We start from the raw sequence: 71196 nt of genomic DNA, 5'->3' as shown, positions 1-71196 counted from the left end.
GGGAGCTGGGATTGTTTAGCCTGCAGAAGAGAAGAATGAGGGGGGATTTGATAGCTGCTTTCAACTACCTGAAAGGGGGTTCCAAAGAGGATGGCTCTAGACTGTTCTCAATGGTAGCAGATGACAGAACGAGGAGTAATGGTCTCAAGTTGCAGTGGGGGAGGTTTAGACTGGATATTAGGAAAAACTTTTTCACTAAGAGGGTGGTGAAACACTGGAATGCGTTACCTAGGGAGGTGGTAGAATCTCCTTCCTTAGAGGTTTTTAAGGTCAGGCTTGACAAAGCCCTGGCTGGGATGATTTAACTGGGAATTGGTCCTGCTTTGAGCAGGGGGTTGGACTAGATGACCTTCTGGGGTCCCTTCCAACCCTGATATTCTATGATTCTAAAAGGAACATGAAAGACAGATAGAACTCATGCGGCTGGAGAAGGAGGTACAGGAGGCTGCCCACAGGAGGGAGATGGAGGCAAGGGACAAGGAGATGGAGGCAAAGGACAAAGAAAGTGAGGCAGCAAAAGAGGCAGAACAACACCAAGTGGCTGCTCACAGGAGAGCTATGGAAGCAAGGGCCAAAGAACTTGAGGAGAAGGAAAAAGAGAGGAAGCATGTGGAGAAGATGGAGAAGATAAAGGCTCAACAGAATATACCAACAAACCCTAGCAATCCTTCTCAAGGTACCACTTCCTATCCCAGAAAGTTCCCCACCTACAAGGCAGGCGAGGATACTGAGGCCTTCTTAGAAAACTTCAAAAGGGCTTGCCTTGGGTACAGCATCTCTACCTGCCAATACATGGTAGAGCTGTGGCTGCAGCTCAGTGGACCCTTAGCTGAGGTGGCAGCTGAAATGCCTAAAGAACACATGAACAAGTATGAACCGTTTAAATCCAAGGTGAGAGTCAGAATGGGGATAACACCCGAGCATTCTCGTCGGAGGTTCAGAGCCCTAAGGTGGAAACCAGACATGTCGTTTACCCGACATGCCTACCACATTGGGAAACATTGAGATGCCTGGATATCAGGAGCAGGTGTTGAATCTCCAGTAAATTTGCCCTTCCTAATGCAAATGGAACAATTCTTAGAGGGTGTTCCTGAGGAAATAGAAAGATACATCCTAGATGGGAAGCCCAAAACTGTAATCAAGGCAGGAGAGATTGGAGCCAGATGGTTAGAGGTGGCAGAGAAGAAGAAAACTGGTCGCAGTTGGAGCGAGGTCCAGAAGCGACAACCAAAGACCACACTCTATTCCTGGAGGCTGCCCAAGGCCCCACCTACCTCCCAAAGAACCCTCCAGACAACTTATCATCCCACCACCCCGTTCTCCAGCAACCTCCCAGATACCTCTCCAATACCTCCCAGATACTCTTGGAGCGGAGGGAAACTGTGAGTGTGGGTGGGAAGAAGGTCACCAAGTGGAGGGACACTGCAGCACAAGTGTCAGCTATCCATGCTTCCTTAGTGGACCCCAATTTTATCAACCCAGAGATCCAAGTGACAATTCAACCCTTCAAGTCCAACTCTTTCGATTTGCCTACAGCCAAGTTGCCTGTCCAGTATAAGGGCTGGTCAGGAATGTGGACTTTTGCAGTCTATGATGATTATCCCATCCCCATGCTGTTGGGGGAAGACTTGGCCAATCATTTGAAGCAGGCCAAGAGGGTGGGAACGGTCACCCGCAGCCAGGCTAAACAAGCTGGGAGGCCTAGCTCTGTTCCGGAAACTTATATCAGGACCCGGTCAGAGGTGATGGACCCGGACCCCAGGCCAATGTCTGCAACAGCAGTAGTGGATCCAGTCCCAGAGACCCAGACGGAACCAGTCCCAGAACCGGAACCAGCCGAACAACCAACACCAGACCCCGTGCCAGCACTGAATCCAGTACTTGCAACCTCAACACTAGAGGGCCCCACCGAACCTGAACCGGCAGTAGCCCATAACCCTACACAAGAGGCTCAGCCGGAGCCTGAACCCCAACAGAGCATCCCAGCGGAGAGTGGTTCACTGTCAACGGAAACAGCCCCATCCCCTACATCACTTCCAGAGGGACCAAACATAGGTCCACAATCCAATGAGGAACTGATGTCTCCAGCATCAAGGGAACAGTTCCAGATCGAACAGAAAGCAGATGAAAGCTTCCAGAGAGCTTGGACGGCGGCACGGAGCAACCCACCGCCTCTCAGCTCTTCTAATCCATCCAGGTTTGTTGTAAAAAGAGGACTTTTATACAAGGAAACTCTTTCTGGTGGACACCAGGAAGACTGGCATTCTCAGAGACAGTTGGTAGTTCCAACTAAATACCAGGCCAAGCTCTTGAGCTTAGTCCACGATCATCCTAGTGGCCATGCTGCGGTGAACAGGACCAAAGACCGTTTCAGGGGTCATTTCACTGGGAGGGAATGGCCAAGGATGTTTCTACCTATGTCCGGTCCTATGAAGTATGCCAAAGAGTGGGAAAACCCCAAGACCAGGTCAAAGCCCCTCTCCACCCACTCCCCATCATTGAAGTTCCATTTCAGCGAGTAGCTGTGGATATTCTGGGTCCTTTTCCAAAAGAGACCCCCAGAGGAAAGCAGTCCATACTGACTTTCACTGATTTTGCCACCCGATGGCCAGAAGCAGTAGCTCTAAGCAACCCAAGGCCTAAAAGTGTGTGCCAGGCACTAGCAGACATTTTTGCCAGGGTAGGTTGGCCCTCCAACATACTCACAGATGCAGGGACTAATTTCCTGGCAGGAACTATGGAAAACCTCTGGGAAGCTCATGGGGTAAATCACTTGGTTGCCACTCCTTACCACCATCAAAACAAATGGCATGGTGGAGAAGTTGAATGGAACTTTGGGGGCCACGATTCCTAAATTCATAAATGAGCACTCCAATGATTGGGACTTAGTGTTGCAGCAGTTGCTCTTTGCCTACAGAGCTGTACCACATCCCAGTTTAGGGTTTTCCCCATTTGAACTTGTATATGGCCGTGAGGTTAAGGGGCCTTACAATTGGTGAAGCAACAATGGGAGGCATTTACACCTCTCCAGGAACTAACCTTCTGGACTTTGTAACCAACCTGCAAACACCCTCCGAACCTCTTTAGCCCTTGCTAAAGAAAACTTACAGGATGCTCAAAAAGAGCAAAAAGCCTGGTATGATAAACATGCCAGAGAGCGTTCCTTCAAAGTAGGGGAGCAGGTCATGGTCTTAAATGCGCTCCAGGCCCATAAAATGGAAGCATGGTGGGAAGGGCCATTCACGGTCCAGGAGCGCCTGGCAGCTCTTAATTATCTCATAGCATTCCCCACCTCCAACCGAAAGCATAAGGTGGACCATATTAATTCTCTAAAGCCCTTTTATTCCAGAGAATTAAAGGTTTCTCAGTTTGACAAACTGAACGGGCATACCTCTCCATTGACACAGGCAATGCTCACCCAGTTAAAGTCCAACCTTACCGGATGTCTCCTCAAGCTAAAACTGCTATAGAAGGGGAGATCCAGGATATGTTACAGATGGGTGTAATCCGCCCCTCTGGAAGTGCATGGGCATCTCCAGTTGTTCTAGTTCCCAAACCAGGTGGGGAGATACGTTTTTGCGTGGACTACTTGCGTTTTTACTACTTCTCCCCCACCCCTCCTGGGTTACCTTGGCAGTTATCCCCCCATTTGTGTGACAAATTCGTAAAGAATGCATGAATTTGAAACAACAATATTTCCAAATAGCCCTTAACCTGTTCTTTCACCACCAAGAGCTGCTCACCTCCTCCCCAGAATGTGCTGCCCAGTGCAGCCGGATGGGAGCTGACCTTGTCTGTGAAGACTGAGGTAAAAAGAAGCACTGAGTACTTTTTTCACATCATCTGTCACTAGGTTGCTTCCTCCATTCACTAAGGGTCCCACACTTTCCCTGACCTTCTTCTTTTTGCTAACATACCTGTAGAAACCCTTCTTGTTATCCTTCACATCCCTTGCTAGCTGCAACTCCAAATGTGCGTTGGCCTGCCTGATTACACCCCTGTGTGTTCGAGCAATATTTTTGTACTCCTCCTCGTCACCTGTCCAAATTTCCATTTCTTGTAAACTTCCTTTTTTTGCTTAAGCTTACTGAAGTTTTCTCTGTGAAGCCTCCCGTAATTGCTATTCTTTTTGCACATCGGGATGGTTTGTTCCTGCACCTTCAATAAGGCTTCTTTAAAATAGAGCCAGCTCTCCAGGACTCATTTCCCTCTCATCCTGCCCATTAGTTCCCGGAGAGAGTCAGAGTCTGCTTTTCTGAAGTCCTAAGTTCCAAGTTTTGCTACTCTCCTTGCTTCCTTTTGTCAGGATCCCAAACTCAACCTTCTCATGGTCATTGCAGATGTGGGGACCTGCATGAAAGCCTCCTAAGCTTACTTTTACCAGCTTAGGTTAAAACTTCCCCAAGGTACAAACTTCCACCGCCACCACCACACTTTATCTGGGTTCCTGAGAAAACATAGTTGGGACACGTCTTTCCCCCAAAATCCTCCCAACCCTTGCACCCCACTTCCTGGGGAAGGTTTGGTAAAAATCCTCACCAATTTGCATAGGTGACCACAGATCCAAACCCTTGGATCTTAGAACAATGAAAAATCATTCAGTTTCCTTACAAGAACACTTTTAATAGAAGTAAAAAAAGAATCATCTCTGTAAAATCAGCATGGTGAATACCTTGCAGGGTAATTAGATTCAAAACATAGAGAATCCCTCTAGGCAAAACTTTAAGTTACAAAAAAGACACACAGACAGAAATATTCATTGTATTCAGCACAGCTATTTTCTCAGCCATTTAAAGAAATCATAATCTAACACATACCTAGCTAGATTACTTACTAAGTTCTAGACTCCATTCCTGTTCTGTCTCCCGCAAAAGCATCACCCAGACAGACCCAGACCCTTTGTTTTTCTCCCTCCTCCCAGCTTTTGAAAGTATCTTGTCTCCTCATTGCTCATTTTGGTCAGGTGCCAGCGAGGTTACCTTTAGCTTCTTAACCCTTTACAGCTGAGAGGATTTTTCCTGTGGCCAGGAGGGATTTTAAAGAGGTTTACCTTCCCTTTATATTTATGACACGCCCCCCCAAATCTCAGCTAGGGTGAAACGCTGGCTGGGGTTTCTTCCTGGAGCTCTAGGAAAAAACAGAGTTAATAAGACACATGCACCTCTAAATATACTACCAAGTACATAAAGACTAACAATATTTTGCACATCTCAAGGCTGATTTTAACCAGTTGAATCTGGGAAACTTTCACGGGAGAGTGCATCAGCCACTTTGTTAGAAGCTCCTGAGATGTGTTGGATGTCGAAATCAAAATCTTGGAAAGCTAAACTCCACTGAATAAATTTTTTGTTATTTCCTGTGGTGGCATGAAGCCACTGTAGTGCAGCATGGTCGGTTTTCAGGTGGAAACGCCTTCCCCAAACACATGGGAGTAGCTTTTCCAGGGCGTAGACAATGGCGTAACATTCTTTTTCAGTGACTGACCAGTTGCTTTCCCTCTCAGACAGTTTTTTCCTGAGAAACACGACAGGGTGGAATTCTTGATCCGGTCCTTTCTGCATTAAAACTGCTCCCACACCACGCTCGGACGCATCTGTAGTTACTAGGAACAGTTTGTCAAAGTCTGGGGCCCTTAGTACAGGGTCAGATATGAAAGTCGCTTTAAGCTGGTTAAAGGCCTTCTGACACTCTTTGGTCCACTGAACAGCATTTGGCTGTTTCTTTTTGGTTAGATCTGTCAGTGGAGCGGCGATTTGGCTGTATTGTAGTACAAATCATCTGTAATAACTGGCCAAGCCTAAGAAGGATTAAACCTGTTTCTTTGACTTTGGGACAGGCCACTTTTGGATAGCATCCACTTTGACCTATAGGGGGCTGATAGTTCTTTGACCCACCTGGTGTCCAAGGTAAGTGACTCTCTTTCGGCCTATTTGACACTTTTTAGCCTCAACAGTTAGTCCTGCCTCCCTTATGCTCTCAAGGACTTTTTGTAGATGTTCCAGGTGGTCTGCCCAGGAATCGGAAAAGATGGTCACCTTGTCAAGGTAGGCGACTGCATATTCTCCAGATCCCGCTAGGGGACCATCTACAAGTCTTTGGAAGGTGGCGGGTGCATTTCGCAGACCGAAAGGGAGTACATTAAATTCATACACCCCGACATGTGTGATGAAGGCTGACCTTTCCTTGGCAGATTCATCTAGCGATACCTGCCAGTACCCCTTGGTTAAGTCCAAGGTAGAGATGAACTGGGCCCGTCCCAGTTTCTCTAATAGTTCACCTGTGCATGGCATGGGATAGTTGTCTGGGCGAGTTACAGCATTTAGCTTACGGTAGTCCACGCAAAAACATATCTCCCCATCTGGTTTGGGAACTAGAACCAATGGAGATGCCCATGCACTTCCAGAGGGGCAGATTACATCCATCTGTAACATATCCTGGATCTCCCAATCTATAGCAGTTTTAGCTTGAGAAGACACCCGGTAAGGTTGGACTTTAAGTGGGTGAGCATTACCTGTGTCAATGGAGTGGTATGCCTGTTCAGTCAGTCCTGGGGTGGCTGAGAATGTCGGTGTGTAGCTACTGCACAGCTCCTTGATCTGCTGTCACTGCATATGCCCAAGGGTCATGGAGAGGTTCACCTCTTCCACACCACCAGCACTTTTCCCTTCATAGTAGACACCTTCAGGCCACACAGCGTCGTCTCCTCCCTGGGCTGTAGACTGAGAAACCTTTAATTCTCTGGAATAAAAGGGCTTTAGAGAATTAATATGGTCCACCTTATGCTTTCGGTTGGAGGTGGGGAATGCTATGAGATAATTAACAGCTCCCAGGTGCTCCTGGACCATGAATGGCCCTTCCCAACATGCTTCCATTTTATGGGCCTGGAGGACCTTTAAGACCATGACCTGCTCCCCTACTTTGAAGGAACACTCTCTGGCATGTTTATCATACCAGGCTTTTTCCTCTTTTTGAGCATCCTGTAAGTTTTCTTTAGCAAGGGCTAAAGAGGTTCGGAGGGTGTTATGTAGGTTGGTTACAAAGCACAGAAGGTTAGTTCCTGGAGAGGTGTAAATCCCTCCTTTTGCTGCTACACCAACTGTAATTGCCCCTTAACCTCACGGCCACATACAAGTTCAAATGGGGAAAACCCTAAACTGGGATGTGGTACAGCTCTGAAGGCAAAGAGCAATGTATCATGGCCCCCAAAGTTCCATTCAACTTCTCCACCATGCCGTTTGTTTGATGGTGGTAAGGAGTGGCAACCAAGTGATTTACCCCATGAGCTTCCCAGAGGTTTTCCATAGTTCCTGCCAGGAAATTAGTCCCTGCATCTGTGAGTATGTTGGAGGGCCAACCTACCCTGGCAAAAATGTCTGCTAGTGCCTGGCACACACTTTTAGGCCTTGGGTTGCTTAGAGCTACTGCTTCTGGCCATCGGGTGGCAAAATCAGTGAAAGTCAGTATGGACTGCTTTCCTCTGGGGGTCTCTTTTGGAAAAGGACCCAGAATATCCACAGCTACTCGCTGAAATGGAACTTCAATGATGGGGAGTGGGTGGAGAGGGGCTTTGATCTGGTCTTGGGGTTTTCCCACTCTTTGGCATACTTCATAGGACCGGACATAGGTAGAAACATCCTTGGCCATTCCCTCCCAGTGGAAGGACCCCCCAAACGGTCTTTGGTCCTGTTCACCCCAGCATGGCCACTAGGATGATCGTGGACTAAGCTCAAGAGCTTGGCCTGGTATTTAGTTGGAACTACCAACTGTCTCTGAGAATGCCAGTCTTCCTGGTGTCCACCAGAAAGAGTTTCCTTGTATAAAAATCCTTTTTCTACAACAAACCTGGATGGATTAGAAGAGCTGAGAGGCGGTGGGTTGCTCCGTGCCGCCGTCCAAGCTCTCTGGAAGCTTTCATCTCTTTCCTGATCGATCTGGAACTGTTCCTTTGATGCTGGAGACATCAGTTCCTCATTGGATTGTGGACCTATGTTTGGTCCCTCTGGAAGCGATGTAGGGGATGGGGCTGTTTCCGTTGACTGTGAACCGATCTCCGCTGGGACACTATGTTGAGGTTCAGGCTCGGGCTGAGCCTCTTGTGTAGGGTTATGGGCTACTGCCGGTTCAGGTTCGGTGGGGCCCTCTGGTGTTGAGGTTGCAAGTACTGGATTCAGGGCTGGCAATGGGTCTGGTGCTGGTTGTTCCGCTGGTTCCAGTTCTGGGACTGGTTCCGTCTGGGTCTCTGGGACTGGATCCACTACTGCTGTTGCAGACATTGGTCTGGGGTCCAGGTCCATCACCTCTGACCGGGTCCCGATAGAAGTTTCCGGAACAAAGCTAGGCCTCCCAGCTTGTTTAGCCAGGCTGCGGGTGACCATTCCCACCCTCTTGGCCCGCTTCACATGACTGGCCAAATATTCCACCAACAGCATGGGAATGGTATAATCATCATAGACTGCAAAAGTCCACGTTCCTGACCAGCCCTGGTACTGGACATGCAACTTGGCTGTAGGCAAATTGAAAGAGTTGGACTTGAAGGGTTGAATCGTCACTTGGATCTTTGGGTTGATTAAATTGGGGTCCACTAAGGAAGCATGGCTAGCTGACACTTGTGCTCCGGTGTCCCTCCACATGGTGAACTTCTTCCCACCCACACTCACAGTTTCCCTCTGCTCCAAGGGTATCTGGAAGTATCTGGGCCTGCGGATCTCTGGTGTGATTCCGGTGCAATGAACTGTAATCTGTGGGGGTTCTTGGGGCAGTTGGCCTTTACATGCCCCAGTTCGTTACATTTAAAATATCGTCCAGCTGATGGGTCACTGGGGTGAGGTGGGTTGCCGGAGAATGGGGTTGTCATAAATATAAAGGGAAGGGTAAACCCCTTTGAAATCCCTCCTGGCCAGGGGAAAGCTCCTCTCACCTGTAAAGGGTTAAGAAGCTAAAGGTAACCTCGCTGGCACCTGACCAAAATGACCAATGAGGAGACAAGATACTTTCAAAAGCTGGGAGGAGGGAGAGAAACAAAGGGTCTGTGTCTGTCTGTAGTCGTCTTGGCCAGGGACAGAACAGGAATGGAGTCTTAGAACTTTTAGTAAGTAATCTAGCTAGGTATGTGTTAGATTATGATTTCTTTAAATGGCTGAGAAAAGAATTGTGCTGAATAGAATAACTATTTCTGTCTGTGTATCTTTTTTGTAACTTCAGGTTTTGCCTAGAGGGGTTCTCTATGTTTTTGAATCTAATTACCCTGTAAGATATCTACCATCCTGATTTTACAGGGGGGATTTCTTTATTTCTATTTACTTCTATTTTTTATTAAAAGTCTTCTTGTAAAACACTGAATGCTTTTTCATTGTTCTCAGATCCAAGGGTTTGGGTCTGTGGTCACCTATGCAAATTAGTGAGGCTTTTTATCCAACATTTCCCAGGAAAGGGGGGGTGCAAGTGTTGGGAGGATTGTTCATTGTTCTTAAGATCCAAGGGTCTGGGTCTGTAGTCACCTAGGCAAATTGGTGAGGCTTTTTACCAAACCTTGTCCAGGAAGTGGGGTGCAAGGTTTTGGGAAGTATTTTGGGGGGAAGGACGCGTCCAAACAGCTCTTCCCCAGTAACCAGTATTAGTTTGGTGGTGGTAGCGGCCAGTCCAAGGATAACGGGTGTAATATTTTGTACCTTGGGGAAGTTTTGACCTAAGCTGGTAAAGATAAGCTTAGGAGGTTTTTCATGCAGGTCCCCACATCTGTACCCTAGAGTTCAGAGTGGGGGAGGAACCTTGACAGGGGTGGTGGGACGATAAGGTGCCGGGAGGGTTCTTTGGGAGGTAGGTGGGGCCTTGGCGGCCCCCAGGAATAGGGTGTGGTCTGGGGTTGTCGCTTCTGGACTCCGCTCCAACTGCAACCAGTTTTTTTCTCCTCTGCCACCTCTACCCATCTGGCTCCAATCTCTCCCACCTCGATTACAGTTTTGGGCTTCCCATCTAGGATGTTTCTTTCTATTTCCTCAGGAACACCCTCTAAGAATTGTTCCATTTGCATTAGGAAGGGCAAATTTACTGGAGATTCAATACTGGCTCCTGATATCCAGGCATCCCAATGTTTCCCAATGTGGTAGGCATGTCGGGTAAATTACACGTCTGGTTTCCACCTTAGGGCTCTGAACCTCTGACGAGAATGCTCGGGTGTTATCCCCATGCTGACTCTCACCTTGGATTTAAACAGTTCATACTTGTTCATGTGTTTTTTAGGCATTTCAGCTGCCATCTCAGCTAAGGGTCCACTGAGCTGCGGCTTCAGCTCTACCATGTATTAGCAGGTAGAGATGCTGTACCCAAGGCAGGCTCTTTCGAAGTTTTCTAAGAAGGCCCCAGTAACCTCGCCTGCCTTGTAGGTGGGGAACTTTCTGGGATGGGAAGTGGTACCTGGAGAAGGATTGCTAGAGTTTGTTGGTATATTCTGCTGAGCCTTTATCTTCTCCATCTCCTCCACATGCTTCCTCTCTTTTTTCCTTCTCCTCCAGTTCTTTGGCCCTTGCCTCCATTTCTTTGTCCCTTGCTACCATAGCTCTCCTGTGAGCAGCCACTTGGTGTTGTTCTGCCTCTTTCGCTGCCTCACTTTCTTTGTCCCTTGCCTCCATCTCTTTGTCCCTTGCTCCATCTCCCTCCTGTGGGCAGCCTCCTGTACCTCCTTCTCCAGCCGCATGAGTTCTATCTGTCTTTCATGTTCCTTTTGTTTTTCATCAGCCTGAAATCTGGCTAATTCGGCTTTTGTTGAGCCGTGGAGTCTGTCATCCTAACTTCTCGGTTTTTAACTAACTTTACACCCGAGGTTTAGAAATAAAGCAAACAAAACTTGGCTTGTAAAATTTTGCTGTGCTGGAATAGCATACCTATTCTCTGATAGTGATTGTCAGCGTACAGAAAAATACAAAACCAAAAGACCCAAAAACTAACACTTTTGTCTTCAGGCAAATAGGTAGAAATCTCCTCTAGTTGCTCTTAGGTCTGTGAAGACTTGTGAATTTACCTGCAGGAGGGTAACGACTCTGCCTTTAGGAAGAGAAACTGCAGCTCCCAAAGACAATTCCCTTTTGTCTCTGCTCTGGCCCCAAAGCAAAGCAAAGCAAAAAAACAAACAAACAAACCAACCTTCCAACTATTGCCAGTTGGAGACCTGCTTTCTAGCAGCACAAAGGATTTTAAAAATTTCCTTTTAAAATCTGTTTTTCTGGTTCAGAAAATCTCAAATTGATCTCAAAATGATTTCAAGTTAATCCCACCATTCTGCCATCATGTCAAGGATCCTTCCCCACTCTGAGCTCTAGGGTACAGATGCGGGGACCTGCATGAAAACCTCCTAAGCTGACTTTTGTTAGCTTAGGTTAAAACTTCCCCAAGGTACAAACTATTTTACCCCTGGACTTCCACTGCCACCACCAAACTTTATCTGTGTTCCTGAGAAAATGTAGCTTGGACACGTCTTCCCCCCCCCAAACCTCCAACCCTTGTACCCCACTTCCTGGGGAATGTTTCGTAAAAATCCTCACCGATTTGCATAGGTGACCACAGACCCAAACCCTTAGAACAATGAAAAAGCATTCAGTTTCCTTACAAGAAGACTTTTAATAGAAGTAAAAAAGAATCATCTCTGTAAAATCAGGATAGTAAATACCTTACAGGGTAATTAGATTCAAAACATAGAGAATCCCTCTAGGCAATACCTTAAGTTACAAAAAAGACACACAGATAGGAATATTCATTCTATTCAGCAGAGCTATGTTCTCAGCCATTTAAAGAAATTACAATCTAACACATACCTAACTAGATTACTTATTAAAAGTTCTAGGACTCCATTCCTGTTCTGTCCCCGGCAAAAGCCTCACCCAGACAGACCCAGACCCGTTTTTTTCCTCCCTCCTCCCAGCTTTTGAATGTATCTTGTCTCCTCATTGCTCATTTTGATCAGATGCCAGCGAGGTTACCCTTAGCTTCTTAAGCCTTTACAGGTGAGAGGATTTTTCCTGTGGCCAGGAGGGTTTTTAAAGGGGTTTACCCTTCCCTTTATATTTATGACACCCCCTGTGTCATAACTATAAAGGGAAGGGTAAACCCCTTTGAAATCCTTCCTGGCCAGGGGAAAGCTCCTCTCGCCTGTAAAGGCTTAAGAAGCTAAAGGTAACCTTGCTGGCACCTGACCAAAATGACCAATGAGGAGACAACATACTTTGAAAAGCTGGGAGGAGGGAGAGAAACAAAGGGTCTGTGTGTCTGTCTATATGCTGGTTTCTTCCGGGGATAGACCAGGAATGGAGTCTTAAAACTTTTGGTAAGTAATCTGGCTAGGTACGTGTTAGATTATGATTTCTTTAAATAGCTGAGAAAAGAACTGTGCTGAATAGAATAACTATTTCTGTCTGTGTATCTTTTTGTAACTTCAGGTTTTGCCTAGAGGGGTTGTCTATGTTTTTGAATCTAATTACCCTGTAAGATATCTACCATCCTTATTTTACAGGGGGGATTTCTTTATTTCTATTTACTTCTATTTTTATTAAAAGTCTTCCTGTAAGGAAACTGAATGCTTTTTCATTTTTCTCAGATCCAAGGGTCTGGGTCTGTAGTCACCTAGGCAAATTGGTGAGGCTTTTTACAAAACCTTGCCCAGAAAGTGGGGTGCAAGGTTTTGGGAAGTATTTTGGTGGGGAAAGACGCGTCCAAACAACTCTTCCCCAGTAACCAGTATTAGTTTGGTGGTGGTAGTGGCCAATCCAAGGACAAAGGGTGCAATATTTTGTACTTTGGGGAAGTTTTGACCTAAGCTGGTAAAGATAAGCTTAGGCGGTGTTTCATGCAGGTCTCCACATCTGTACCCTAGAGTTCAGAGTGGGGGAGGAACCTTGACAAGGGGATTGAAGTCTCCCTTGAGATCCCATTGCATGGACTACCTGTGGGGCGTCAGGATCATGGGATGGGGGCTGTTTTCAATCCCCTGCTCCTGCTCCTCCTCTTGCCCCCCCATGCCCAGGGTAGATAGGGGGTCCGTAGTTCCCATAGTGGGCCAGGGTCCCTGGGTGGCTCTTAACACAGCCTAGATCTATCTTGCAGGAAGACCAGGAGGCGGGCCCTCAAGGAGAAGAGGAGGAGCAGAGCATGAAGCCTTGTGGGGGGAAAGATGGAGCAAAGGCCTGAGAGGAAGAGGAGGAGGAGTGGGTGGAGCCTCAGGGGGGAGAAGAAGGGCAGGGTTACAGGGAGGCAGGACTCCTGCATGTGTCTTGCTTTTACCTTTTGACTAGGTGGTCACCCTAAACTGCATGAGCTAGGCTGGGATAGGAGCTAGCCGTGCCTCTCTGTGGGAGTTGAGATGCATTTCCACCCCTTTCCAATCAGCTGGGGCAGCACAAATCGGGGGAAGGAGAGAGAAACTGGGCCTGAGTCTCTTGGCAGGACTAGTGTGTGTCAGACCTTCACTCACACAAATAGTTCTGCTCTGCCTCTGTGGGAAGAGGGCTCAGCAGGTGTGCATAGCTATCAGTAGGGGAGTGGATGCCTGAATGGCTTCTCCTGGGGCTTCTGTGTAAATCAAGTCTCTGACACCACTCACACACAAGAATCTGGCTGAAGGCGTCGGGGAAGGGTGGGTGTCTCTGCCCAAGTAGTAGCCCCTGTCTACAGCTGGTGCAGCCCCATGAATCATGCAGCACCCAGAGCGCTCAGGAAGGGCCAGGACTGCAACAAGAGAAGAGCTCTGCAGCTTTTCTCATGGCCCCTGGATGTTTAGGCAGAGATGGTACAGGGACAGGCCAGGTGTAACTGGAAACAACATGCACGTCTCTTCTCTTTACTGACTGTATCAACAGGAATTCTGAGTTTGGAGTAGCCACCGATACAGCTCTTTATGGGCCAACATCCCACTGCTCCCTTGGCTCTCCATGAACAGCGTCACTTTGTAAATGCTTCTTCCGGCCTTGGTTTCCTTTCCCGACTGGGCTCTCCTCCCTCATCAGCCCCTCTCCCCTTGCTCTGGGTCTTAGACCCCATCTGGACCTCTCTCTAAAAAGTGGAGATCAGTAGCTCATGTCTTCTCAGATAAAAAGAACAGGAGTACTTGTGGCACCTTAGAAACTAACAAATTTATTAGAGCATAAGCTTTCGCCACTTCATCAGATGCATAGAATGAAACATATAGTAAGATATATATATATATAGATATATACATACATATAAGTTGGAAGTCACCATACGACCTGTGAGAGGCTAATTAGTTAAGATGAGCTATTATCAGCAGGAGAAAAAAACTTTTTGTAGTGATCATCAAGATGGCCCATTTTGACAGTTTACAAGAAGGTGTGAGGATACTTAAGTTAAGGAAATAGATTCAATATGTGTAATGACCCAGCCACTCCCATCTCTATTCAAACTCAAGTTCATAGTATCTAGTTTGCACATACATTCAAGGTCAGCAGTTTCTCATCGGAGTCTGTTTTTCAAGCTTTTCTGTTGCAAAATTCCCACCCTTAAATCTTTTACTGAGTGGCCAGAGAGGTTGAAGTGTTCTCCTTCCGGTTGTTGAATGTTATGATTCCTGATGTCAGATTTGTGTCCCTTTGTCTCAGATGTAAGAGTCCAGGAAGGAATAGATGGCTGTGGCCTGTGTTTTTTCACTCCCAGGTCACTAGTATGGGAGCAGTGGGAGGAACTGACCCTTCAGTTGATGAACACCCTGATTATCCTTGCACGAAGTTGTTTGCTTTTCATGCTGTACACAATGGGGTTCATTAGGGGTGGGACCAGCAGATAGAAGTAGCCCAGGACAAACTGAAACAAGTGAGAAGAGCTATTCCCAAATCTGTGTATCACAGACAAGCCGATCTCTGGTATGTAGAAGAGCAGGACGGCACAGAGGTGGGAAACGCAGGTGTTCAAGGCCCTGAGACACTCCGCATGGGACACGACATTCAGCACTGTTTTGAAGATCATCACATAAGAGAGGAAGATGAGCAATGAGTCCAACCCAATGGTTAAGAGTAGAGTAGACAAGCCATAGACATTGTTGACTGTGATATCCGAACAAGCCATGTTCATGACTTCCTGATGTACACAGTAGGAATGGGAGAGAATATTAGTTCGACAGTATTGGAACCGTTTCAGCAGAAAAGGGAGTGGTAATACTACGACTATCCCTCTTAGCACACACAGCAGTCCCATTTTGGATAACCTCCATGGAGTTAAGATGGAGGCATATCTCAGTGGGTTACAGATTGCAATGAAGCGGTCAAAGGCCATCAACAAGAGGAAGGAGGATTCCATACTTTGAAGCAAGTGGATGAAGAACAGCTGGGCAAAACAGGCATCAAGGCTGATCTCCCTAGAGTTGAACAAGAACATGCCCAGTATCGTCGGTATGGTGGATATTGATAAGCCAAGGTCTGTGATGGACAACATGGAAAGGAAAATATACATGGGCTCATGGAGGCTTGGATCTGTTTTTATAATGAACAGAATGACTGAATTTCCTACTATTGAAATAACATACATTAAGCAGAAGGGGATAGAGATCCAGAGATAGACATCTTCCTTTCCAGGTATTCCGGTGAGAAGGAAAATTGTAAATTGGAACTTGGTATCATTGACAGCTGACATAATGGACTGGGCAGGTTCAAGGAGTTTTCAGGGTTCCTTCCTGAAAGGAAAAAGAACAGGAGACTAGCTGATATTTAACTAGACATCTTTCTGCTCTGAGTGCAAGTCTAGAGACTCCCAGGAGATGAAGAAAGATCAGTAAAAACATACTCTTTGATTTACCCAATTAATGGGAAGATAGGCATTGCTAGACTGGATCAGACCTGAGTCCATCTAGTGCACTATCCAGTGGTCAGTTCCAGAAGCTTTAGGGGCAGGTGGAAGAAACCCTGCAATAGGGAGCTATGAGATGACCAGCGCCCAGGGAAAGTTTCCCCCTGACAACCACAAGTTAGCCATATTTTGTGGTATAAATCAGGAGGGTTTAGAGCCCTTCCAAGCCTTTTTTTTTTAAATTGCTCACTAATGAAATTGTTTTTTTCCAATTACCCTGAGAAGCAGCGAGTCCCTCTTTCAATCCTACTATGCTCTGATCCCCAATGATATCTTGTGGCTGGGAGTTCCGCAGCCTATTTGATAACTGTGATTTTACAGTTGTAACTTTCACACAGTCACCCTTTCTGGCCCTTCACTTCTGAGTGTGGCCCATTGTATCATGACTCGTGCATGAACACATTGCAAGTGCATGGTGAAAGCGGTCGTTGTATTATCTGTCCTCCATTGAAGCTATTTGTAAATGTGTTTCATTGCCTCATTATATACATTCTTTTTCACTTTCTCCACTCCTGTCAAGGTTCCTTCCCTACTCTGAACTCGACAGTACAGATGTGGGGACCCGCATGAAGGACCCCCGAAGCTTAGTTCTACCAGCTCTGGTTAAAAACTTTCCCAAGGCACAAATCCTTCCTTGTCCTTGGATGGGTGCTGCTGCCACCACCAAGTGAGTTAGAGAAAGATTCAGGAAAAGGACCACTTGGAGTTCCTGTTTTCTTAAAATATCCCCCCGAGTCCCGTCACCCCCTTTCCCGGGGAGCCTTGAGAATAATCTACCAACCAAATACGTAAACCAGATTCTTCAAAAACAGAATTTTATTATAAAGAAGTAAAAGAAGCACCTCTGTAAAATCAGGGTGGAAGGTAACTTTACAGGGTAATCAGATTCAAAACACAGAGGATTCCCCTCTAGGTCAAACTTTAAAGTTACAGAAAACAGGGATAAATGTTCCTCTAAGCATAGGGAAAATTCACAAGCTAAAAACAAAAGATAACCTAACACACCTTGCCTTATTTACTTTTTTTGCAATACTGAGACTCATTTTAAGATGACTTTAGGAGAAGCAGTTTTCTGACCTGATGCTTCTCCGCTTCCCCAGAGAACACACAACACAGACCACAAACAAAGCCTTCTTCACCCCCCAACCCCGAATTGAAAATATCTTCTTTCCCCATTGATCCTTTTGCTCAGGTGCCAACCAGGTTATTTGAGCTTCTTAACCCCTTACAGGTAAGGAGGAATTCTAGGTTACTCTCAGCTATATGTTTATGACAACTCCTCAGAGTCAAAATTCTGCCACTGCCTCTTTGTAGCACATGGGATCAATTCGCAGGGCCAGGTTCTGAATTCAATGACAGTGACTTCAACTGCATTACTCCAGATATATATGTGTAAATTCGATCAGAACCGAACTCTGTTAACTCTCCCTTACCAAATGCTCTTGGTGATACACCCTGACTCTCAAGAATCCCTCCAAGAGAAATTGAAGTGCTTTGCCTGGTCAGCATTGACTGATTCCAGAGAATTCAATCATCCAACAAGAGTCTCTTCACCCTCACAGGAACTGCATCATCTCCCCGTGCAAGGATCTGTGGATATCAGGCAAGTTACAAGATATAACTGACAGTTACTTCAGCTAGGGGGAAGGGTTGGCTTCACAAATGGGTGAATAATGGAAACACTAGTTGTGCACTAATATCCAGCTGAGTGAGCAAGTTACTTCAACCATGAGTGCGTAACAGTTGATGGGTGTAAATTATGTACAACCTCTATTGCACTCCCCTTTGCTGCACCTCGGCTCTGCTCTTTGCAGTAACACAGGCCAGCGGTTCTGTACTCTCAGGGCTGTTTGGAAAGCCTTTCACAAGTCTTGCAGAGTGAATGAATTCAGGACCTTAATGTATGTGTTAGAAACAGCTTCTTGTCAGTTACTAGGAGACAGTATTGTAAGATGGTTCACTGAACAAAACAATTAATAGCACAAACCCATTGCAACCAGGATGTGGAATACTTCTGAAATAGTTTCTAAAACAAAGGCCATTAACTGTGTCATGGAAAATGAACCACACTTTGTTTTAGGAATCAGAATTGCCTGAGGCTTTTTTATTTTTTTGCGAGCAGGAGAGTCAGCATAGCCCCACACAGGGTGGGAAGCTGCTCTGTTTTCCATACACTTTAACAGACTTATCCAGGGTTTTCGGTGGCATTTTCAAACAATACTCTTCTGCATGGGTACTTTTCCACAGACCCTTCCAACAATGTCTTGTAAGGACAAAATCATACATAATACAATGATAAGTAATTTTTCCAGTTTAAGCCAGTTTTGAGGGTAAATCATAGTCCAAGTGCGGTTAAGAGTAAGCCATGGGTTATAACAGACTTATTGCGGTTAGGGGAAATTTAAGTGGAAGTAGCTGGATAATCAGGGGCCTTCAGATACTCTCTTGCTGCCATATTCCCTGTTGGCCACCCACTAAGATGACCCTTTCCCATCCTTCTTAGCGCATACAATTATCCTGCAATAGGGGCATCACAAATCCTTATCAGATAATTTCTTCCCCAACTGTTACCAGTGCTCCTTCCTATAGCGATTCCAACAACTCTACTGCCAGCTTTGGCTAGAGATGCATGTTATGAAACTTTGGTTTGTAATATTTGTATTATGATGAAAAGTTTTGGCATTCCATTTGCATATCTGTACTTTAGTCCACTCCTGCCAACCCATTCTTTCCCCTCTGATCTGCTTTCCGAGATGTTTTCTCAGGTTAGAGTGGGACTTAAAACCTACTTTATGTCATCTGGATTTCTTCAGAACCTGAAAAAATGACAGCATCTCAGCCCTCATTCAGTCCCTTGGCAGCAAACAAATGTCTAGTCGCTCCTCTGTCCCTGGTTTAATAGCTGACTGGGTCTCCTCAGCTTCTGTTCTGTCAGTCTGTAGCCTGTCTCCGGAGTAGGAACAAGCATTGGGATTGCTATAGAAAATATTCATTCCTTGAGCTTTCACTCACTAGCACCAGGTAACCCCAGCACCTGTGATTCAGCCATGATGAGAGCTTGCCGGACGTGGATTTCAAAGTCAAGTGTATGAGTATTCAGGGAAATGGAACCTCATTTCCCACAGGAAAGTAGCCTATTGCTCACTGGCTGCCTGTGTCCTGTATTCATAAAATGCGGAGCACTGGGAACGGCACTGTGACATCTATGGAGCTGAGCTGCCATAATGAATGTGTGGGTTAAACCCAATTCTGGGGATGTTTGCTGTAGAGCTGTATTGGGTTAAGTGTTGGGATGTTTGTGCTCCACCTATATTAGGAGAAACTCGTCTGGCTCATCTTAGTTTACCAGCAGGCTAATAAAAAAGAAGCAGGAAGAGAAGCAACAGCTCAAGAAAAGCCATCGCTCAGTGAGCACTTCAGGAAGGTTGAGAGACAACACAGGAGCAACAAGCTGGGACGAGCCTATTTCCAGGCTCCAGCCACGTTACACAGCTTGTTTTGCCAGCACTGGGAGTCTGTCCAGAGGGGGGGCAGCTGTTGCTCAGAAGCTCTTCAGGCTGACAGGCACAGACACAGCTGGGGAAGTCTAAAGGCTCTCAGCCTGCCTGGCTCCCCAACAGAGTGGGAGGGCTTGGACTCAGAGACGTGTACAGACCATCGTTTAAAAAAACCCTCTTATTCTCCCATGTTACACTTTCTTCCTTCTCTTCAGATCAAACAGTATTTGGGGGCAAGAAGGCTGGCTGGTCACTCCTCTCACCACTGGTCACAGACTCCCAGAGGGAAGAGCCACAGGTGCCAAACGCACTCAGACCTGCAGGGCCAGCCCGGTGGACCCGCAGTGTGTGGTAGCCCAGAGCCCAGCCTGAGAGTGTGAGGATCACGTGATTCCAGCCCAGGAGAGGGAAAACTACAAGGTCTGATGTCTGGCACTCAGAGGCCAGAGTGGGGGTAGAGATGGCAGTATCCCTGCAGCTCTGAGGGGTATCTACAGGGCAGAAACATTGGAGCCCTCAGCCAGTCAGGAAAAAGAAATATGCCCTATCAGACCTCTTACTATAGAACAACGCAGCTCTCAATTCCTGCTTTCACAATCGAGCCAGAGAATAAAACCTTTGAAAATGCTTTTACTGAATAAATTTCCAGCAGCAAATATACCTGAGGTGATTTGTGAACTAGTCACTGATATTCCATGGGGTCTCATCTCGCTCAGCCACCGGCAGAATTGGGCCGATAAGAACATAAAAACAAGAACAGCCATACTGGGTCAGACCAAAGGTCCATCTAGCCCAGTGTCCCGTCTTCTGACAGTGGCCAACGCCAGGTGCCGCAGAGGGAATGACCAGAACAGGGAATCACCAAGTGATCCATCCCCTGTCACTCATTCCCAGCTTCTGGCAAACAGAGACCAGGGACACCATCCCTGCCCAACCTGCTAATAGCCATTGATGGACCTGTCCTCCATGAACTTATCTAGTTCTTTTTTCAACCCCGTTATAGCCCAGAGCACAAGGCACCTCTAGAAACATGACCCCTTGAAAAATCCGGACGTGGAGCATCAGGATTTTAACAGTTCGAGCTCACTTTGAATGTCAGATTTCTGTGTAGCTTGAAACAACCCACCACCCAGCATGGGCAGATGTGGGGGAGGGGTTTCCAAGCTACCTAGTGCTGCCTGTCCTCCAGCCCCATCACTGAGTGACCCCTAACAGCCCTGCTGAGTCCTCTGCTGCTGAACAGAACACCTGCCAATGGAAACAGCTTCCAGCCTTTCCAATTCGCTTCGCATTTTAAAGAGAGTGAAACCTGCCAACGTACCCAATTCCTGCTAGAAGAGGAGCCGCTGACACTCGAGGTCTTCACCCTAAACGACAAGGAGTCATCGGCAAGGCTGCACAGGCTGCAGGCAGTATCTGTTCAGAACGGGAGGCATCTCCCTTTATGAAGCCTGCTGGCATCTTCCCCTGGGGCCCACTTGGCCAACAGGGAGCCTCAGCTGCTTGACTTACTGAACACCAGCTTTAACTCCCATCATGGCCAATGGCAAACGGCAGGAGGCCAAATCTTTCGCTAGGGGAGGACGGAAGGACAAGGCGACACTGTACTTCAAAACTTATTGAATGCCAGCTTTCTGTCGCTTGGGCAGTCCTCTGGGGTGGAGTGGTTGGGTGTCTGGATGGACTCTCCACCATGTTCTTGGGCGTCTGGGTGAGGTGGGTATGGAACTTGGGGAGCAGGGCAGTTGGTTACACAGGGTCTGAAGCGGTGGTCTGTGCTCCTGCTGCCTTTTCTGCACCTCATTCATATGCCAGAGCATATTAATTTGATCCTCCAGTCGCCTCAGCATTGCATCCTGCCTCCTCTCATCACGCTGATGCCATCTATCCTCTCGCTTGTCCCTCCTGTCCTCGCATTGATTTGTGCTTTCCTGGACTCTGACATTGTCTCCCTCAAGGCATTGTGCTGAGTTCTTTCAGCCTGCAAGTTTTTTCAGTGGGAGGCCCGCAAGAGCTCAGAGAAAATTTCATCAAAAGTGCGGTTTATTTCAGCTTCTAATCTTTGATAGCCTCTGGGATGGAGATGAAACAGTTCCTGGCTGTAAGGGAAAATGGCTTCTCCGCTTGCTTACTGTGCTTCAACCTCCTCCCCATCATCATCTTCCTCATCCCCCAAATCCGCATCCCTGTTGTGTGAGAGTCCATTGATGGAGTCCATGCACAGGGCTGGGCTAGCTGGAGGGGCACTCCCTAGAATGGCATGCAGCTCATCATAGAAGCGACATGTCTGGGGCTCTGACCCAGAGCAGCCCTTTGCCTTTCTGGTTCTTTGGTAGGCTTGCCTGAGCTCCTTAAGTTTCACGTGGCACTGCTGCGGGTCCCTGTTCTAGCCTCTGTCCTTCATACCCTTGGAGAATTTTTCAAATGTTTTGTCATTTTGTCTTTTAGAATGGAGTTTTAGCACGGATTCATCTCCCCATACAGCAATCAGATCCAGTACCTCCTGTTCAGTCCATGCTGGAGCTCTTTTGTGATTCTGGGACTGCATAGTCACCTGTGCTGATCAGCTCGCCACACTGGCCAAACAAGAAATGAAATTCAAAAGTTTGCGAGGCTTTTCCTGTCTACTTGGCCAGTGCATCTGAGTTGAGAGTGCTGTGCGGATCGATGACAATGGAGCACTCTGGGATAGCTCCCGGAGGACAATACTGTCAAATTGCGTCCACACTTCCCCAAATTGGACCCAGCAAGGTCGACTTCAGTGCTAAACCACTCGTTGGGGAGGAGTGCAGAAACCAGTTTTAAGAGCCCTTAAAGTCAGGAAAAAAATGGTTTTGTAGTGTGAATGGGTGCAGGGCCAAACTGATTTAAGGTTGCTAAATCCCACCTAAATTCTTTGTGTAGACCAGAGCTTTGAATCATTGTCTTGAGTGGATTGTACCTTGGCTGCAACTTGAACAAGTTGCTCCTTTGAATGCTGACAGGCACTCAACAAGGATAGACGCTGGCCAAGAAAAATTGGGACTGCCACAATAAAACCGGGATATATCATCTCTGCACCCTCTCAACCAGGTCCTTTCCTGGCTTGGGGGGAGTCTTACAATTGTCCCACTTTTTGAGCTTGGAACAATACCCCATCTGTGCTAAACGCTTATCACCAAGCAGATCTGATTGGACACCTCAGTCTCTTCCATTTGGGATGCTTGTGACCAGAGCTATAGACTCACCCCCACCCTCCTTAAAACTAGTAGGTTGATTAGGAAACAGCACAAAGCATTGGAGAAAATGGTCCTTTTACATTCTTTAGGGAAACCAAGGAGCTTTGGGACACATCCTACTTTCCCTGTGTCTCTGAGAGCATCTTCCCATCTGTTTACTCCATTCTTGTGAAAGCAACCTTTGGTGCCACCTGTGTGAGCTTGGGCCCAGACACCATAGTGCTCAGCCATGTCGATGTTTCAGGGCCAAGGAGTGAGCTGACCTTTGCCCTGAGACCATTTTCTCTCAGCAAAATATCTAAGATGAGGCCCCAGTGGCACTTGCTCCATTGTTTGGCTGTTAGACCGATTCGGCCTCAATGGCTTACAAACACTGTTCCCGTGATTGTGCTGGAACTCCCGGCATCCCTGTGACACTCCATCGCTCCCCTCAGAGATCCAATACCTACCCCTCACCGTCAGCCCCAAGCATCCCCACATCTGCCACAGACACCAAGGGTCTGGAGTTACAGGGCTTCCCAGAAGCCAGCTGTCACAGGAGGCTGTGGTAAGAGGCCTTTTATACACAAATGTCTGAGGTGTTGCTCTGTGGAACCCTGACAGTACCCTGATCTTTGGGTCTCAGAGTACCTGAGCACCTTAAATGTATTTATCCTCCTGCCACCGCTGTGAGACAGGGCAGGGCTAGTATACACCTGAGCAGAGGCTCAGACAGCCAACAGCTTGCCCACAGTAAGGGAATCAAACCCCGTTCTCTTGCATGGCATTGCAGAGCCGTGCCCAGACCACAGGACCAGCCTTCCAGACTCCTGAATGGTGACAGGCCCGGCTGGATTGTCTGCTGCGCCAGCAGAGCTCCCCCGTGGGCCGCAGAGAGCAGGGATGGCACGGAGCCAGTTAGAGAGGTTTGATTCGCTGGCCTGTTCTCCCCCTGCCTCAGTGGAGTTTAGAGCAGCCTGAGGGCTGGGCTGACCTCCTCTGGGTGGTAATGGCTTCCAAGATCCCCCGCTCCTGGACAAGACTGAGCCTCCCTTGCCCCTGTGACTGCAACCCAGTACCCTCCCCCACCCCGTCTGCTACCACGTTGTCTCTTCTTGAAGAACTTGACCTTTTTACATGTGCCATGAAGGTTCCAGGGCAGCTGAGGAGGCTTCTGTGACACTTTCCCCATCGTCATCATTGTGATGTGATTATGACATAGTTATAACGCATCCTGTACAAAACGGGTCCTGTGAGGTGTCTATGGAAAAGCTCTGATTAGCAGAATATGATGATCCCACATCTATGCATTTTTTATTTTTGCATCTGAAGTTATGAATATTGACTATTTATCTGTGTAGCTACACCAGGCTTACACACAGTCGGCAAAATACTTACAGTCTAGACAGCTGGTTATGAAGGGCCTATTCTGGTTGTTGGTGCATTGGGGAAATAATAGACCCCAGGAAAAGCTTATCCCCTACCTGAGAAAAGCCTTCCTGAGACTTCTCCAGACAGCCTATGGATAATGGAAGCTATGACTCAGCAGGGAATGCAAAGGCATGTGATCAGACCACATGACACTAAACTCCATTTTGCTACCTGTGGGGAGACAGGGTCATGGGATGGGGGCTGTTTTCAGGCCCCTGCTCCTGCTCCTCCTCTTGCCCCCAATGCCAAGGGCAGATAGTGGGTCCGTGGTTCCCCACGGTGGGCCAGGATCCCTGGGAGGCTCTGAACACAGCTTAGCTCTCGCTTTCAGGAAGACCAGGAGGCAGGCCCTCAAGGAGAAGAGGAGGAGCAGAGCATGAAGCCTTCTGGGGGGAGAGATGGAGCAAAGACCTTAGAGGAAGAGGAGGAGGAGTGGGTGGAGCCTCAGGGAGGAGAAGAAGGGTAGGGGCAGGGTCACAGGGTGGCAGGACTCCTTCATGTGTCTTGCTTTTACCTTTTGACTAGGTGGTCACCCTAAACTGCATGAGCTAGGCTGGGATAGGAGCTAGCCGTGCCTCTCTGGGGGAGTTGAGATGAATTTCCACCACTTTCCAATCAGCTGGGGCAGCACAAATTGGGGGAAGGGGAGGAAATCTGGGCCTGAGTCTCTTGGCAGGACTCGTGTGTCTCAGACACTCATTCACACAAATAGTTCTGCTCTGCCTCTGTGGGAAGAGGGCTCAGCAGGTGTGCAGTGTGCAGAGCCATCAGTAGGGGAGGGGATGACTGAAGGGGTTCTCGGGGGGCTCCTGTGTTAATCAGGTCTCTGACACCACTCAGACACAAGAATCTGGCTGAAGGCGTCAGGGAAGGGTGGGTGTCTCTGCCCAAGTAGTAATCCCTGTCCACAGCTGGTGCAGCCCCATGAATCATACAGCAACCAGAGTGTTCAGGAAGGGCCAGGACTGCGACAACAGAAGAGCTCTGCAGCTTTTGTCATGGCCCCTGGATGTTTAGGCAGAGACAGGACAGTGAAAGGCCAGGTGTAACAAGAAACAACATCCACGTCCCTTCTCTTTACTGACTGTATCAACAGGAATTCTGAGTTTGGGGTAGCCACCGATACGGCTCTTTATGGGCCACCATCCCATTGCTCCCCTGGCTCCCCATGAACAGCACCACTTTGTAAATGCTGCTTCCGGCCTTGGTTTCCTTTCCCGACTGCGCTCTCCTCCCTCACCAGCCCCTCTCCCCTTGCTCTGGGCCTTCAACCCCATCTGGACCTCTCTTTACAAAGTGGAGATCAGTAGCTCATGTCTTCTCAGAAAAAAGAACAGGAGTACTTGTGGCACCTTAGAGACTAACAAATTTATGAGAGCATAAGCTTTCATAGGCTACAGGTCACTTCATCGGATGCATAGAATGGAACATATAATAAGATATAGAGATATACACATACAGATAAGTTGGAAGTCACCATACGACCTGTGAGAGGCTAATTAGTTAAGATGAGCTATTATCAGCAGGAGAAAAAAAACTTTTGTAGTGATAATCAAGATGGCCCATTTCGACAGTTGACAAGAAGGTGTGAGGACACTTAAGTTAAGGAAATAGATTCAATATGTGTAATGACCCAGCCACTCCCATCTCTATTCAAACTCAATTTCATGGTATCTAGTTTGCACATTAATTCAAGCTCAGCAGTTTCTCGTCGGAGTCTGTTTTTCAAGCTTTTCTGTTGCAAAATTCCCGCCCTGAAATATTTTACTGAGTGGCCAGAGAGGTTGAAGTGTTCTCCTTCTGGTTTTGGAATGTTATGCTTCCTGATGTCAGATTTGTGTCCATTTGTCTCAGATGTAAGGGTCCAGGATGGAATAGATGGCTGTGACCTGTGTTTTTTGACTCCCAGGTCACTAGTGTCAAAGTTTGACTCAGACTCACAATTTATCAGACCACTCTGTTTTATTAGCAAAGCTGCTCTGCTAATACATTTAGAAGTGAGCCCCCTGAGTGGGGCTTGTGTCTCTTAATTTATACAGCTTGCTGGAGAACAAGTTACAGAGAAGTTACAGACAAAAGAAGAAAAAGATTTTAGTCACCACCCTTCGAGATCCCTGAGACCAGTCACGTATCTTCAATTACCTGCCACCCTTAACAATCTCCTTTAACAGCTTCCAGTTAACTTAACTAATTGCCCTTCACACCTTCCATTCTGATGCCTGCTTCTTAGATGTGCTGGCTCTATCTTAATTGCTTCTCCATTCAAAAGCTAACTGTCCCTACATGTGCTCCCTCAAAAGCTAACTGTCCCTACGTGTGCTCCCTCAGATACTTACTAACATGTTTTGGCATGCCCTCTCATATACAATGTTATACTTCCACATGTGCAACTCCCAGCCACAAAATATCAATGGGCCCAGCAGCTTCTCAGGATTCAAAGAAGGATGGGATGTTTAAACGAGTAATCAGGAAATACAATTACAGTACTGAGAATTTTTTTCAAAAACGTTTTGTAAGGGATCGAAACCTTCCTGATTTACATGACAAAAATATGTCTAACAAGTGGGTGTCAGGGGGAAACTTTCCATGGGATCAGGGTATATCTTAGTTCCCTATTGCAAGGCTTCTTCCACCTTCCTTTGCAGGATCCCTTACTGGCTACTGGACTAGGCAGACTGTAGGTCTGATCCAGTCTGGCAGTGCCTATCTTCCTATTGGTGGTATAAATCCAAGACATTTTTTTGCTGATTTTCCTTGAGGTCCTGGGAATTTCTAGATTTGTACTGAGAGCAGAAAGATGTCTCTCTAAATATCATCTAGTCTCCTGTTCTTTTTCTTTTCAGGAACGAAAGTTCAAAAGTCCCCGCACCTGCCCAGTACATTATGTCAGCTGTCAATGACACTAAATTTAACTCTGTAATGTTCCTTGTCACTGGGATACTTGGGCTGGAAGACATCCACCTCTGGATCTCTATCCCCTTCTGCTTCATGTATGTTATTTCAATAGTAGGAAATTCAGTCATTCTGTTCTTTATAAAAACAGATCCAAGCCTCCATGAGCCCATGTACATTTTCCTTTCCACGTTGGCTGTCACGGACCTTGGCTTATCCATAACCACCATACCGACGATACTGGGCATATACTTGTTTAACTCTAGGGGAATCAGCCTTGATGCCTGTTTTGCTCAGATGTTCTTCATCCACTCACTTTCAAAAATTGAATCCTCTGTCCTCTTGTTGATGGCCTTTGAACTCTTCATCGCATAACCCACTGAGATATGCCTCCATCTTAACTCCATCGAGAATAGCCATGATGGGCTGGTGGCTGTGGTAAAATCGGTGGTACTAATACTCCCATTCTCCTGAAACAGTTCTGATACTGTCGAGAAAATGTCCTCTCCCATTCCTACTGCCTCAACCCGGACATCCTGAAGGTGGCTTGTTCAGACATCTCAGTGAACAGCATCCAAGGTTTGTTTGCTAAAGTCATCACAGTTGGGTTGGACTCGTTCCTCATCTTCCTCTCTTATGTGATGATCCTCAAAACAGTGCTGAGCATCACATCCCACAGAGAGTGCCTCAGGGCCCTAAACACCTGCGTCTCCCACCTCTACGCTGTCGTGCTCTTTTACATATCAGACTTCAACCTGGCTTTGATACACAGATTCGGGAATAGCTCTTCTCACTTGCTTCCGATTATCCTGGGCTACATCTACCTGCTGGTCCCTCTCCAATGAACCCCATTGTGTACAGTGTGAAAAGCAAACACCTTCATGAGAGGATAATCGGGCCATTTGTCAAGTGAAGGGTCAGTTCATCACCTGGCTCCAGTGCTGGTGTCATGGGAGAGGAAAAACACGAGCGATGGGCATGGCCATGTATTCCATCCTGTTTCCTCTTCCCCTGAGGCCCTTTCCTCTGCCCTGTCTCTTCCCTGAAGACCACACCTCTACTGTTCCCCTTTACCCGAGACTCTGCCTCCTTTCCATGCTGGAAGCCAGAGCCAGGCCTTGGTAAAATCTGCTAAGGGAACTAGGATGCTCCACACCCTCCACATTTTATCCCCCAGGATGTACAAGTCAGGGAATGTGGAGAATCTTGGTCTCCCCCCAGCAACCTTTGCTCCCAGAGCAGCTCTTACAATGGCCCAACTGTGGCCTGGCTGAGAGGCGGAGCCTCGGGGAAAGTGGAGGAGCAAGAGGCTGGGCTTAATGAGAAGATAAATAAATAAATGCCACCCCACAAAGGGGTATCTTGTTTTAAGTATCCGAGGCTGAGAGTAAGTCATTGCAAGGACCTTAGAGGGACGGGCAGGGTTCCTGCAGGGCCACCTCAGATCCCAAGGGGGCACTCTGGGATGGCCCCCATCCACAGGGATTTGGGCAAAGTGGGCTGTAGTCCTGGAAGCCGTTACCAACGGGCAGATGTCATCCCAGCCCCCAGGCTGCTCTAAACTCTGCTGAGGCAGGGAGAAAACAGGCCAGCGAATCAGACCTCTGTAACATGTAAAATGTGACCTCTGTAAAATGTGGTGGAATCTCCTTCCTTAGAAGTTTTTAAGGTCAGACTTGACAAAGCCCTGGCCGGGATGATTTAATTGGGTATGGGTCCTGCTTTTGAGCAGGGGGTTGGACTAGATGACCTCCTGAGGTCCCTTCCAACCCTGATATTCTATGATTCTATTATTCTAACTGGCACATGGCCATCCCCACTCTATATAGCGCAGGGGGGAGCTCTCCTGGCGCAGCAGAGAATGCAACCAGGCCTGTCACTGCTCATGTGTCTGGAAGGCTGGTCCTGCTGTCTGGGCACAGCTCTGTAACTCCAGAGAGCTGAGTTTGATTCCCAGGCCATGCGTGGCTGTGGACAAGCCATTGGATATCTCTGCACAGGTGGATAATAGCCTTGCCCTGCCTCACAGCAGTGGTGGAAGGATATGTACAGTCAATGCAGTTAGATACTCTGAGACCCTAAGATCAGGGCGGTGTCAGGGTTCCACAGAGCAACACCTCTGACATTTGTCTATAAAAGGCCTCTTACCACAGCCTCCTGTGACAGCTGGCTTCTGGGAAGCCCCATGACTCCAGCCCCTTCGTGTCTGTGGCAGATGTGGGGGTGACAGTGAAGGTTAAGTAGTGGATTTCTGAGAGTAATATTGGAGTGCTGCAGGGAGGTTCAGCACAGTCACAGAACCAGTGATTGTAAGCCATTAAGGCTAAATGGTTCTAACTGACAAACTATGTATTAACAGCCATGGGGGACCTCATCTTTAATGGTCTGGTTGAGCGAAAGCAGACTGAAGGCAAAGGTCAGCTTCACACCTAGGCCCTGTAACAAAGACATGGATAAGAATGTCATGAGAGGGCCCAGGATCACAGGGTTTCAGTAAAGGTTGCTTCCAGAAGAAAGGGACAAAAAACAAACAGATAGGAAGATGCTCTTAGAGACACAGAGAGACTAGGCTGGGTCCCAAGAGCTCCTTGTCTTCCCAAAAGACTATAAGTTGGGCCAATTCTATTTGATAATAAACCTACTCATTTTAAGGAGGCTGGGGGTGACTATATAGCTCTGGTCACAAGTAAGAGTCTCAAGTGTCCAATCAGTGCTGCTTGTTGATAAGCTTTTATCTTTGGTAGGATGCTGTTCCCAGATCAAAGAGCGAGACAATTAAGAACATAAGAATGGCCCTACTGGGTCAGAACAAAGGTCCATCTAGCCCAGTATCCTGTCTTCCAATAGTGGCCAATGCCAGGTGCCCCAGAGTGAATTAACAGAACAGGCAATCATCAAGTGACCCATCCCTTGTCACCCATTCCTAACTTCTGGGAAAAGCAAGCCAGAGATACCATCCCTGCCCATCTGGGCTAATAGGCACTGAAAGACCTCCTCTCCACTAATTTATCTAGTTCTTCTTTGATCTCTGTTATAATCTTGGCCTTCACTAAATCCTCTGGCAAGGAGTTCCATAGGGTGGCTGTGCGTTATGTGAAGAGATACTTCCTTTTGTTGTTTTAAACCTGCTGCCTATTAGTTTCATTTGGCAATCCCTAGTTCTTGTGTTATGAGAAGGAGTAAATAACACTTCCCTATGTACTTTCTCCACACCTATCATGATTAAATTGTGAGATTCCTCTCATGACAGGAAATGATCTGGTTTATAGAGCAAAGAGACCATACATCCTGGTTTCATTGTAGCAATCTTGAGCCTTCTAGGCCAGCATATATTCTTGTTGAGTGATAGTTGCTATTCTGAATGCTTACATTCTCCAGTTGCATCCAAAATAGAAATTCACTCAAGAGAATAAATCATAGATTCATAGAATTTAAGGAAAGAAGGGACCATTAGATTATCGAGTCCGACCTCCTGGAAAATTTTCTCCCAGTTTACCCCCATATTGAGCCCAATGATTTCTTTTTGACTAAAGCATCGCTTCTGTTCCTCTAAAGCCTATCTTTTAGGAAGGCCTCTGTCAAGGTTCCTTCCCCACTCTGAACTCTAGGGTACAGATGTGGGGACCTGCATGAAAACCTCCTAAGCTTACTTTTACCAGCTTAGGTTAAAACTTCCCCAAGGTACAAACTATTTTACCCTTGGACTTCCACTGCCACCACCAAACTTTATCTGGGTTCCTGAAAAAACAGTTTGGACACATCTTTCCCCCCAAAATCCTCCCAACCCTTGCACCCCACTTCCTGGGGAAGGTTTGGTAAAAATCCTCACCAATTTGCATAGGTGACCACAGACCCAAACCCTTGGATCTTAGAACAATGAAAAAGCATTCAGTTTCCTTACAAGAAGCCTTTTCATAGAAGTAAAAAGAAAAGAATCACCTCTGTAAAATCAGGATGGTGAATACCTTACAGGGTAATTAGATTCAAAACATAGAGAATCCCTCTAGGCAAAACCTTACGTTACAAAAAAGACACACAGACAGGAATAGTTATTCTATTCAGCACAGCTATTTTCTCAGCCATTTAATGAAATCATAATCTAACACGTACCTAGCTAAATTACTTACTGAGTTCTAAGACTCCATTCCTGGTCTGTCTCCAGCAAAAGCTTCACATAGACAGACAGAGACCCTTTGTTTCTCTCCCTCCTCCCAGCTTTTGAAAGTATCTTGTCTCCTCATTGGTCATTTTGGTCAGGTGCCAGCGAGGTTACCTTTAGCTTCTTAACCCTTTACAGGTGAGAGGATTTTTCCTCTGGCCAGGAGGAATTTTAAAGGGGTTTACCCTTCCATCTATATTTATGACAGCATCTAATACTGGTTTAGAGATCAGGAGAATCCACAACGTCCTTTGAGAGTTTGTTCCCCTGGTTAATTACCAACACAGTCAAAAATATGTGTTCCTCTTTTCCAAATCTAAGTTCTCTGGCTTCAGTTTTCAGCCATTGGTCCTTGTTATACCTTTCCCTGCTAGGTTAAAGAGCCCATTAGTACCTGGTATTTCATTCCTGTAAAAGTGCTTTTACACCGTTATCATGTCAGTTCTGAATCTTCCCTAGTTCAACTCACTACATGCCAGTTTATACAGTCAAGGGTAAGCTGGAACTGACCAAGGAGGAGAAAGATGTATTAGTCAGTCCCAGGATGACTGTGAGCCACCTGTGTCCTGCAGGAGTTAACAAAAAGCAAATGAGATCCTTGAATGTGTCAGGCAAGATAGGGAAGATAGGGAAGTATTAATATCCTTGTAACCCTCCTACCAACACTACAAGAAAAAGAATTCTGTGTGGACTGTTCCTGATGGTCGAAATGACAGACTGGACTTCTACATAGAGTGCTTCCGCAGACGTGCACAGGCTGAAATGGTGAACAAACAGCATTACTGGCCCCATAACCTCATCTGTACAAAATGCAATGTCATCCACAGCCTCAGAAACAACTCTGATATTATAATCAAAGGGGCTGACAAAGGAGGTGCTGTAATCATAATGAACAGGTTGTATTATGAACAGGAAGCTGCCAGGCAACTCTCCAGCCCCACATTCTACAGACCATTATCCTCTGATCCCACTGATGGTTACCAAAAGAAACTACACAATCTGCTGAAGAAACTCCCTGCTATAGCACGGGAACAAATCTACATGGACAAACCCCTAGAGCCCCAACCAGGGGTATTCTATCTACTACCAAAGATCCATAAACCTGGAAACCCTGGACGCCCCATCATCTCAGGCATTGGCACCCTAACAGCAGGATTATCGGGCTATTTGGACTCTCTCCTCCAACCCTACGCTACCAGCATGCCTAGCTATCTTCGAGATACTACCGACTTCCTGAGGAAACTACAATGCATTGATGATCTTCCTGAAAACACCATCCTGGCCACCATTTATGTAGAAGCTCTTTACACCAATATTCCACAAGAGGATGGACTACAAGCTCTCAGGAACACTATCCCTGATGAGGCCATGGCAGACCTGGTGGCTGAGATTTGTGACTTTGTCTTCACCCACAACCATTTCAGATTTGGGGACAACTTATACCTTCAAGTCAGCAGCACTGCTATGGGTACCCACATGGCCCCACAGGATGCCAAAATTTTTATGGTTGACTTAGAACAACGCTTCCTCATCTCTCGTCCCCTAATGCCCCTACTCTACTTGCACTATATTGATGATATCTTCATCATCTGGACCAACGGGAAGGAGGCCCTTGAAGAATTCCACCTGAATTTCAACCATTTCCACCCCATATCAACCTCAGCCTGGACCAGTCCACATAAGAGATCCACTTCCTGGACACTACAGTTCAAATAAGTGATGGTCACATAAACACCACCCTATACTGGAAACCTACTGACTGCTATATTTATCTACATGCCTCCAGCTTTGATCCAGGACACATCACACCATCCATTGTCTACAACCAAGCCCTAAGATACAACCAAATTGGCTCCGATCCCTCAGACAGAGACAAACACATACAAGATCTTTATCAAACATTCTTAAAACTACAATACCCATAGGGAGAAGTGAGGAAACAGACTGACAGAGCCAGAAGGGTACCCAGAAGTCACCTACTACAAGACAGGCCCAACAAAGAAAATAACAGAACGCCACTGGCCATCACGTACAGCCCCCAGCTAAAACCTCTCCAGCACATCATCAATGACCTACAACCTATCCTGTAAAATGATCCCTCACTCTCAATCTAGGGAGGCAGGCCAGTGTTCGCTTACAGATAGCCCCCCAACCTGAAGCAAATAGTCACCAGCAACTATGCACCACACCACAGAAACACTAACCCAGGAACCATTCCCTGTAACAAACTCCATTGCCTACTCTGTCCCCATATCTACTCTAGTGACACCATCAGAGGACCCAGCCACATGAGCCACGCCATCAGAGGCTCATTCACTTGCACATCTACCAATGTGGTATATGCCATCATGTGCCAGCAATGCCCCTCTGCCATGTACATTGGCCAAACCGGACAGTCTCTATGTAAAAGAATAAATGGTCACAAATCAGACATCAGGAATAGTAACATACAAAAGCCAGTAGGAGAACACTTCAATCTCCCTGGTCATTCTTTAACAGATTTAAAAGTAACCATACTTCAACAAAATAATGTCAAAAACAGATTTCAAAGAGAAACTGCAAAACTAAAATTCATTTGCAAATTTAACACCATTAAATAAGAGGAAAATGCAGGGCTTGAATAAGGGAAAAACGCACTTGGTGGAAGGGTGCTTGACCAATTGTGGGTTGCAGAAAAACCTGAGTGTCTCTGGATTAAGTTTAGAAGTGTGAGCAACAGGAGTGGTGTAGTGGTGGGAGTCTGCTATAGACCACTGGACCAGGGGGATGAGGTGGATGAGGCTTTCTTCCGGCAGGTCGCGGAAGCTACTAGATCGCATGCCCTGGTTCTCATGGGTGACTTTAATTTTCCTGATATTTGCTGGGAGAGCAATACAGCGGTGCGTAGACAATCCAGGAAGTTTTTGGAAAGCATAGGGGACAATTTCCTGGTGAAGTGCTAGAGGAGCCAACTAGGGGGGGAGCTTTTCTTGACCTGCTGCTCACAAACCGGGAAGAATTAGTAGGGGAAACAAAAGTGGATGGGAATCTGGGAGACAGTGACCATGAGTTGGTTGAGTTCAGGATCCTGACACAGGGAAGAAAGGTAAGCAGCAGGATACGGACCCTGGACTTCAGGAAAGCAGACTTCGACTCCCTCAGGGAACGGATGGCCAGGATCCCCTGGGGGACTAACTTGAAGGGGAAAGGAGTCCAGGAGAGCTGGCTGTATTTCAAGGAATCCCTGTTGAGGTTACAGGGACAAACCATCCCGATGTGTCGAAAGAATAGTAAATATGGCAGGCAACCAGCTTGGCTTAACGGTGAAATCCTAGCAGATCTTAAGCATAAAAAAGAAGCTTACAAGAAGTGGAAGGTTGGACATATGACCAGGGAAGAGTATAAAAATATTGCTCGGGCATGTAGGAATGAAATTAGGAGGGCCAAATCGCACCTGGAGCTGCAGCTAGCGAGAGATGTTAAGAGTAACAAGAAGGGTTTCTTCAGGTATGTTGGCAACAAGAAGAAAGCCAAGGAAAGTGTGGGCCCCTTAATGAATGAGGGAGGCAACCTAGTGACAGAGGATGTGGAAAAAGCTAACGTACTCAATGCTTTTTTTGCCTCTGTCTTCACAAACAAGGTCAGCTCCCAGACTTCTGCGCTGGGCATCACAACATGGGAAATAGATGGCCAGCCCTCTGTGGAGAAAGAGGTGGTTAGGGACTATTTAGAAAAGCTGGACGTGCACAAGTCCATGGGGCCAGACGAATTGCATCCGAGAGTGCTAAAGGCACTGGCGGCTGTGATTGCAGAGCCATTGGCCATTATCTTTGAAAACTCGTGGCGAATGGGGGAAGTCCCGGATGACTGGAAAAAGGCTAATGTAGTGCCAATCTTTAAAAAAGGGAAGAAGGAGGATCCTGGGAACTACAGGCCAGTCAGCCTCACTTCAGTCCCCGGAAAAATCATGGAGCAGGTCCTCAAAGAATCAATCCTGAAGCACTTACATGAGAGGAAAGTGATCAGGAACAGTCAGCATGGATTCACCAAGGGAAGGTCATGCCTGACTAATCTAATTGTCTTCTATGATGAGATTACTTGTTCTTTGGATGAAGGGAAAGCAGTGGATGTATTGTATCTTGACTTTAGCAAAGCTTTTGACACGGTCTCCCACAGTATTCTTGTCAGCAAGTTAAGGAAGTATGGGCTGGATGAATGCACTATAAGGTGGGTAGAAAGTTGGCTAGATTGTCGGGCTCAACGGGTAGTGATCAATGGCTCCATGTCTAGTTGGCAGCCGGTGTCAAGTGGAGTGCCCCAGGGGTCGGTCCTGGGGCCGGTTTTGCTCAATATCTTCATTAATGATCTGGAGGATGGTGTGGATTGCACTCTCAGCAAATTTGCGGATGATACTAAACTGGGAGGAGTGGTAGATATGCTGGAGGGCAGGGATAGGATACAGAGGGACCTAGACAAATTGGAGGATTGGGCCAAAAGAAATCTGATGAGGTTCAATAAGGATAAGTGCAGGTTCCTGCACTTAGGACAGAAGAACCCAATGCACAGCTACAGACTAGGGACCGAATGGCTAGGCAGCAGTTCTGCAGAAAAGGACCTAGGGGTGACAGTGGACGAGAAGCTGGATATGAGTCAGCAGTGTGCCCTTGTTGCCAAGAAGGCCAATGGCATTTTGGGATGTATAAGTAGGGGCATAGCGAGCAGATCGAGGGACGTGATCGTCCCCCTCTCTTCGACATTGGTGAGGCCTCATCTGGAGTACTGTGTCCAGTTTTGGGCCTCACACTACAAGAAGGATGTGGATAAATTGGAGAGAGTCCAGCAAAGGGCAACAAAAATGATTAGGGGTCTGGAACACATGATTTATGAGGAGAGGCTGAGGGAACTGGGATTGTTTAGTCTGCGGAAGAGAAGAATGAGGGGGGATTTGATAGCTGCTTTCAACTACCTGAGAGGTGGTTCCAGAGAGGATGGTTCTAGACTATTCTCAGTGTTGGAAGAGGACAGGACAAGGAGTAATGGTCTCAAGTTGCAGTGGGGGAGGTTTAGGTTAGATATTAGGAAAAACTTTTTCACTAGGAGGGTGGTGAAACACTGCAATGCGTTGCCTAGGGAGGTGGTGGAATCTCCTTCCTTAGAAGTTTTTAAGGTCAGGCTTGACAAAGCCCTGGCTGGGATGATTTAATTGGGGATGGGTCCTGCTTTTGAGCAGGGGGTTGGACTAGATGACCTCCTGAGGTCCCTTCCAACCCTGATATTCTATGATTCTATGATTCTATGGGGACAGAACAAATTTCTAAGAGTCAAGCTTATGAAATATATAGCCGCAACAGTTGTGTTAGAAAGGTCGCTGACCGCAAAAGAACAGACAGTGAATAACAAGAGGGGGCCTAGTGGGGGAGACGCTTGTTTTTGCTTCTGACCAGTGTTAATTTTGCAATGTATTTCAAGTAAGGTAATTAATACGGAAGTATGTGTAATTTGTCTGTGGTTTTAAGCATTAAAAAGCTGTGTGTGCTTTGCATCGGGGGGCAGCTACTTCGAGCTGTTACCCCCCTGCATTTGTAATCAATAAAGGAGCCTCAGGCCTGTTCTGATCCAAAGACAAAGTGTGGTTAATTTTCCACCACACTGTTTATGATGTTACAGGAGTGTAACTCCCTGAGTTTCTGGTAATCTCAGCATGCTGACCTGCTAGCTGCCCCGACCTCAGTCATTTGTCCCAGAGAGGAAAGATGATTCAGGGCTTAAAGTGCTGTCCTCGGACTCAGAAGTCCTGGCTTCAGTTCCAGGCTCTTCCACAGACCTCTTCTGTGACCTTGGGCAGCTCACTTAGTCCATCGGTCCCACAGCAACATGTGTTTTAATACGGCTCAATGTGAAGGTGTACATCTTGGAGGAAGAGACAAGCCATCCATATTGTATGGGGGACCCAATGCTGGGAAGCACTGATTCCGAAAAACACTTGGGGGTCATAGTGGATAATCAGCTGAACATGAGCTTCTAGTGCCACACTACAGCCAAAAAAACAAATTCAATCCAGGATGTACAACTGGGGGAATCTTGAGTAGGAGCAGGGAGGTTATTTTACCTCTCGTGTTTGGCACTGGTGTGACCGTGGCTGGAATATTTTGTGCAGTTCTGGTGTCTATAGTTCAAGGAGGACATTGATACAATGGAAAGAGTCCAGAGAAAAGCCACGAGAATGATTAAAGGATTAGAAAATCTGCCTTATACTGATAGACTAAAGGAGCTCAATCTATTTAGCTTAACAAAGAGAAGTTAAAAGGTGACTTGAACACAGTCTGTAAGTAGCTGCATAAGGAACAAAAGTTTAACAATGGGCTCTTCAATGTATCAGAGAAAGTTATAACATGATCCACTGGCTGGCAGATGAAGCTAGACACATTAAGATCGGAAATAATGTGTAATTTTATTTAACCATTGGAACAATTTACCAAGGGCTGTGGTAGATTCTCCATCACTGACAATTGTTAAATCAAGGCAGGATGTAGTTCTAGCTAAACAGCTCTGCTTTAGGACTTATTTTTGGGCAGGTCTGTGGCCTGTGCTAGGCAGGAGGTCAGACTACCTGATCACAATGGTGCCTTCTGGCCTTTGGATCTGCCCAGTGGTGTTAATAGCACTGCCCTACTACATGCAGTGTTGTACTGATAAATATGTTACAGACTGACAGGCTCCTGAACTCTACAATAAGTGGGGATATTGCTAAGTGCCATAGAAAGATTTCAGCTCTGTGTGCCTCATGAGGATGGTCTGGGGCATTGGGTGCAGAACCTGAACTCTTCCCAACACCACTTGGTGATGAGGCCTGTCATCAGCAGAGCCCCCTTTGACAAGGGAGTTCTGGGCCCCTGCTACAGTTTGTCAGTAAGAGGGGGAATCAGGACGTGCTTTCAGAGAGTGAAGGATCTGAGGAACGTTGCCTAGCTTAGCAGAGCCCTGCTGGGCTGCCCCTTGCTCTGATCCTGATCCCCACCCCTTCCGTGAGCACCGAGAGCCCCTCTAGAGCTGCAGATAGACCTCACACCCTGCATCCATATTTCCAACATCACCCAGTTTGGGGGTAGCTGGATCTGGTAGAGGGGGTTGTTTGGGTCTAATAGAGAGCTAGTAGCAGGCTTTTGGAGCTGGGCTTTGAACACATCCCTTTCTATTAAACATGTGCATGACCTTGCTTAACCGGCGTGTGCATGTCTCATGCCTGAACATGAGAAAAGACCCTCTGAGCTGTGCCTCAGGCACCAAGTGACTCTGCGAGCCCGTCACTGTTGTGTTGGCTCTCTGCGGCGTAACCATATTCCTTACAACTGGAAACTATAGTTGAAGTAATAGTAAGGACCAGAATTATCAGATCCACAGAGGAACATGATCTGTTGGGGAAGAATCAACACAGCTTTTCAAAGGCAAATCCTGCCTCTCCAATCTATTAGAATTCTTTGAGGGGGTCCTCAAACATGCAGGGTAGAGGGATCCAGTGGATATATTGTATTTGGAATTTGAGAAAGTGACAAGGTCCCTCACCAAGGCTCTTAAGAAAAGGAAGCAGTCCTGGGAGAAGAAGGAAGGTTCTCTCATAGATCAGTAACTGGTTAAAAGATACAAAGCAACGGGTAGCAATAAATGGTCAGTTTTCAAAATGGAGACAGGTAAACAGTGGCATCCTTCTGGGGCCAGTATTGGGAGCAGTGCTGTTCAAAATATTCATAAATGATCTGGAAAAAGGGATTAACTGTGAGGTGGCAAAATTTGCAAATGAGACAAAATGACTGAATATATTTAAGAGGAAATCAGATTTTGAAGAGTTACAAAGCAATCTCACAAAAGTGGGTGACTGGGCAATAAAATGGGAGATGAAACTCAGTGTTAATAACTGGAAGCAATACACATCAGAAAACATAATCCCAACTATACACACAAAATGATGGTTTCTAAATTAGCTGTTAGCACTCAAGAAAGGTTTCAGAGGAGCAGCCGTGTTAGTGTGGAGAGTTCTCTGACAAGGTTCACTCGTTGTGCAGCAGCAGTCAAAAAAGAGAACAGAATGTTAGGAACCATGAGGAAAGACACAAATAAGAATACAGAAAATAACATGCTTCTGTATAAATCCATGATACGCCCACAGCTTGAGTACTGTGTGCAGTTCTGGTCACTGCAACTCAAAAAAGATATATTAGAATTGGAGTAGGTACAGAGATGGGCAACAAAAAATGTTTGGGGGTATGGAACAGTTTCCCTATGAGGAGAAATTAAGAAGACTGGGACTTCTCAGCTTGGAAAAGAGAAGATGAAGTGGGGATATGATAGAAGTCTATAAAATCATGTGTGGTGTGGCGAAACTGAATCAGGAAATGTTATTTGTCCCTTCACAAAACACACCAACCAGGGGGTCACCCATGCAGTTAACAGGCAGCATGTTTAAAACAAATAAAAGGCAGTAGTTCTTCACACAATGCAGAGTCAGCCTGTGGAACTCAATGCCAGGGGATGTTGTGAAGTCCAAAAGCATAACTGGATTAAAAAAGGAACTAGATAAGTCCATGGAGGATTGGTCCATCAGTGGCTCTTAGCCAAGATGGTCAGGTAAGCAACCCCATGCTGTGGGTGTCTCAAAACATCTGACCGTCAGAAGATGGGATCAGATGACGGAGGATGGGCCACTTGATAATTGCCCTCTTCTGTCCATTCCCTCTGAATCACCTGGCACTGGCCACTGTCAGAAGACAGAACATGGGGGTAGATGGACATTGGTCTGAATCCATATGGCCACTCTTCTGTTCTTAAATTGTTCCTCCGATGGATGGGCTGGTGGAGACAAGCCTTTTCCAGGGGCTCCCTCTGTTATAAGGCTGGTGTAGCCACCCTAGCAGATATCCATGGTAGGGTAACCACATGTCCCGTTTTGGCCAGGACAGTCCCTTTTTAAAGCTCTCTCCCAGCCACACCAACTTTTTTTTAATGTCAAAAGGAGCCATTTGTCTTGGTTGGTCTTGGTGACTTGACCAGCTGGGAGGAGGAAATGGGACAAATGCCCACTTCTGTGAAAAACGTGGGGAAGTGGGGAATGGAAGAATCTTCTGGGAAGGTGAATGGAGAAGCCAGCCCCTGAAAATTCGGGGCTAGTGCTGCCACCTAGGGGTGAGGTCCTGTAGCATGAGGGACAGAGGCTCATGGGTTGAGCAAGAGCTGGGCTGGAAAACAATTTTTTTTCACTCCATGAAACATTTTGACCCAAAGTGAAGCGTTTCCTTTTCATTCACTTTTTTGGGCAGAGTATTCATAGAAAAAGGATCATTTTAATCTGAAAGTTACTGCCCAGCTGCAACTGCCTGGATCCCAAAGAGAAACTAAAGTCTTTTCATCTGCCTCATCGTCATAACGTAAATGAAGTTTGGACTGACTGAGTCTATGGCTGCACTCTGCAATTCCCATCTCCATGCAGCCCTCTTCAACCTGTACAACGCCTCTCCAGCAGATCCTGCAGGCAGTAGCTACTGTGACTGGCCCTGGTAGCACTTCTCTGATCAGCCTGTGCCAGCAGGGAGCTGGAGAGGTTCCTAGAGCAATTGTGGAGGCCCAGAGATTGTGGGTGGGTAGGTCTAGCTATCAGTGGATCACTGAGATCTGTGCCTAACTTTGGGGATCCCTGGATCCTTCATCCCCCTTTTAATTCATAAGGGAGAAGGGAAGGAACACCCCCCTCCCCAGAACAATCCAAGGAAAATTTCCATGTAGGGAGCCTTGTGGACTCTCCCTTCCCTGGCCTGCACCCTGGGTTTGTCATTCAGGACAGGGGGCTGCCGGGGAGAAATCCGGTCCTATGTTGTTAATAATAATTACTATTATATTATATTTTATTTCAGCAGGATCACAGCTGTGACAGCATGATCATTACCACTCGGCCACCTTTGAGGTAGCCCTGTGACTAACTGGAACTATATGAACAGGGATGAGAAGCCCAGATACAAGGAATAGAGCTTGCAGCAGGGCTGACACTGCAGTCCAGTTGGGTAGCCTCACCACACGTCCCCTGTGATTTGGTCTCCTGCCATAGGTCATGAGAGGGGTTAAAGCTGGTGCACACTTAGCCAAGCATCTCAGGTTCCCAAATGGCCAAGTGGCCCCCAGGGGAAAGTGCTGGCATCTTCATATAGACACCTGCCTCCCCGTCTGAACAGAGACTGCCTGCTGCCCATGCAACCGCTCCGATGACTCCTTGTCCTCTAGGATGAAGACCTCTGGCGGCTTCTCTTCTAGCAGGAATTGGGTACGTTGGCAGGTTTCACCGTCTTTAAAATGTGAAGTGAAGCGTAAAGGCTGCAGGCTGGCTCCATTCTGGATCCACTCTGATGGGGACCCGGGCAGGCCGAGGGACTTCAGACTTCCCCAGCGATGTCTGAGCGTGTCTGTGTGAAGAGCTTCTCAGCATTGTGAACTCAGCGACATGGCTGGAGCCCAGAAATAGGCTCTGCCAGCACGTAGCTCCAGTGTTGTCTCTCCACCTCCCTGGGGGGGGGTGACTGAGAGACCGCTTTTCTTTAGCTATTGCTTCTTTTCCAGAAGCCTGGTGTTAAATTAAGAAGAGCCAGGCTAGTTTCACCTAATACAGCCATAGCTTAAATACCCCAATAGTCAACCCACTATAGCTCTACAGCAAACATCCCAAGAACTGGGTTTTACAGACACATTCATTATGGCAGCTCAGCTCCATGCCTGTCCCAATGTCATTCCAGTGTGTGATGTATTTTATGAATTCAGGATATAGACATTCAGAGAGAGAGAGAGAGAGAGAGCAAGCAATAGAGAACATTTGTGTGTGAAATGAGGTTCCATTTCCTTGAATACTCATGCATTTGACTTTGAATCCACTTCTTGTAAATCCACATCATGGTGCAAATAAGAGGTGCTGGGATTACTCTGTACTGGAGAGTGAGAGCTCAGGGAATGAATATTTTCTATACTGACCCCAATGCCTGTTACCACTCCGGATACAGGCTACAGACTGACAGAACAGAACCTGAGGAGAACCCGTCAGCTATTAACCCAGGGACAGAGGAGTTATTGGACTTTTGTTGGCAGACAAGCAACTGACTGATGGCTGAGACGCTGCGATCTCTACAGGTTCTGAAGAAATCCAGATGACAAACTCGACACTGTAAGTCACACTCTGACATGACAATGAGAAATCATCTCTGAAGGAAGATGAGAGGGGAAACAATGGGTTGACGTGTGTGTACCAAAGTCCAGATGTGTAAATATTATGCCAGAACTTTTAATTGTAATACAAATATTACAAACTACACTTTCATGACATGAATAGATGTTGAGAGCCTGCTGCAGAGTTGTTGCAATCTCGAAGGCAAGGAGCAGTGGTAACTTTGTGCTTAATCTCTTTGACTCTAGAAAGTATTTCAGAAGTACTCCAACTAGTATTCAAAATGGGCTTGTGCTATTAACGCTTTGTTCAGTAAACAGTTGTACGATACTGTCTCCTGGTCACTGACCAGAAGCTCTTTCTAACACTGACGTTCAGGGTGATGAACACAAACCCTCTGCAATACCTGGGCAAGACTTTCCAAAAAGTCCTGAGAGAAAAGAACTGATAGTTTGTATTTCAGCAAACACGAGAGCTGAGGGGCAGGAAAGGGGAGTGTAACAGAGCTTGCATGTAATTTACGCCCATCACCTGTTACATGAGCATGGCTGAAGTAACTTGCACACTCAGCTTGACATTAGCGCAAACCTAGTGTTTGCATATTCACACTTTTGTGATGCCATCCCTTCCCCCGCCCAGCTGAAGTAACTCTCTGTGTTACCTTGTAACTTGCTAAAAATCTACAGACCCTTACACGGGGAGAGTGTGGCCGATTGGATCACAGATCCCCCCTTGGAGGCTGCCACCTGATGTGCCAGGACTACGTCTGCTCCTGCTTTCCTGCTCTGTCAGCTTCGGACTTCAGTGCCCTGCCTGGTTTGAGCCAGACCTGCTAGCCTGCTGCAAACCCAGACCGAGGTCTAAATCACGTCCCACAAACTGCTGAAAGCTTAACTGAGAGCAGCTTACAGAAGTGTGCCTGTCTTTAACACACAGATGTCCAACTCCCAATGGGGTCCAAACCCTAAATAAATCTGTTTTACCCTTCTCAGTTGCCTTCCCACTCTAAGCTCTAGGGTACAGATGTGGGGACCCGCATGAAAAAAACCCTAAACTTATTTTTACCAGCTCAGGTTAAAAACTTTCCCAAGGCACACATTTTGCCTTGTCTTTGAACAGTATGCTGCCACCACCCAAGTGATTTAGACAAAGAATGGAGACAGGACCACTTGGAGTTCCTATTTCCCCCAAATATCCCCACAAGCCCTTACACCCCCTTTCCTGGGGATGCTTGAGAATAAACAAGGTGAGCACAAACCAGCCTTGAATTTTTAAGACCCAAAAACCCAATCAGATTCTTAAAAAACAGAACTTTATTAGAAGAACAACAAAAAAGAGATAGGAGAACAACTCTGTAAGATCAGAATGAAAGATAATCTTACAGGCAGTCAGATTCAAAACAAAGAGAATCCCTCTAGGCAAAACCTTAGTTTACAAAAAGACACAAAAAACAGGAATACACATTCCCTCCAGCACAGCGAATTTCACAAGCCAAAACAAAGAAAACCTAACTCATTTTCTTGCTAGATTACTAACTAACTTTACAGGAGTTGGAAGGCTTGCATCCTTGATCTGTTCCCGGCAAAGGTATCAGGCAGACAGACAAAAGCCTTTCCCCCCCCTCCAGGTTTGAAGGTATCTTGTCCCCTCATTGGTCATTTTGGGTCAGGTGCCAGCCGGGTTACCTGAGCTTCTTAACCCTTTACAGGTAAAAGGACTTTGCTTCTGGCCAGGAGGGATTTCGTAGCACTGTATACAGAAAGGTGGTTACCCTTCCCTTTATATTTATGAAGGGAAGGGTAACTACTCATCAGTTGGTTCACCCTCTATAACACTGATAGAGAGGTATGCACAGCTGTTTGCACCCCTGCCCAGGTATTAATACATACTCTGGGTCAATTAAAAAGTGAAAAGTGATTGTATTAAATACAGAAAGTAGGATTTAAGAGGTTCCAAGTAGTAACAGACAAAACATCTTGTGGGTGGAGACCCCCTCCACTCCTCTATACAAAGTCCAGCTGCAAAATGGAGTTTTGGGGTCCCCCGGGCAAGTCACATGTCCACGCATGACTGAGTTCCCTATCAGCCAAGCCACATTACTGGGAAAGCCCAGATGTGGATCGGCATCTCCTAGTTCATTGTTGGCATTATGGCTTCTTGATTGGGCACTGACTGAGAATAGTCTTTTCTCAGGAAGCTGACCAACTGCTTCACTGAAACCTACTCAGAATTAAACAAGTATGCAGCCAATATTCATAACTTCGAATGCAAAAATGAGACATGTATACAAACAGGATTAATAGATTCGGTAGATCATAACCTCTACAGAAGCAATAAAACATGTTTATACGTAGCTTCAATGCAGGACAGCTAAATAGAATCACTGTTTTCAGCTCTATAGAATGACTGTTTTCACTGCACTTGCCATGTCTTTACCATCTGATACATATGATACAACGGGTCACACTCAGAAGTGGAGGGCCAGAAAGGGTGTCTTTAGGAAGGTCGCAACTGTACAATCACACAGTGCTCAACTAGGCTGTAGAACTCAAAGCCACAAGATACAAATGGGGCCAAGGGCTAAGTATGATTCAAAGAAGGACTGGAGGTTGATACGGGTAACCAGAAAATCCAATTACAGTCATGAGGATTTGTTTTTTAAAGTCTTGGAAGAGCTCTAAACCTTCCAGATTTACATCACAAAATATGTCTAACTAGTTGGTGTCAGGGGGACACTTTTCCTGGGAGCAGGTTATCTCATAGCTGCCTATTGCAGGGCTTCTTCCACTTTCCTCTGTATCATCTGGAACTGGTCACTGGATACTGGGCTAGATGAACTGCAGGTCTGATCCACTCTGGCAGTGCCTATCTTCCTATTGGTGCTGCAAATCCAAGGATATTTATTTGCTGATCTTCCTTAAGCTCCTGAAAGTCTCTCAAGTGGCACAGAGAGCAGAAAAATGTCTCATTAAATATCATCTAGTCTCCTGTTCTTTTTTATTTTAGGAAGTAAATCTCAAAACTCTTTGGAATGGCCCAGCCCATTATATCAGCTGCGAATTACACCGAATTCAACTCTGCAGTGTTCCTTCTCACTGGGATACCTGGGCAGGAAGACGTCCATATCTGGATCTCAATCCTCTTCAGCTTAATGTACGCTATTTCGATAGTAGGAAATTCAGTCATTCTGTTCATTATAAAAACAGATCCAAGCCTCCATGAGCCCATGTACATGTTCCTTTCCATGTTGGCTGTCACAGACCTTAGCTTATCTATATCCACCATACCGACAATCCTGGGCATATACTTGTTTAACTCTAGGGAGATAAGCCTTAATGCTTGTTTTGGGCAGCTGTTCTTCCTCCACTTTCTTGCAAAAATTGAATCTTCCGTGCTCTTGTTGATGGCCTTTGACCGCTTTGTTGCCATCTGTAACCCGCTGAGATATGCTTCCATCTTAACTCCACCGAGAATAGCCAAGATGGGGTTGGTGTTTGTGGTAAGAGGGCTGGCTGTAGCATTACCATTCCCCTGTCTCCTGAAAAGGTTCCAATACTGTCAAGCCAACGTCCTCTCGCATTCCTACTGCCTGCACCAGGATGTCATGAAGTTGGCTTGTTCGGATATCACAGTCAACTACATCTATGGCTTGTTTACTACTCTCTTCACGTTTGGATTGGACTCACTGCTCATCTTCCTCTCTTACATGATGATTCTCAAAACAGTGCTGAGCATCACGTCCCACACGGAGTGCCTCAGGGCCCTGAACACCTGCGTCTCCCACCTGTGTGCCGTCCTGCTCTTCTACACACCAAACGTCAGCCTGGCTGTGATACACAGATTTGGGAATAGCTCTTCTCACTTACTTAAGATTCTCCTGGGCTATGTCTACCTGCTGGTCCCCCCCGTGATGAATCCAATTGTGTACAGTGTGAAAAGCAAACATCTTCGTGAGAGGATAATCAGGGCATTTGTCAAGTGAAGGGTCAGTTCATCACTTGGTTCTGGCACCTGTGACACAGGATCCAAAAAACATGAGTGACGGCCACGGCCACCTATTCCATCCTGGTTCCTTTTTCCCTGAGGCCCCTCCTTTTGCCTCATCTCTTCCCCCAGGGCCCCACCCCTATACTCCCCTTTCACAGAGTGTCATAAACATACAGCTATGGGTAGCATAAAATCCCTCCTTTACCTGTAAAGGGGTAAGAAGCTCAGATAACCTGGTTGGCACCTGACCAAAAGGACCAATAAGGGGAGAAGATACTTTCAAATCTGTGGGGGAAGGTTTTTATTTGTGTTCTCTCGGGAGAAAGAGGGGGACCAGGCAGGAAAGAAAAAAACCTCTCCTAAACCATACCTGAAATAATCCTCTAAGATTACAAATTGTAAGTATAGCAAGAGAAGGCGTTAGTTTACCTTTTGTTTTAGCTTGTGAATTTTCTCTGTGCTAAGAGGGAGGTTTATCCCTTTTTTTTTTTTTTGTAATTTTGAAGTTTGCCTGGAGGGGAATCCTCTGTGTTTGAACCTGATTACCCTGTAAAATTACCTTCCATCCTGATTTTACAGAGGTGCTTGTTTTATTTTGTTTTTATAATACAGTTCTGTTTTTTAAGAATCTGATTGGTTTTTAGTGTCCTAAAAACCCAAGGGTCTGGTCTGTCCTCACCTGGTTTACCTATTTGGTTGGTAGATTATTCTCAAACCTCCCCAGAAAAGGGGGTAAAGAGGTGGGGGGAATATTTTAGGGAAACAGGAACTCCAAGTGGTTCTTTTCCTGAATCTTTCTCTAACTCACATGGTGGTGGCAGTAGTACCCATCCAAGGACAAGAAAGGATTTGTGCCTTGGGGAAGTTTTTAACCTAAGCTGGTAGAAATAAGCTTCGGGGGTCTTTCATGCGGGTCCCCACATCTGTACCCCAGTGTTCAGAGAGGGGAGGGAACCCTGACACTGAGACTCTGCTCCCTTGTCTGGCTGGAAGCCAGAGCCGGGCCATGGTAAGAGCTGCCCAGACAGCCACAGCCACTGTGGGTGCCCCAGACCCTCCACATTTTACTCCCCAGGATGTACAAGCCAGGGAAAGTGGGCAGTCTGGGGTTCCTCACAGCAGCCAGTGCTCCCGGAGCAGCTCTTACCATGGCCTGACTCAGGCCTGCATGTAAGGCGGAGCATCGGGGAAAGTGGAGAAGCAGGAGGCAGGGCTTAGTGGGAAGAGATGGGATACAGGGTGGGGCTTCAGGAGAAAAAGGGGAGTAGGGGATGTGGCATGTCTGAAACAAATGTCACCCCAGCAAGCAAGATGGTGGGGATGTTCCTGAGCAAAGGAGGAAGATGGGGCTGGAGGATCGGAGAGCCTGTGTTTTGGAGAAGACTAAATTAATGTGACCCCACAAAGGGGGCTCCTCTTTTAAGTATCCCAGGCTGAGAGTAAGTCACTGCAAAAATCTCAGAGGGAAGGTCAGTGTGCCTACAGGGCCACCTCAGGCCTGAAGGAGGCATCCTGAGGTGGCATCTGTCCTCAGGGACTTGGTCTGGGTGTTCTGTGCTCTAGGAAGCTGTTACCAATGAGAGTATGTCAGCCCAGTCCCCAGGCTGCTCTTGACTCCACGCTGTAGGGTGAGAACAGGCCAGTGAATCAAATCACTGTAACTTGCTCCTTGCCATTCTCAATCTCTGAAGTGCAGGGATTCTTGCCATTCTCAATCTCTGCTGGCAGACCAGAGAATCCAGCCAGGCCTGTCACCACTCAGGAGACTGGAAGTCTGGTCCTGTGGTCCAGGCACTGCTCTGTGACTCAGGACTGCTGTGTTTGATTCCCTGACATGTGTCACCTTGGTCAAGCCATTGGCTGTCTCTGATTCTCTGGACAGGTGGATAATAGCCCTGCCCTGCCTCACAGCAGGCTGAGCACTGTGGTGACTGGGCCCAGGCTCACACAGGTTTCAGCAAAGGCTGCTTCCACAAGAAAGGGGACAAAAGATGGGAAGATGTTCTCAGAGACACAGGGAAACTAAGCTGTGTCCCAAGAGCTCCTTGGCTTTCCAAAAGAATGTAAGATGGGCCAGCTCTGTTCCTCTATTTCCAGAGCAAACCCTGTCTAACTCAGTTGGTAGTGAGACGTGAGATAGATGAGTATAGACGTGTGACAGCTGCCTGTTATTTTAAATCCATTTTCTCTAATGCTTTGTTCTATTTGACAATAAACCTTCTACTTTGAAGGAGGCTGGGGTGGACTTTGTAGTGCTGGTCACAAAACCCCCTAAAGGGAAGAGACTGTGCTGTCCAATCAGACTTGCTTTGTGATAATTGTGATGTTGCACTCTATTTGTTTATGGAAATATGCTTATGAGTGTAAATATGACATAACTGGAATATGCTTTGTGCTAGGTATGCCATGTAACATATCTTTGCAAAGGTTATTATCTACTGAATGTGTTCATCCTATTTCTATCCATGTATCATTTTTATATCTGAAGTTATGAGCACTGCTTCTATGCTTTTATTTGAAGTGTTTGCTGTAGGAAACACATAAGGGAGATTTGGCCAACATATTGTGAAGGGACGATTCAAGTAATTGGGAGTACTTAACTAACAATAGACTTTGGGAGATGCCAATCCACATCTGAACTTTTCTGGGAACGTTCAAACTAACATGGAAACAATGGTGTCAGCCTGCAAAAAGCTGAATTGTTCATGGACATGTGACCATGTCACCTGGTACTGGAATCCATCTTTAACCTCGTGCCTTTCCATTTAGAAGGAGGGCTGGGAACCCAGAGAGAGACAAAGGATTCCCGCCTTGTGCACAAGCTATAAAATTGGATGTAACAGAACAAAGGCCCCAGTCATGTGGAATCCCCTGCTTTTCACCTAAGATGCCTGCTGGAACTAAGAAGGACTGTACCAGGGGAAAGGATTGGTTCCACACTAGGAAGGAGTATAGTCTGTGAAAAAAGCTTATTGGAACATCTCTGAAGATGAGATTTACCTGTATTCAGTTTCTTAATGTATTAGGCTTAGACTTGCATGTTTTGTTTTATTTTGCCTGGTAACTTACTTTGTTCTGTCTGTAATTACTTGGAACCACTTAAATCCCACCTTTTATACTTAATAAAATAATTTTTGTTTATTAATTAATCAGAGTAAGTGATTAATACCTGGGGGAGCAAACAGCTGTGCATATCTCTCTATCAGTGTTATAGGGGCCAGACAATTTATGCGTTTACCCTATATAAGCTTTATACAGAGTAAAACGGATTTATTTGGGGTTTAGGCTCCCAGAAAGACTGATTACTGGGTGCTGGGAAAGTCCCTGTTAACTGAGAAGCCCCTGGGTTAAGTGAACCTTAGTTTCTGTGAACTGCAGGGGGGCATGGCCCAACCTCTTGATCTGTGCTGGAGCCAACTGGTGTGCCTAGCTCAGCAAGATGGGAATGGAGAGAAGCCTTTTCTGGCAGGGGTGTGTGTTCTCTTTGGCATCCCAGCACATCTAGTGGCAGTCTTGAAGGAGTTTCTGTGACCCAACCCGTCACTATAATCTTTTAGCATAGATGAGGTTCCGTTCCCAGCTGCAAGAATGGGACAATTTTGAGACTTTCCCCAAGACAGGAAAGGACCTGGTTAAGAAGGTAAAGAGACCATATATCCCAGTTTTACTGTGACAATCCCGGTTCTTCATGGCCAGTGTATATCCTTATTGAGTGCCTATCAGGATTCAGAGGAGCAACTTCTTCAAGTTGCGTCCAAGATAACATTCCACTCAAGACAATTATTAACCGGGTAAAAAAATGACTAGGTAAGTTCATGGAAGATAGTTCCATCTGTGGCTCTGTGGTGGGAAATTAACCATGTCTTCTGTTTCAAATCAGAATCACCTGAGGATCCCTTATTCAAGTATACGTATAAAGGGAGAGTCAGCCATAGTTGCTCTGCATAAGCAGGAAATACAGGAGTTTATGTAGCTGAAAATCACAATTTGTTAGGCACACATCCTTTAAGAGCATTTTCCCTTATTTGGCATATAGTGCAAGCTCTAACAGGAGCTTTCCTTATTTAGGATATAGCGAAACAAGATTTTCCTGTTATTAACAAGTTGTTCTTTGCGGTTAACGGGTCTTTCCTAATTTCTAGCTGGTAGGGTGATATTTCTTAAGCTATGTTGCTGCAATTGCCCCACACTGGAATTTTTCTGACTCTCTTTTTATGCTCTCTATACACAGTTAGCTTGACCAAAGCTTTAGGCCTACTTGGGAAGTGTTAGGGGGCTTATTCCTTCACCCACTTACTTCCCTGGTCCTTCTCGCATGAACAGAGAGTAACAATACCTGAAGTCCAAAGGTGCAAACAATTTGATGTTTATTGGGGTGAACTTCCAGCAAGCATGATTCCAGTTTCCTTCCTTAGTATCCTCCTTCCCAGCTCTGACACCACAGAGCCTTACACCTGAGTCCCTGTTCCCATTCCTACCCTTAGCCAAACATGATTCCAACTTCCTTACTCCCATTCCCTGTTCCCATTTCCCTCACCCACACACACACCCACCCCCTCCCACCCACACCCACTCACTTCCTCATTGACTACAGATAATATAGTAAAACTTGAGTTCTGCTTAGCTATACCTTAACCAATCATTTTCCTGAAATTTAACTAACCAATCCTAACATATTGTAACATGATTATGTAACCAATTATATCCCACCACCTTCATTAGTTTACACCCAGCAAAATTAATTATACAGCAGACAGGAACAATCACAGAACCAGATAGTGATTATACAGACAAACAATAACAAAGTGGGAACTATAATGACAAAACAATACAGAAGTGAGGATTTCACATCCCAGCTATTGGTAAGTGAGTTCTTGCCAGACAGGATGCTATCAAACTAAGTTTCCTTTTGTATTTTCTAGGCACTTCCTTTTCTCTGGAGGTGATAGGAATACAATCCTGTCTTGATAGGGCCTAACAGCCCAATAGCACCTTATTTCAATGTGACTAGTTTGGAATGTGAGGAGGTGACCGGTCGCTTCCTAGCTTATGGCTGCCTCTGCTGCTTAGCCAAAGGCCTTAGCCTAAGAACAGGGCCTCAGACTGTCACAGTAAGAGAAGGCCCTTACTCCAGCAGACAGTGATTTTGATTCTTTCTTTTATACCTGTAGAACTAACCAAGTGATAAGAATACACCTAAATTCTTAAAGTACAGGCCTTTGCAGACAGGCCTGAATATCTATATCCTAACAGGAAGTTTAGGCCTACTGGATTTTTCCTCCACAGCTCTTAGCCAAGATGGTCACGGACACAACCCCATGCTGTGGGTGTCTCAAAACCACTGACCGTCAGAAGACGGGATCAGATGACGGAGGATGGGCCGCTTGATAATCGCCCTCTTCTGTCCATTCCCTCTGAAGCACCTGGCACTGGCCACTATCAGAAGACAGGACACGGGGGTAGATGGACATTGGTCTGAATCCATATGGCCACTCCTCTGTTCTTAAATTGTTCCTCCGATGGATGGGCTGGTGGAGACAAGCCTTTTCCAGGGGCTCCCTCTGTTATAAAGCTGGTGCAGCCACCCTAGCAGACATCCATGGTAGGGTGACCACACGTCCCGTTTTGACCAGGACAGTCCCTTTTTTAAGTTCTCTCCCAGCCACACCAACTTTTTTTTAATGTCAAAAGGAGCCATTTGTCTTGGTTGGTCTTGGTGACTTGACCAGCTGGGAGGAGGAAATGGGACAAATGCCCACTTCTGTGAAAAACGTGGGGAAGTGGGGAATGGAAGAATCTTCAGGGAAGGTGAATGGAGAAGCCAGCCCCCGAAATGGGGTGAGATGGGGCGGGAGGGAAGATCAGCGTTCCAGGCAAAGTTGACAGCTTCCTAAGCACTGGGTGGGCTCCTCTAGGGTTCCAGCCACGTGCAACAATCTCGTGTGAGGGAGGGAGACATCCTTGGTTGAGCAGCTGAGGGTCTCCAGTTTTCTCATTGGTAAATACGGTCACCCTAAGTTCCTGTTCTTCATGGGAGGCGAATTCGGGGCTAGTGCTGCCACCTAGGGGTGAGGTCCTGTAGCATGAGGGACAGAGGCTCATGGGTTGAGCAAGAGCTGGGCTGGAAAACAATTTTTTTTTCACTCCATGAAACATTTTGACCCAAAGTGAAGTGTTTCCTTTTCATTCACTTTTTTGGGCAGAGTATTCATAGAAAAAGGATCATTTTAATCTGAAAGTTACTGCCCAGCTGCAACTGCCTGGATCCCAAAGAGAAACTAGAGTCTTTTCATCTGCCTCATCGTCATAACGTAAATGAAGGTTGGACTGACTGAGTCTATGGCTGCACTCTGCAATTCCCATCTCCATGCAGCCCCCTTCAAACTGTACAACGCCTCTCCAGCAGATCCTGCAGGCAGTAGCTACTGTGACTGGCCCTGGTAGCACTTCTCTGATCAGCCTGTGCTAGCAGAGAGCTGGAGAGGTTCCGAGAACAATTGTGGAGGCCCAGAGATTGTGCGTGGGTAGGTCTAGCTACCAGTGGATCACTGAGATCTGTGCCTAACTTTGGGGATCCCTGGATCCTTCGTCCCCCTTTTAATTCATAAGGGAGAAGGGAAGGAACACCCCCCTTCCCAGAACAATCCAAGGGAAATTTCCATGTAGGGAGCCTTGTGGACTCTCCCTTCCCTGGCCTACACCCTGGGTTTGTCATTCAGGACAGGGGGCTGCCGGGGAGAAATCCGGTCCTACGTTGTTAATAATAATTACTATTATATTATATTTTATTTCAGCAGGATCACAGCTGTGACAGCATCATCATTACCACTTGGCCACCTTTGAGGTAGCCCTGTGACTAACTGGAACTATATGAACAGGGATGAGAAGCCCAGATACAAGGAATAGAGCCTGCAGCAGGGCTGACACTGCAGTCCAGTTGGGTAGCCTCACCACACGTCCCCTGTGATTTGGTCTCCTGCCATAGGTCATGAGAGGGGTTAAAGCTGGTGCACACTTAGCCAAGCATCTCAGGTTCCCAAATGGCCAAGTGGTCCCCAGGGGAAAGTGCCGGAATCTTCATATAGACACCTGCCTCCCCGTCTGAACAGAGACTGCCTGCTGCCCATGCAACCGCTCCGATGACTCCTTGTCCTCTAGGATGAAGACCTCTGGCGGCTTCTCTTCTAGCAGGAATTGGGTACGTTGGCAGGTTTCACCGTCTTTAAAATGTGAAGTGAAGCGTAAAGGCTGCAGGCTGGCTCCATTCTGGATCCACTCTGATGAGGACCCGGGCAGGCCGAGGGACTTCAGACTTCCCCAGCGATGTCTGAGCGTGTCTGTGTGAAGAGCTTCTCAGCATTGTGAACTCAGCGACATGGCTGGAGCCCAGAAATAGGCTCTCCCAGCACATAGCTCCAGTGTTGTCTCTCCACCTCCCTGGGTGGGGGGGTGACTGAGAGACCGCTTTTCTTTAGCTATTGCTTCTTTTCCAGAAGCCTGGTGTTAAAGTAAGAAGAGCCAGGCTAGTTTCACCTAATACAGTCATAGCTTAAATACCCCAATAGTCAACCCAATATAGCTCTACAGCAAACATCCCAAGAACTGGGTTTTACAGACACATTCATTATGGCAGCTCAGCTCCATGCCTGTCCCAATGTCATTTCAGTGTGTGATGTATTTTATGAGTTCAGGACATAGACATTCAGAGAGAGAGAGAGAGAGAGAGAGAGCAAGCAATAGAGAACATTTGTGTGTGAAATGAGGTTCCATTTCCATGAATACTCATGCATTTGACTTTGAATCCACTTCTTGTAAATCCACATCATGGTGCAAATAAGAGGTGTTGGGATTACTCTGTACTGGAGAGTGAGAGCTCAGGGAATGAATATTTTCTATACTGACCCCAATGCCTGTTACCACTCCAGATACAGGCTACAGACTGACAGAACAGAACCTGAGGAGAACCCGTCAGCTATTAACCCAGGGACAGAGGAGTTATTGGACTTTTGTTGGCAGACAAGCAACTGACTGATGGCTGAGACACTGCGATCTCTACAGGTTCTGAAGAAATCCAGATGACAAACACAACACTGTAAGTCACACTCTGACATGACAATGAGAAATCATCTCTGAAGGAAGATGAGAGGGGAAACAATGGGTTGACGTGTGTGTACCAAAGTACAGATGTGTAAATATTATGCCAGAACTTTTAATTGTAATACAAATATTACAAACTACACTTTCATGACATGAATAGATGTTGAGAGCCTGCTGCAGAGTTGTTGCAATCTCGAAGGCAAGGAGCAGTGGTAACTTTGTGCTTAATCTCTTTGACTCTAGAAAGTATTTCAGAAGTACTCCAACTAGTATTCAAAATGGGTTTGTGCTATTAACGCTTTGTTCAGTAAACAGTTGTACGATACTGTCTCCTGGTCACTGACCAGAAGCTCTTTCTAACACTGACGTTCAGGGTGATGAACACAAACCCTCTGCAATACCTGGGCAAGACTTTCCAAAAAGTCCTGAGAGAAAAGAACTGATAGTTTGTATTTCAACAATCACGAGAGCTGAGGGGCAGGAAAGGGGAGTGTAACAGAGCTTGCATGCAATTTACGTCCATCACCTGTTACATGAGCATGGCTGAAGTAACTTGCACACTCAGCTTGACATTAGCGCAAACCTAGTGTTTGCATATTCACACTTTTGTGATGCCATCCCTTCCTCCGCCCAGCTGAAGGGGACTGGAACACATGAGATATGAGGAGAGGCTGAGGGAGCTGGGATTGTTTAGCCTGCAGAAGAGAAGAATGAGGGGGGATTTGATAGCTGCTTTCAACTACCTGAAAGGGGGTTCCAAAGAGGATGGCTCTTGACTGTTCTCAATGGTAGCAGATGACAGAACGAGGAGTAATGGTCTCAAGGTGCAGTGGGGGAGGTTTAGATTGGATATTAGGAAAAACTTTTTCACTAAGAGGGTGGTGAAACACTGGAATGCGTTACCTAGGGAGGTGGTAGAATCTCCTTCCTTAGAGGTTTTTAAGGTCAGGCTTGACAAAGCCCTGGCTGGGATGATTTAACTGGGAATTGGTCCTGCTTCGAGCAGGGGGTTGGACTAGATGACCTTCTGGGGTCCCTTCCAACCCTGATATTCTATGATTCTATGATTCTATGAAGTAACTCTCTGTGTTACCTTGTAACTTGCTAAAAATCTACAGACCCTTACACAGGGAGAGTGTGGCTGGTTGGGTCACAGATCCCCCCTTGGAGGCTGCCACCTGATGTGCCAGGACTACGTCTGCTCCTGCTTTCCTGCTCTGTCAGCTTAGGACTTCAGTGCCCTGCCGGGTTTGAGCCAGACCTACTAGCCCGCTGCAAACCCAGACCGAGATCTGAATCACATCCCACAAACTGAAAGCTTAACTCAGAGCAGCTTACAGAAGTGTGCCTGTCTTTAACACACAGATGTCCAACTCCCAATGGGGTCCAAACCCTAAATAATCCATTTTACCCTTCTCAGTTGCCTTCCCACTCTAAGCTCTAGGGTACAGATGTGGGGACCCGCATGAAAAAAACTCTAAACTTATTTTTACCAGCTTAGGTTAAAAACTTTCCCAAGGCACACATTTTGCCTTGTCTTTGAACAGTATGCTGCCACCACCCAAGTGATTTAGACAAAGAACAGAGACAGGACCACTTGGAGTTCTTATTTCCCCCAAATATCCCCACAAGCCCTTACACCCCCTTTCCTGGGGACGCTTGAGAATAAACAAGGTGAGCACAAACCAGCCTTGAATTTTTAAGACCCAAAAACCCAATCAGATTCTTAAAAAAAATAACTTTATTAGAAGAACAACAAAAAAAAAAGATAGGAGAACAACTCTGTAAGATCAGAATGAAAGATAATCTTACAGGCAGTCAGATTCAAAACACAGAGAATCCCTCGAGGCAAAGCCTTAGTTTACAAAAAGAAAAGGAGTACTTGTGGCACCCTAGAGACTAACCAATTTATTTGAGCTACAGCTCACGAAAGCTTATGCTCAAATAAATTGGTTAGTCTCTAGGGTGCCACAAGTACTCCTTTTCTTTTTGCGAATACAGACTAACATGGCTGTTACTCTGAAACCTTAGTTTACAAAAAGACACAAAAACAGGAATACACATTCCCTCCAGCACAGTGAATTTCACAAGCCAAAACAAAGAAAACCTAACTCATTTTCTAGCTAGATTACTAACTAACTTTACAGGAGTTGGAAGGCTTGCATCCTTGATCTGTTCCCGGCAAAGGTATCACGCAGACAGACAAAAGCCTTTCCCCCGCCTCCAGGTTTGAAAGTATCTTGTCCCCTCATTGGTCATTTTGGGTCAGGTGCCAGCCGGGTTACCTGAGCTTCTTAACCCTTTACAGGTAAAAGGACTTTGCTTCTGGCCAGGAGGGATTTCGTAGCACTGTATACAGAAAGGTGGTTACCCTTCCCTTTATATTTATGAAGGGAAGGTTAACCAGTCATCAGTTGGTTCACCCTCTATAACACTGATAGAGAGGTATGCACAGCTGTTTGCACCCCTGACCAGGTATTAATACATACTCTGGGTCAATTAAAAAGTGAAAAGTGATTGTATTAAATACGGAAAGTAGGATTTAAGAGGTTCCAAGTAGTAACAGACAGAACATCTTGTGGGTGGAGACCCCCTCCACTCCCCTATACAAAGTCCAGCTGCAAAATGGAGTTTTGGGGTCCCCCGGGCAAGTCACATGTCCACACATGACTGAGTTCCCTATCAGCCAAGCCACATTCCTGGGAAAGCCCAGATGTGGATCGGCATCTCCTAGTTCATTGTTGGCATAAGGGCTTCTTGATCGGGCACTTACTGAGAATAGTCTTTTCTCAGGAAGCTGACCAACTGCTTCACTGAAACCTACTCAGAATTAAACAAGTATGCAGCCAATATTCATAACTTTGAATGCAAAAATGAGACATGTATACAAACAGGATTAATAGATTCGGTAGATCATAACCTCTACAGAAGCAATAAAACCTGTTTATACGTAGCTTCAATGCAGGACAGCTAAATAGAATCACTGTTTTCAGCTCTATAGAATGACTGTTTTCACTGCGCTTGCCATGTCTTTACCATCTCATACATATGATACAACGGGTCACACTCAGAAGTGGAGGGCCAGAAAGGGTGTCTTTAGGAAGGTCGCAACTGTACAATCACACAGTGCTCAAGTTGGCTGTGGAACTCAAAGCCACAAGATACGAATGGGGCCAAGGGCTAAGTATGATTCAAAGAGGGCCTGGAGGTTGATATGGGTAACCAGAAAATCCAATTACAGTCATGAGGATTTGTTTTTTAAAGTCTTGGAAGAGCTCTAAACTTTCCAGATTTACATCACAAAATATGTCTAACTAGTTGGTGTCAGGGGGACACTTTTCCTGGGAGCAGGTTATCTCATAGCTGCCTATTGCAGGGCTTCTTCCACTTTCCTCTGTATCATCTGGAATTGGTCACTGGATACTGGGCTAGATGAACTGCAGGTCTGATCCACTCTGGCAGTGCCTATCTTCCTATTGGTGCTGCAAATCCAAGGATATGTATTTGCTGATCTTCCTTAAGCTCCTAAAAATCTCTCAAGTGGCACAGAGAGCAGAAAAATGTCTCATTAAATATCATCTAGTCTCCTGTTCTTTTTTTTCTTTTAGGAAGTAAATCTCAAAACTCTTCAGAATGGCCCAGTCCATTATGTCAGCTGTGAATGACACCACATTCAACTCTGCAGTATTCCTTTTCACTGGGATACCTGGGCAGGAAGACGTCCATATCTGGATCTCTATCCCCTTCATCTTAATGTACGCTATTTCAATAGTAGGAAATTCAGTCATTCTGTTCATTATAAAAACAGATCCAAGCCTCCATGAGCCCATGTATATTTTCCTTTCTATGTTGGCCGTCTCAGACCTTGGCTTATCAATATCCACCATACCAACAATCCTGGGCATATACTTGTTTAACTCTAGGGAGATCAGCCTTAATGCCTGTTTTGCCCAGCTGTTCTTCATCCACTTTCTTGCAAAAATTGAATCTGCTGTACTCTTGTTGATGGCCTTTGACCGCTTTGTTGCCATCTGTAACCCACTGAGATATGCTTCCATCTTAACTCCACCGAGAATAGCCAAGATGGGGTTGGTGTTTGTGGTAAGAGGGCTGGCTGTCGCATTACCATTCCCCTTTCTCCTGAAAAGGTTCCAATACTGTCGAGCCAACGTCCTCTCGCATTCCTACTGCCTGCACCAGGATGTCATGAAGTTGGCTTGTTCAGATATCACAGTCAACACCATCTATGGCATGTTTACTACAGTTTTCACATTGGGGTTGGACTCGCTGCTCATCTTCTTCTCTTATGTGATGATCCTCAAAACAGTGCTGAGCATCGCATCCCACACGGAGTGCCTCAGGGCCCTGAACACCTGCTTCTCCCACATCTGCGCCGTCCTGCTCTTCTATATACCAGACATTGGCCTGGCTGTGATACACAGATTTGGGAATAGCTCTTCTCACTTACTTAGGATTCTCCTGGGATACGTCTACCTGCTGGTCCCGCCCCTGATAAACCCAATCGTGTATAGCGTGAAAAGCAGACATCTTCGTGTGAGGATAATCAGGGCCTTTGTCAAATGAAGGGTCAGTTCTTCACCCAGCTCCAGCATGTGTGAAAGAAGAGAGAAAAAACATGAGTGACGGCAATGGCCACCTATTCCATCCTGGTTCCTATTTCCCTGAGGCTCCTCTCTTTGCCTCATCTCTTCCCCCAAGGCCCCACCCCTACTATTCTCCTTTAACTGAGACTTTGCTCCCTCTTCTGGCTTCAAGCCAGAGCTGGGCCATGGTAAGAGCTGCCCAGACAGCCACAGCCACTGTGAGGTGCCCCAGACTCCCCACATTTTACCCCCAAGGATGTAGAAGTCAGGGAAAGTGAACAGTCTGGAGTTCCTCACAGCAGCCAGTGCTCCCGGAGCAGCTCTTACCATGGCCTGACTCAGGCCTGCATGTAAGGCGGAGCATCGGGGAAAGTGGAGAAGCAGGAGGCAGGGCTTAGTGGGAAGAGATGGGATACAGGGTGGGGCTTCAGGGGAAAAAGGGGAGTAGGGGATGTGGCATGTCTGAAACAAATGTCACCCCAGCAAGCAAGATGGTGGGGATGTTCCTGAGCAAAGGAGGAAGATGGGGCCGGAGGATCGGAGAGCCTGTGTTTTGGAGAAGACTAAATTAATGTGACCCCACAAAGGGGGCTCCTCTTTTAAGTATCCCAGGCTGAGAGTAAGCCACTGCAAGAATCTCAGAGGGAAGGTCAGCGTGCCTGCAGGGCCACCTCAGGCCTGAATGAGGCATCCTGAGGTGGCATCTGTGCTCAGCGACTTAGCCAGAGTGTGCTGTGCTCTAAGAAGCTGTTACCAATGGGAGTATGTGTGAAGTTATTGACATGAACTGTGACCGTATTGATCATTGTTGCAACCAAGGTCTTATGGTGGCACCAAATATTGTAAAGCTTGTTGTGTAAGGTGTCTATGGAAAGGTTATGATTTGCTGGGGATGATCATGCTGTCTGTATGCATGTATTGCTGTTGTACTTAAAGTTATATGTATTGGTTCTATGCTGTCTGTATTCCAAACTTGCGCTATACTTCTGGGTGACACCCCAGATAATTTGGCATTAGCAGTACCTAGCCTGCTTGATGGCCAATCATCAGCTGTACAATTGACCCTTTGAAAGAAGGCAGGTACACTTTGTGACTCAGCGAGGAAGGCAGGGACATGCCTATGGACAGAACTGGTTTTACCATGCCCTGTGCTGGGAAGCTTGTGTTTGGAATCAGAGACTATAAAAGGCAGCTGCATCTTCTCCATTTTGTCTTCAATCCTGCTCCTTACCCCTGGAGGAACTTTGCTACACTGAAGCTCCTAATAATGGCCTGAATGACCCACCCAAGCTGTGGATGGACTCCAGAGACTTGATTTGAGCCTGCAGTTTATTCCATCACTGCTGCAAGCCTGAACCAAGAACTTTGCCATTGCTGTATGTAATTGATTACTTTGACCAATTTTAGCTCTCATCTATATTTCTCTCTTTTATGAATAAACCGTTAGGTTTTAGATTCTAAAAGATTGGCAACAGCATAATTTGTGGGTAAGATCTGACTTTTATATTGACCTGGGTCTGGGGTTTGGTCCTTTGGGATCAGGAGACCCTTTTTCCTTTCACTGGGGTGTTGGTTTTCATAACCATTCATTTCCATAAGCAGTGATGCTAGCGGTGATACTGGGAAACTGGAGTGTCTGAGGGAATTGCTTAAATGATTTCTGGTTCGCGAGTGGGGTAAAACCGAAGTTCTCTGTGTTTGCCTGGTTTGGTGTGCCTTAGTTGTGAAGGACCCACAGCCTTGGGCTGTGACTGCCCTGCTCCAAGCAATTTGTCCTGAATTGATACTTTCAGAGGTGTCCCGTCAGAGGCCGCATTGCTACAGCATGCCAGCCCAGCCCCCAGGCTGCCCTAAACTCCACTGCGGTAGGGTGAGAACAGGCCAGTGAATCAAACCTCTCCTTACCATCCTCAATCTCCACAGCGCAGAGGGGAGATCTGCTGGTATAGCAGAGAATCCAGCCAGGCCTGTCACCACTCTGGTGACTGGAAGTCTGGTTCTGTGCTCCAGACACTGCTCTGTGACTCAGGACTGCTGGGTTTGCTTCCCTTGCCATGTGTCACCATGGCCAAGCCATTGGCTGTCTCTCAGCCTCTGCACAGGTGGATAAGAGCCCTGCCCTGCCTCACAGCAGTGGCGAGACATTCCAGGTGCTCAGACACTCTGAGACCCTAAGATCAGGGCGGTGTCAGGGTTCCATAGAGCATCACCTCTGACATTTGTTGATAAAAGGCTTCTTACAACAGCCTCCTGTGACAGCTGGCCTCTGGGAAGCCCCATGATTCCAGCACCTTAGTGTCTGCGACACATTTGGGGGTGCTCGGGGCTGAGAGTGAAGGGTCGGTAGTGGATTTCTGAGGGGAGTGATGGAGTGTCACAGGGATACCAGGAGTTTCAGCACAATCACCCGATCGGTATTTGCAACCCGTTGAGGCTCAATGGGTCTAACTGCCAAACAGTGGAGCAAGGGTCACTGGGGCCTCATCTTAGATGTCTGGCTGAGAGAAAGCAGTCTCGGGGCAAAAGTCAGTTTCACACCTCAGCTCTGTAACATGGACATGGTTGAGCACTGTGGTGACTGGGCCCAGGCTCACACAGGTTTCAGCAAAGGCTGCTTCCACAAGAAAATGGCCAAAAGATGGGAAGATGCTCTCATAGACACAGGGTAACTAAGCTGTGTCCCAAGAGCTCCTTGGCTTTCCAAAAGAACATAAGATGGGCCAGCTCTGTTCCTCTATCTCCAGAGCAAACCCTGTCTAACTCAGTTGGTAGTGAGATGTGAGATGGATGAGTGTAGACGTGTGACAGCTGCCTGTTATTTTAAAACCATTTTCTCTAATGCTTTGTGCTATTTGACAATAAACCGTCTACTTTGAAGGAGGCTGGGATGGACTATGCAGTGCTGGTCACAAAGCCCCCTAAAGGGAAGGGATTGTGCTGTCCAATTGAACCTGCTTGGCGATAATCTTTTAGCATAAATGAGGCGTTGTTTCCAGCTGGAAGAGTGGGAAAATTATGAGACTCCCCCCAAGAGAGGAAAGGACCTGGTTAAGAGGGTAAAGAGACCATATATCCCAGTTTTAGAGCGACAATCCCGATTCTTCTTGGCCAGTATATATCTTTGTTGAGTGCTTATCAGGATTTAGAGGAGCAACTTGTTCGAGTTGCATCCAAGATAACATTCCACTCAATACAATTCTTAACTGGGTCCAAAAAAGAATCATATAAGTTCATGGAGGATAGGTCCATCAATGGCTCTTAGCCAAGAGGGTCAGGGATGCAGCTCCATGCTGTGAGTGTCTCTAAAACTCTGACTGCCAGAGGATAGGAGGAGACAAGGGAGGATGGGTCACTTAATAATTGCCCTGTTCTGTTCCTTCCATCTGAGCCTACTGCACTGGCCACTATCAGAAGACAGGACACTGGGCTAGATGGACATTGGTCTGAATCCATATGGCCATTCTTCTGGTCTTAAATTGTTCCTCTGATAGATGGGCTGGTGCAGAGAAGCCTTTTCCACGGGGATCCCTCTGTTATAGGGCTGTTGTAGCCGCCCAAACAGATGTCCATGTTAGGGGGCTCATACTTCCTGTTTTGGCCAGGGCAATTCCTTTTTTAAGCCCTCTCTCAGCCTCCCTCATCTTTTTATTTCCCCCCCACACCCCAAAAGGAGCCATTTGTCCCGGTTGCTCTTGCTGACTTTATCAATTGGGAGGAGGAAACAGGACTAATTCCCACTTCTGTGAGAAAAGTGGGGAAGTGGGGAATGGAAGAACGTTCTGGGGAGGTGACGGAAGATGCCAGCCCCAAAAAGGGTGAGGCAGAGGAGCGGGGGAGGGTGTTCAGCATTGCAGCCAAAGTGACAGCCTCTTGAGACCTAAGTGGGCCCCTGTAGGGTTCCAGCGACGGTCAACAGTCTCATATGGGGAGAGAAACTGGGGGTCTCCAGTTTTCTCCTTGGGAAATATGGTCACCCTAAGCAGGTGCTCTTCATGGGAGGCCAATGGGGGATGAGTGCTGCCACGTACGGGTGTGGTCCTGTAGCATGAGGGAGCTGGGCTCATGGGTGGAGCTAGAGTTGGGCTGGAAAACAAGAGAGTTCCGTCCCCGCCCCCCCCCCCGAAAAATTTTGACTCAAATGAAATGTTTCCTTTTCACCCATTTTTGCAGGTGAGTTTTCATAAAAAATGGATCGTTGTTCTCTGAAAGCTCAGCTGCCAGGATGCTGCCCAGCTGCAGCTGCCTGGACCCCCAAGAGAAACTGGAGGCTTTTGATCGCCTCTCCCTCATCATGGAAATGAAGGTCGCACTGACCGAGTCTCTGGCTGCACTCTGGGTATGGAAAGGTTGAAACCTCCCGGCCAGTCTGTGGCTGGGGCATTGTGCCCATCAGCTACTCTTACCAGCCCTCCCATCTCTGTGCAGCACCCGCCACCCTGTTCAGCAGATGCTGCGGGCAGTGGCTACTGTGACAGGCCCTGGTAGCACATCTCTGATGAGCCTGTGGTAGCAGGGAGCTGGAGAGGGTCCTAGAGCAGTTGTGGAGGCCCAGAGATTGTGGGTGGGGGGGCCTAGCTACCAGTGGGTCACTGAGCTCTGTGCCAAACTTTGGGGATCCCAGGATCCTGCGTCCCCTTTTTCATTCCTCATGGAGAAGGGAAGGGACCCCTCCCACACCATAATGATCCCAGGAAATATTGTGGAATCCTCCTTCCCTGGCCTGCACCCTGGATTTGTAATGCAGGAAAGGGGGCTGCTGGGGGGTATGATATAATTATTATTATTCTATTTTATTTTCTTTCAGCAAGATCACAACTATGACAGCATTGTCGTTATGACTCAGCCATCCCCAAGGAAGCCATGTGACTAATCAGAACCATACAAACAGTGATGACAAGCCTGGATTCCAGAAATACAGGCTGTAGCACGGCTTGCGCTGTGGTCTAGTTAGGTAGGATTACCACACATCCTCTGTGATTTGGCTTCCTGCAGTTTGCCGTTGTCTGTCTGGGGTTAAATCTGTTGCACCCAAAGCCAAGCATCTGAGCTTCCCTGGAGGCCAAGTGGCCCCCAGGGGAATGTGCCAGCAGACTTCATAAAGACATCTGCCTCCTCGTCTGTACAGATACTGCCTGCTGCCTGTGCAATCTCTAAGATGACTCCTTCTCCTTTTGGGTGAAGACCTCTGGTGTCAGCAGCTCCACGCCGAGTAGGAACTGGGTACGTTGGCAGGTTTCACTATCTTTAAAATGTGAAGTGATGTGTAAAGGCTGGAAGCTGTTTCCATGGGCAGATGTTCTGTGCAGCGGCAGAGGGTTCTCTGCTGGGCTTTTCTGGGTGGCTCAGTGATGGGGCTGGAGAGAGGGCAATGCTAACTCGCTTGGGAACCCCTCCTCTGCATGTGCCCACGCTCCATGGGGCTGCTGAAGCTGCACAAAAATCTCACATTGAATGTGAGCAATCTCCGAGCGTTAAAACCCAATGCCCCACATCAGGATTTCTCAAGGGCTACCATGTCTAGAGGTGCTGTGTGCTCTGGCCCCGATACTGCCAGGCACTGAGAGAGATGAGACCCCATGGAATGTCAGTGACTAGTTCCCAAATCACCTCAGGTTTATTTATTCCTGAAAATTTAATCAGTAAATGCATTTTCAAAGGTTTTATTTTCTTGCTCGACTGTAACCGCAGGAATTCAGAGCTGTGTTACTCTGTGGTCACAGGTCCAGTAGGGCATATTTCTATTTCCTGACTGGCTGAGGTCTCCAGCACTTGTGCCCTTTGGATACTGCTCAAAGTTACTGGCATCTCTGCCGTTTTCTGGTCTCTAAGAGCCAGATGTCAGACCTCAGAATCTGCCCTCTCCTAGGGTGGAATCCTGTGATCCTCCCACCCTCAGAATGCGCCCTGGGCTACAGGACACTGCAGGCCAACTCTGCTTGGCCCCTCAGGTCTGCGTGGGCTCGACACCAATGGTTCTTCCCTTTGGAAGCCTGTGAGTGGTGGTGAGATGAGTGACCAGCCAGCCTTCTTGAACCAAACTACTGTTTAGTCTAACCAGTAGGAATAAAGAGTAACAAGGGCAAAAAAGAGGGTTTTCAACAACAGTACACTTCCTGACCCCAAGTCCTCCCACTCTGACCGGGACTCAGGCAGGCCGAGGGCCTGCAGGCTTCCCCAGCCGTGTCCATGACTGTCCGTCTGAAGAGCTTCACAGTCTTCTGAATCCAGTAATGTGGCTGGAGCCCAGAAATAGGCTCTGCTAGCTTGTAGCTCTGGTGCTGTCTCTCAACCTCAATGAGCTGGTTATTGAGCAATGGCTTTCCTTGAACTATTGCTTCCCTTCCTGCTTGTTTTTCAGCAGCCTGCTATTAAACTCAGAAGAGCCATACTGGTTTCACTGAATGTAGCCATAACATGAATATCCCAATAGTTCCCTCCTGTCACTATGCAGTAAACATCCCAAGAACTGGGTTTAACATACACATTCATTATAGCAGTGCAGCTCCATGCCTGTCACAATGCTGTTCCAGTGTGCTAGATATTTTATGAATAGAGGACATAGGCAGTCTGAGAGACAGAGAGAGCAATGGACTACTTTCCTGTGGGAAATGAAGTTCCATTTCCATGAACACTCATGCATTTGACTTTGAAATCACTTGGAAGGATTGAAAGTCTTGGAAGGATCTTAAACTTTCCAGATTTACACCAGAAAATATATCTAACTTATGGGATTCAGAGGGAAACTTTCCCTAGGAGCAGGTTATCTCCTAGCTGCCTATTGCAAGGTTTCTTCCACCTTCCTCTGAAGCATCTGGAACTGGCTACTGGATCCTAAGCTAGATGGACTTCAGGTCTGATCCAGTTTTGCAGTGCCTATCTTCCTATCAGTGATGTAAATCCAAGACTACGTTTTTGCTGATCTTCCTTGAGCTCCTAAGAGTCTCCAGACTTACATTGAGAGCAGAATGAAGTCTCATTAAATATTGTCAAGTCTCCTGTTCTTTTTTCTTTCAGGAAGGAAAGCTCAAAACTCCTTGGACCTACCCACGACATTATGTCAGCTGTCAATGACACCAAATTCAAGTCTGTTGTGTTCTTTCTCACTGGCATAGCTGGACAGGAATACCTCCATCTCTGGATCTCTATTCCTTTCTGCTTTATATATGTTATCTCAATAGTAGGAAATTCAGTCATTCTGTTCATTATAAAAACAGATCCAAACCTTCATGAGCCCATGTACATTTTCCTTTCCATGTTGGCTGTCACAGATTTTGGCTTATTGATAGCCACCATACCGACGATACTGGGCATATTCTTGTTTAACTCTAGGGAGATCAGCTTCAATGCTTGTTTTGCTCAGCTGTTCTTCATCCACTCACTTGCAAAAATTGAATCCTCCATGCTGTTACTGATGGCCTTTGACCGTTTCATCGCAATCTGTAACCCACTGAGATATGCTTCCATCTTAACTCCACCAAGAATAGCCAAGATGGGGTTGGTGTTTGTGCTAAGAGGGGTGGCTGTAGCATTACCATTCCCCATTCTCCTGAAACGGTTCCGATACTGTCGAGCCAACGTCCTCTCGCATTCCTACTGCCTGCACCAGGATGTCATGAAGTTGGCTTGTTCGGATATCACAGTCAACTACATCTATGGCTTGTTTACTACTCTCTTCACGTTTGGATTGGACTCTTTGCTCATCTTCCTCTCTTACATGATGATCCTCAAAACAGTGCTGAGCATCGCATCCCACATGGAGTGCCTCAGGGCCCTGAACACCTGCGTCTCCCACCTGTGTGCCGTCCTGCTCTTCTACACACCAAACATCGGCCTGGCTGTGACACACAGATTCGGGAATGGCTCTTCTCACTTGCTTCAGATTCTCCTGGGCTATGTCTACCTGCTGGTCCCGCCCCTGATGAATCCAATCGTGTATAGCGTGAAAAGCAAACATCTTCGTGCGAGGATAATCAGGGCGTTTGTCAAGTGAAGAGTGATTTCATCCCCCATCTCCAGCACTGGACACACAGTAGACAAAAAACACAAGTGACAGCCACGGCCACCTGTTCCATCCTGGTTCCTTTTACCCTAAGGCCCCCTCTCTGCCCTTTCTCTTCCCCCAAGGTCCCACCCCTACTACTCCCCTTTACCCGAGACTCTTCCCCATCCCCAGGCTACAGCCCAGAGCCAGGACGTGGTAAGAGCTACCCAGAGAGCCACAACACCTTGAGGAGCCAGAGACTCTCCACATTTTACCCACCCAGGATGTGAAACCCAGGGAAGGTGGACAGTTCAGGGATTGAAACAGCAGCCTGAGTTCTGGTAGCAGCTCTTACCATAGCCCGACTCTGGCCTGGCTGGGAGGCAGAGAGTCAAGGAAAGTGGAGGAGCAGGGGGCAGGATTTAGTGGAAGAGATGGGGCAGGGAGCAAGGCTTCAGAGTAAAAAGGGGAAGAAGAGGCAAGTCTGAACAAACGCTGCTCCCAGCAAGTAGGATGCAGGGGTGTGGGGGTTCCTGAGTAAAGGAGGAAGATGGGGCTGGAGGGTCGGACAGCCTGTGTGTTGGAGAAGATTAAATTAATGTGACCCCACAAAGGGGGCTCCTCTTTTAAGTATCCCAGGTTGAGAGTAAGTCATTGCTTGGACCTTATCTTTGAAAACTCATGGCGATCAGGGGAAGTCCCGGAAGACTGGAAAAAGGCTAATGTAGTGCCAATCTTTAAAAAAGGGAAGAAGGAGGATTCTGGGAACTACAGGCCAGTCAGCCTCACCTCAGTCCCCGGAAAAAAATCATGGAGCAGGTCCTCAAGGAATCAATTCTGAAGCACTTAGGGGAGAGGAAAGGGATCAGGAACAGTCAGCATGGATTCATCAAGGGCAAGTCATGCCTGACTAATCTAATTGTCTTCTGTGATGAGATAACTGGTTCTGTGGATGAGGGAAAGCAGTGGACGTGTTATTCCTTGACTTTAGCAAAGCTTTTGACATGGTCTCCCACAGTATTCTTGTCAGCAAGTTAAAAAAATATGGGCTGGATGGATGCACTACAAGGTGGGTAGAAAGTTGGCTAGATTGTCGGGCTCAACGGGTAGTGATCAATGGCTCCATGTCTAGTTGGCAGCCGGTATGAAGTGGAGTGCCCCCAGGGTCGGTTCTCAGGCCGGTTTTCTTCAATATCTTCATTAATGATCTGGAGGATGGTGTGGATTGCACCCTCAGCAAGTTTTCAGATGACACTAAACTGGGAGGAGTGATAGATATGCTGGAGGGTAGGGATAGGATACAGAGGGACCTAGACAAATCGGAGGATTGGGCCAAAAGAAATCTGATGAGGTTCAAAAGCGACAAGTGCAGAGTCCTGCACTTAGGACGCAAGAATCCAGTGCACCGCTACAGACTAGGGATCGAATGGCTCGGCAGCAGTTCTGCAGAGAAGGACCTCGGGGTGACAGTGGATGAGAAGCTGGATATGAGTCAACAGTGTGCCCTTGGTGCCAAGAAGGCCAATGACATTTTGGGGTTTATAAGTAGGGGCATTGCCAGCAGATCAAGGGACATGATCGTTCTCCTCTATTCAACATTGGTGAGGCCTCATCCGGAGTACTGTGTCCAGTTTTGGGCCCCACACTACAAGAAGGATGTGGAAAAATTGGAGAGAGTCCAGTGAAGGGCAACAAAAATGATTAGGGGTCTGGAACACATGAGTTATGAGGAGAGGCTGAGGGAACTGGGATTGTTTAGTCTACGGAAGAGAAGAATGAGGAGGGATTTGGTAGCTGCTTTTAACGAACTGAAAGGAGGATCCAAAGAGGATGGATCTAGACTATTCTCAGTGATAGCAGATGACAGGACAAGGAGTAATGGTCTCAAGTTGCAGTGGGGGAGATTTAGGTTGGATATTAGGAAAAACTTTTTCACTATGAGGGTGGTGAAACACTAGAATGGGTTACCTAGGGAGGTGGTGGAATCCCCTTCCTTAGAAGTTTTTAAGGTCAGGCTTGACAAAGCCCTGGCTGGGATGATTTAGTTGGGGATTGGTCCTGCTCTGGGCAGGGGGTTGGACTAGATGACGTCCAGAGGTCCCTTCCAACTCTGATATTCTATGATCCTATGATTCTTAGAGGGAAGGTCAGTGTGCCTACAGGGCCACCTCAGGCCTGAAGGAGGCAACATAGGGTGGATCCTGTTCACAGGGACTTGGCCAGAGTGTGCTGTGCTCTAGAAAGCTGTTACCTGGGCTGATGTAAGCCCAGCCCTCAGGCTGCTCTAAACTCCAGTGAGGCAGGGGGAGAACAGGCCAGCGAATCAAACCTCTCTAACTGGATCCGTGCCATCCCCGCTCTCTGCCGCCCAGGGGGGAGCTCTGCTGGCGCAGCAGACAATCCAGCCGGGCCTGTCACCATTCAGGAGTCTGGAAGGCTGGTCCTGTGGTCTGGGCATGGCTCTGCAACTCAATGCAAGAGAAGTGGGTTTCATTCCCTTACTGTGGGCAAGCCATTGGCTACCTGAGCCTCTGCTCAGGTGTATAATAGCTCTGCCCTGCCTCACAGCAGTGGCAGGAGGATAAATACATTCAAGGTGCTCAGATACTCTGAGACCCAAAGATCAGGGCGCTGTCAGGGTTCCACAGAGCAACACCTCAGACATTTGTGTATAAAAGGCCTCTTACCACAGCCTCCTGTGACAGCTGTCTTCTGGGAAGCCCCGTAACTCCAGACCCTTGGTGTCTGTGGCAGATGTGGGGATGCTTGTGGCTGACAGTGAAGGGTAGGTATTGGATCTCTGAGGGGAGCGATGGAGTGTCACAGGGATGCTGGGAGTTCCAGCACAGTCACGGGAACAGTGTTTGCAAGCCATTGAGGCTGAATCGGTTTAACTGCCAAACAATGGAGCAAGCGGCACTGGGACCTCATCTTAGATATCTTGCTGAAAGAAAACAGTCTCAGGGCAAACATCAGCTCACCCCTTGGCCCTGAAACATGGACATGGCTGAGCATTATGGTGACTGGGCCCAAGCTCACACAGGTTGCACCAAGGGTTGCTTTCACTAGAATGGAGTAAACAGATGGGAAGATGCTCTCAGAGACACAGGGAAAGTAGGATGTGTCCCAAGAGCTCCTTGGTTTCCCTAAAGAATGTAAATGGGCCAGTTCTGTTCCTCTGTCTCCAGAGCAAAGTCTGTCTAACTCATCTTATAGTGAGACGTGAGATAGATGAGTGTAGACGTGTGAGAGCTGCCTGCTATTTTATAACCATTTTCTCCAATGCTTTGTGCTGTTTCCTAATCAACCTACTAGTTTTAAGGAGTGTGGGGGTGAGTCTATAGCTCTGGTCACAAGCATCCCAAATGGAAGAGACTGAGGTGTCCAATCAGATCTGCTTAGTGATAAGCGTTTAGCAGAGATGGGGTATTGTTCCAAGCTCAAAAAATGGGACAATTGTAAGACTCCCCCCAAGACAAGAAAGGACCTGGTTTAGAGGGTACAGAGATGATATATCCTGGTTTTATTGTGGCAGTCCCAATTTTTCTTGGCCAGTGTCTATCCTTGTTGAGTGTCTGTCAGCATTCAGACGAGCAACATGTTCAAGTTGCAGCCAAGGTACAATCCACTCAAGACAAAGATTCATAGCCCTGGTCTACACTACGAGTCTAGGTCAGATTTAGCAGCGTTAGATCAGTTTAGCCCTGCACCCGTCCACACTATGAAGCTGTTTTTTCCAACTTCAAGGGCTCTAAAAACTGGTTTCTGTACTCCTCCCCGACAAATGGATTAGCACTGAAATTGACCTTGCTGGGTCCAATTTGGGGTAGTGAGGACACAATTTGACAGTATTGGCCTCCGGGAGCTATCCCAGAGTGTTCCATTGTGACCAATCTGGACAGAACTCTAAACTCAGATGCACTGGCCAAGTAGACAGGAAAAGCCCCGCAAACTTTTGTATTTCATTTCCTGTTTGGCCAGTGTGGCGAGCTGATCAGCACAGGTGACCATGCAGAGCTCATCAGCACAGGTGACCATGCAGTCCCAGAATCACAAAAGAACTCCAGCATGGAAGAATTGGGAGGTACTGGATCTGATCGCTGTACGGGGAGATGAATCCGTGCTATCAGAACTCCATTCTAAAAGACGAAATGCCAAAATATTTGAAAAATTCTCCAAGGGCATGAAGGACGAGGCTAGAACAGGGACCCGCAGCAGTGCCGTGTAAAACGTAAGGAGCTCAGGCAAGCCTACCAAAGAACGAGAAAGGCAAAGGGCTGCTCTGGGTCAGAGCCCCAGACATGTCGCTTCTATGATGAGCTGCATGCCATTCTAGGG

The 71196-nt window shown here is 46.9% G+C and overlaps 4 protein-coding genes and 1 pseudogene across 4 annotated transcripts; 4 read left to right on the top strand and 1 right to left on the bottom strand.

Annotated features, from left to right (window-relative positions):
- Positions 1 to 14691: 14691 nt before the first annotated feature.
- Positions 14692 to 15627, bottom strand: LOC140896877 (olfactory receptor 51G2-like). The gene has a single exon (XM_073308982.2). The coding sequence runs from the start codon at positions 15625 to 15627 to the stop codon at positions 14692 to 14694; it is 936 nt and encodes a 311-aa protein (XP_073165083.2).
- An 11221-nt stretch (positions 15628 to 26848) lies between these two features.
- On the top strand, positions 26849 to 27770 carry LOC140896812 (olfactory receptor 51G2-like; annotated as a pseudogene).
- A 17450-nt stretch (positions 27771 to 45220) lies between these two features.
- Positions 45221 to 46171, top strand: LOC140896722 (olfactory receptor 51G2-like). Its single transcript, XM_073308793.2, has one exon. It carries the CDS (start codon positions 45221 to 45223, stop codon positions 46169 to 46171), a length of 951 nt encoding a protein of 316 aa, XP_073164894.2.
- An 11750-nt stretch (positions 46172 to 57921) lies between these two features.
- LOC140896664 (olfactory receptor 51G2-like) lies at positions 57922 to 58857 on the top strand. Its single transcript, XM_073308666.1, has one exon. The coding sequence runs from the start codon at positions 57922 to 57924 to the stop codon at positions 58855 to 58857; it is 936 nt and encodes a 311-aa protein (XP_073164767.1).
- A 7074-nt stretch (positions 58858 to 65931) lies between these two features.
- On the top strand, positions 65932 to 66867 carry LOC140896612 (olfactory receptor 51G2-like). Its single transcript, XM_073308546.2, has one exon. It carries the CDS (start codon positions 65932 to 65934, stop codon positions 66865 to 66867), a length of 936 nt encoding a protein of 311 aa, XP_073164647.2.
- Positions 66868 to 71196: the final 4329 nt, after the last annotated feature.

This window comes from Lepidochelys kempii, chromosome 1 (genome assembly GCF_965140285.1).
Source record: "Lepidochelys kempii isolate rLepKem1 chromosome 1, rLepKem1.hap1, whole genome shotgun sequence".
NCBI classification, from domain to species: Eukaryota; Metazoa; Chordata; order Testudines; family Cheloniidae; genus Lepidochelys; species Lepidochelys kempii.
This window is presented reverse-complemented; position numbering and strand designations above follow the sequence as displayed.

Bases quoted from the DNA above. Each gene is read 5' to 3' on its own strand.
- LOC140896612 (XM_073308546.2), top strand. From the start codon at position 65,932: ATGTCAGCTGTCAATGACACCAAATTCAAGTCTGTTGTGTTCTTTCTC.
- LOC140896664 (XM_073308666.1), top strand. From the start codon at position 57,922: ATGTCAGCTGTGAATGACACCACATTCAACTCTGCAGTATTCCTTTTC.
- LOC140896877 (XM_073308982.2), bottom strand. From the start codon at position 15,627: ATGTCAGCTGTCAATGATACCAAGTTCCAATTTACAATTTTCCTTCTC.
- LOC140896722 (XM_073308793.2), top strand. From the start codon at position 45,221: ATGGCCCAGCCCATTATATCAGCTGCGAATTACACCGAATTCAACTCT.